The sequence below is a fragment of the Hetaerina americana genome, unplaced genomic scaffold (assembly GCF_022747635.1).
Source record: "Hetaerina americana unplaced genomic scaffold, ioHetAmer1.1.p SCAF_2, whole genome shotgun sequence".
NCBI classification, from domain to species: Eukaryota; Metazoa; Arthropoda; class Insecta; order Odonata; family Calopterygidae; genus Hetaerina; species Hetaerina americana.
The window spans coordinates 88,638,968-88,711,056 of record NW_027286763.1 but is presented as its reverse complement, the minus strand read 5'-3'; the positions used below and the strand labels follow the sequence as shown (position 1 = coordinate 88,711,056).

At 36.2% G+C, this 72,089-nt stretch overlaps 3 protein-coding genes and 1 long non-coding RNA gene across 4 annotated transcripts; all 4 read right to left on the bottom strand.

Annotated features, from left to right (window-relative positions):
* Positions 1–15,903: 15,903 nt before the first annotated feature.
* LOC139688285 (venom protease-like) lies at positions 15,904–34,216 on the bottom strand. Its single transcript, XM_071585769.1, has 7 exons — positions 33,985–34,216; positions 32,630–32,833; positions 26,864–26,940; positions 23,885–23,994; positions 21,724–22,007; positions 16,290–16,459; positions 15,904–16,085 (listed from the first exon to the last, which is right to left on the bottom strand). The coding sequence occupies exons 1-7, from the start codon at positions 34,070–34,072 to the stop codon at positions 15,921–15,923; spliced, it is 1,098 nt and encodes a 365-aa protein (XP_071441870.1). The 5' UTR covers positions 34,073–34,216; the 3' UTR covers positions 15,904–15,920.
* A 686-nt stretch (positions 34,217–34,902) lies between these two features.
* On the bottom strand, positions 34,903–40,651 carry LOC139688170 (clotting factor G beta subunit-like). The gene is made up of 5 exons (XM_071585597.1): positions 40,581–40,651; positions 40,193–40,476; positions 39,362–39,531; positions 37,599–37,679; positions 34,903–34,908 (listed from the first exon to the last, which is right to left on the bottom strand). Exons 1-5 carry the CDS (start codon positions 40,649–40,651, stop codon positions 34,903–34,905), a joined length of 612 nt encoding a protein of 203 aa, XP_071441698.1.
* Positions 40,652–42,110: 1,459 nt separating this feature from the next.
* On the bottom strand, positions 42,111–46,250 carry LOC139688286 (uncharacterized). Its single transcript, XR_011700734.1, has 3 exons — positions 46,129–46,250; positions 44,673–44,906; positions 42,111–42,205 (listed from the first exon to the last, which is right to left on the bottom strand). It is a non-coding gene; the product is annotated as an uncharacterized lncRNA (long non-coding RNA).
* Positions 46,251–57,959: 11,709 nt separating this feature from the next.
* LOC139688169 (serine protease snk-like) lies at positions 57,960–69,032 on the bottom strand. The gene is made up of 6 exons (XM_071585596.1): positions 68,882–69,032; positions 62,959–63,044; positions 62,192–62,301; positions 60,823–61,106; positions 59,952–60,121; positions 57,960–58,359 (listed from the first exon to the last, which is right to left on the bottom strand). The coding sequence occupies exons 1-6, from the start codon at positions 69,030–69,032 to the stop codon at positions 58,192–58,194; spliced, it is 969 nt and encodes a 322-aa protein (XP_071441697.1). The 3' UTR covers positions 57,960–58,191.
* Positions 69,033–72,089: the final 3,057 nt, after the last annotated feature.

Here is a 72,089-nt window from a genome sequence, read left to right as displayed (position 1 = left end):
ACCTTTGGACTAGAATCAATATTTTTCTCAATCAATAGCCACACGAACTAAGAATTATGTTTGCTTTGTTCGTGAATGCTTTCCTCTCTGGCTCAAGAATTTTGAAATCTGCTGTGGAAGGAATACAGGGGCTTCTGATAATTGATAAATTCAAAAGAATGGCAGTCATTGCATTGGAGACTTAAAATGAGAGTGGTCGCCCACTACTTACACCCAGGTGGGTCAGCAAATTCCGACAGCGAAAAACTGTTACCCAAATAAAAGTTCACTAAACGGAATGGGCGCACATATTGTGCTAGGATGTGGTGTGTAATGGAGGACCTAGCATTTATGAAGTTTTGTTTTTCCAAAGATTTCTCCGAAAATATTTCCTACTGCAGAACAATTATATGAATGGGCAATATTGAAACCAGAAGGCTGGGAAGGTCGAGGTATATTACCTATATCGTCTCGCTACTCTCATTAAGTTACTCTGGTTTTGGAAACGAATGAAAATGTACATAATTTTCTCATTTGGACATGCTATTTATAATATTTCAATACATTTTAAGTCGTTTTTCAAAAGTGTACTAGAATTTAATATTTGTTACGGACCCTTCAATAATCTCTATAATAAACTACTAATAATTTTAACCGTCATCTTAATGATGTAATTTAAAATTTTGGACAATTGTGAAACTTATTTTTGGTACCGAGAAAATTTTTAAGGTAGGTAAAAGGAAAAAATGAACATCAAGATTTGGGAACTCTTCAATTTTGGAATTGGTCATGGTCCAAAGAGAATTCTGATCACTCAAAAGTGGTCAATGCTGTGGGGAAGAGAGGCATCTCCTTCTGCCGGTAATATTAGACCACACTTACCTTCTGCACCACGCCGGAGAAGCCTGATCTTATTGACAGCTTGCAAATTGGAGTACAAGCATATAATTTGAGGAGGAATCCATTGATTCTGAATTCTGATAAATGATTTCGGACATCTCGCCGTATTAAAAGCGAGGTACCTTTCTTTGATTTCTAAACCAGCCAGATCATTCCTGTCTAGCATCAACAATTCAAGACTTTTACCATGCCCTAGGATCAGAAAATTGATGCCATAACTACACCAGAAAAAAATTATATGGATATACGCATGAATCGGCTTTTTGCATGAACGTTCTTTCGACCGTGCCCTCTTTATATTTAATAGAAAAAGATTACAGTTAGAAATCAACTCAAAAGATAGCTTTTGATAGCTGATGTTAGATGTCACTTCGAATTAAGGCGAGTGAAATAAGGGCATCCGGGGGAAGTTTCTTCCTTACATCGCCTGCGGTTTTCCACGAAGACCTGTTATCTAGAATATCTACTAATTTGGGCTAAGCTGAGGGGGTTGTTGAAGACCGTCCAAATTTTATCCCAGCACCGCCAATGTCTAGGCCACTACTTAATCTACAAGGATACCACGTCGTAAATAATTCATAATGCCGGTCATATCCAGACACATATAGTGTGAAACACCTCAGCTGTCGGTCGCCTCCCCTCAAAACTACTACATATAGTGTGACTCTTGCCTTCGTGGTCAATAACTCCTACTATTCTTCTAAAAAGATAATCAAGTATGCTAATCCGTTAAAGGAAATAATTATTTGTAAACGCAATTTTTTCTATTCATACGTTAATTCTCACAATCAGTCCTGCATGCCTCAAATGCGCATGCGGAATTCTGTCGTAAAAATGAAAATCTTGCTTAATAGTTTCAAAAAGGACACACGCAATAGAAAAAGAATGGTTTGAAACAGAAGTGTCGACGTGAAACAACTTAAGGAATATTGGGATATAGTAAAATAAATGCGAACAGTGACCCTCACACTCCCCATGCGTATATTTTCGCTTGTTTTCCGGGAGCTTGTTAGAACGAATATCTCCAAGACGAGATCTCATTTCCTTTCCAGATGCATTGTCACGAGGTGAAACTTCTATTTTTCATTATTAGATCTTATTTCATTACCTTCCACAGAAAAACGGTCACGAGAATTCACGTGCTTTATTTTTAAGCAATAATTGGATGACCAACGAGTAGGAATTGGGAGCATTATCCTACCCTTACAGAAAACCGGTTGATGAAACATTGGCTCGGCACTCTATCCATAAAAGATTATCTTTACTCTTGCGTCATTACTCGCTGTCCTTACTCTTGGACTCCTGGAAGCTCGAAAAACTTGTTTTCGCCCTGTCCGAAGGAAGCTCCGGTTTCTACGACGAATTTCGCATGAAACTTCTTACTCTCTGGTCGAGAAGGAAACGCATACAATATATTAGGAAAATATAATGGAGCCACTATAAAGTGGCATCACGGAATCCTCAACATACGTGAGGATCTTCTTGCATCACTTTAATCACAGCATCAAGGGCCGAGATGCATGCGTAGGCACTCAAACATAGTTCCTAATTCCCTGCTTCATAAGTAAGAAAAATTAAATTACTGATTATCTATTTAATATAAAGTATATTAATGACTATACTTTTCATACTTTCATAATTAGATGATAAAATCTAGCGAAATTAAATGAAATAGGCTTCGAATTTTTTTTCGACGTTGAAAACTAGTATTCATACTTGTGCATTTATGGTCAATGCCATGACACCCCTGACACACACTTGGCGGCTTGCGGGGTAATATGTACATCCACATGACACCCTGAAAGCCACCGCTAGGGTGTGTGGCTGGGGGTTATTACACACCAGACTACTTTTTATACAAAATGCTTTTCCTCCTTGCGCGGTCAGATACTGTTCCTCTGAACCTTTATCTTTCGTAGAAAAGTGACATTTTATATCTATGCTCTTCCCTTAATCTCTCCAATTTCATGTAAATGATATCTCCTTCCGTGGTACGATGGGGCTAATAATACATTTTCAACATCATCGCTAAAGAGACATCCTTCCAATTTATAGAAGAGTTAAATCTCAAATTTAGCCTTCGCTCCGTGAGTGACTCACAACCTAGTTCCTCTAATTATTTTGATGCACTACTCAGTTTATCATTACAAAATTTTATAAATTTAGTTCCTCTACGCTGCACGCAATCTAATTCGGCAATCAATCCAACTTCATGAGGATCCCATGTACTAGTACCATATTCTAAAGGAGACCTAATTAGTGACAAGTGTGCATGTAGATGAAGCTTTACCGGTTGCTTTTTGTAAGTTCGGATTTTCAAAGTAAAATATTTATACTTTGCATTCATCCAATAAAAACGCCCCTGCCAATGGCGTAGCCAGGTTGCTAGAGGTTACCGTCGGTGGAGCAAATCACGCTGATGCCTCGCAACCCAAGAAGCAACAGTCATCAAAAGTGTTCTAGAACTATATACCCTGTTTTAAATTTCTCAATGAACCCTTATCGTAATTAATAAGACACTTTTTTGATTCTGGGTTACATAGAATTCCAATAGAATAAGGAAGGGAATCGCAGTTTCAATATTACAGATTTAGTCTTCAAAAAAGCCCTTTTTCAGAATACTTTCAGAATGAAAATGATGAATGAAGTACAATGCTATCGCAGTTCATCAACCATAAAATAAAATTAAAGTGGTAAGGATAAATGAAATTGAACATATTTCATATTTGTGACATAGTAGTCACCCTCAACATTGAATAAGCCAAGGCCTTCTCCATTGGTGTTGAAAGTAAGCTGCTCCCGGGGATACACTTTGGGTCGGACTTTGGAAGTTGGGGGTTGGCACCTGACTGACTCCCTTTCCCTATGCCCCTGATCCCTTCCCAACTATTTACTCTGCTAATTGTTGAAATCAGGACTATTTTGTGGAGAGAAGCGCTGGAAGGATGTTCCAAGCCCTTATTCTAAGATCGCCGTTAACCAGTGTCAGCGAGGAAGAGCATAGCGGTGGTTAACAGTCGTTCAAACGGGCATCCACCAGGAATGGAAGAACGGATTGTCGTCCCGGAACCTATAAAATTCCATAAGGTAGACAGAATTTTCCAATTTGTTTTCAAGAGCGATGAATTACCTCGACTCTCAAACGCTGTCACATCACTTTAATTGTGGAGTTTCAATGCCTATGATGGATATTCCCAACTGTTTTCAGATATCTAAGATAGAATAACTTGTCGTTCCAGACATTGGAATTGTAATTCACCCGGAGACGTCAAGTAAAATACTCCAGAACATAATAAAAAATAATTCATCAAAGAAATAATGATATTAATCCGAGTTTTAGAGCGTGGTACAGCCAACAACTCATTCCTGGCAGTATATATTGAGGTTTGCATGAAGTTTCCAAATAACGCTCGATACCGTTTTCACAAGCCACCCTCTTTGTTTAAAATAAGGGCACTTATTGGGTGGGTTATTGAGATTGCCTCATGTCTAACCTTGGGGATGCATGCTGGTGGGGCGTCGAAGACCGTTGCTTTGACCACGCAGCCGTGCAAATCACCGAACTTTTCGGGGTAAACTCCTTTTGGGCTGCCCAGGGTGAATCGGTCCCTTTGCCATGCTGCAACTTCCCTAATCCTCGAGGAATCCCTCCCGCATATTTCACCGCTGGAATAGGGGAAGTGAGTGATGACAGAGACGCGTGGATCTAACTGTTCGTCCGCTTCCTTTGTTGGGACGACGACCGCAATGTTGGCCACCCAATAGCGCCACGCCAAGGAGAGCACGGCATGGACCTCGGCACCTTCACAACAAAGAGAGGGAGGGATGAATGAGGACTGAGATAACAGAAGATTATATCTTCAAATGTTAGGCACGTCGCACCAGAGATAATACATAGATGGGTACTCAGATCTTAGAAATATACCAATTAGACGAAAAGTGTCAACCTTCACTCGACAAATAATGGTTTCAAGGATAAGACAATCGCGAAAATATAACTTCGCTCATAAGACAATGCCCGTCTTAGTACGCCGCAGTGTCATCCATTACTGTCGCTTTTGTGGAGTATTATTCCTCTCGTTTTGAGACTGAACTGACCGAAAATATTTAAAGAGGAAAATTGCGTCGTAATGAAATTTTGCTTCGCAGATCATCACAATCTGTGTATTAAGATCAGGACTAAAGACGCGCCAGAGCGTTTTAAAAGTTATGCCCCATCCGCACAACATTGGCAACATCGCACGGAGAAACATGAAATTAATATCAAAATAATGCCTGAGTAATTTTATATCGCAAAAATTAGCGGCGTCCGACTGCAACGGTCACGCAAGTACATAATAGTGAGTAAAATGGAGACATGGAGGAGCGTTCGGTTGAAACAATGGGTTGTGATTGAAACGGTCGCGTCAGAGAGCTGTACGCCCGTTGACTCTCATCGAAGAGGGAATACGCTCCACGGCGATACCTGAGTGGATGTGAGTGTAATCAGGACGTGAGCCAGAAGTGTGTGAAACGACATTCCTGCCACGGCGATCCTGTATGATGAGGCCCTCTGCGGACGCTCCATTACATCAAGGATGCACAACAGCAAGAGCGCGTGGGCTAACCAATCATTTATGCAAATTGCCTCGCCAAACGGAAAAATATTTCTGTAAAGGCTGAGGTGTAGGCTGAACTTAATCATCACGTTATCCTTACTCCTGAAATATAACATCTGAAAGTTTGAAAAAACGTTATTCTTCACCGAAGCATTTTCTTGTCCACACACGAGAGAATCGATGCTCGTAGAACGGATTTCAGCGTCTTTAGTTTCCATAGATTTGATCGCACTCCCCCTACAGTCTGTACCTCGTACCTTGCGACGTTTTCACAGAGCTGGAAGGGCACAAGGGCAAGAAGGGGTACCGTTGCACCAGCAGTGCGGAGTTGCAAGCGGACGTGCGTCACCTGAGCTGGGGGAAGACCCAATACTTCTTTGCCAACGGGATAAACAACTTTACTGAGTTTGGCGCGCGTTTGTGGGCAGAGATGAAGACAACGTGGAAGCAAAATGAAACTCATTAGTTAAGGATATTCCATGATTTCAGGAAACATATGGGATATTACTGTAATTATCGTACAGGAGATATAACTTTTCAAAACAGCATCGAGACCTTTCGCACCGTGATAACATTGCACACCGATTACTGTTATGCAAAAAAAAAGAATTATTTAGTTGAGAAATCACTAATTCAATAAGTTATTTCATGAATATCGGGTATGGAAATCGACGGATAGTGTCTAATTGAAGTTTAGAATAGATGACTTTGTTGGCGACAATTTATAGCCATAGTCTACATAGCATATTGCTTTACCACTAAAATAATACTTTGCTCCAAGGTGCATGCCCCAGTACAAGGCTATACGCTGAAGAACGAGAGAGTGGGCTGGAATTTAAGTGCCTACTTGCAAATATCTAATGAACTAAAGAGGTCATATGGTAATTATCGAATATACTTCAAAATAAGCTCATTTGCTAGTATCCTTCGCACTTAGTATTTGCTATTTAGTATGGATTGATATAGAAAGACAGAATAAGAAGAGGAAGAAGTGTAATGAGTAATCCAAAGCCTGGGATTGGCATACATTAACAAAAAGTATGCTTTACGATTGAAAGGTAAGGTTTCATTTATTAATTCCTTTAATTCACCTCAAATGAATAGTGTTAAGAAATGTGTCGAGTGCCGGAATAGCGATTTTTCATTCGATACCCGTGGATATAAAAATTCATGATGAATTATGAGTTCCTTCATTAATTCAGAATAATTTTCAAATGATATTGACCCAAATTAAAGATATAAATAGGAATCTAATAGTGAAAGGCAGTTATTTAAATATTTTTCGAGTTTAAATACCGTTTGATACCCTTGAAGATTTTTTGTGCGACGTAACAAGAGGCCATTAAATCCTTAAAGGGTAGGCTACAATACAAAACGAAGCACTGATGCACCAGTAAAAACGAAACGAAGAAAATGATAAATGGCCTCATGTAATTGAAGTACAGGGTAAAATACTCATAGGACGGTATGAACACCGATTTGCTATACTAATTTAATTTTACCCATCACTTAATCGTTATTTCCATTAAGTGACAGGTGATCTTATCATGAGCAGAATCATCACTGAAAATCATAGTGTCTCAAATTAGTATGTTCAAATCACTTTTTCAGAGATCCTTATCAATGTTAAGACAATGCATGTGAAGATAAAAGTTACTTATCTCTTATTCGAACGTGCAGGGTGATACAAAAGTACTCAGGCAAAATATTTATTTAATAATACGGCATCAGGCGTCCGTAATTGTTCACATAAACAATCTAACTTTTTTCATGAATTCCGTTCGAGCAATTTTGATTCTTTGCATTTACCCGAAATGAGATAGTAAAAACGTATTTTTAAAGAAATTACAGGTAAATTTTGCTTCGATGTTGTTTCTTTTCAGACCAGTTAGACTGGTTTTGGAGCTCACAGACGAGTTCTGCTCCCAGTAAGCTTCACTAATGTCTTCCATTCTATACGACTTGCATTTGTTCATTTTTGTAAGTATTTTTATGGTTTCCACAGCACCCTGGAATTCATATGGTTTAACCTTCCCTGTGAATGGAAAATACCGGAGTGTGAATCAAACCTACGGCTTTACCGCAATGGTCCATCGCAAGGATTAATAGTTCCGCAAGGATGATTATTTCACAAAGTTAAGGCATTAAACCGAAAGGCAGATGTGTCGAGTGATAAAGTATTAATTATCACCCTTGATATTCTATATTGCGGAAAACGACGGGGTGGCCACAGTTTCATTGAGCGTTCCAATGACAATGGTCATTCTTCCTCAAGGTCAGATTGTGGGTGCCCTTAGCTCGCGCTGGTCTACCAAAGGAATAGCATTGTAATTATTGACCAAGGAGTGTTTCCCGTGAACAAATTTTGCATAACAGGGCTAAAAGTAAAAAAATTGTAATGTGTGTAGAACAGAAAACTGAGAAAATATATCTTTTTCAATAAATGGTTCGAGCCAATTTTATCTTGCAAAAACTACTTGTATCTACAAATCTCATGTACAGGTTTTCTGTCTAAAACTCATGTTTGTGTTTTACGTACAGCTTCACACTGAAGATTAATTTTTCAGGTTAGGATTTGGTTCAGGACTTCGTGCATTTTCGAAAAAAATGCTGCGAAAAATTACTCTTGCCCAATTTTAATTAGGTTCCAAGGTACGGGGGAAAGTTTCGTTAATTTTACTTTGCCATTCTTGGAGTGCATGCTCGAAGTACATGATTGAGGCATGGTACGCAACTTGTCCTAATGAATTTGAAATCACAGCTAATCCCGGAAATGTCTCTCGTCATTTCATTATTCATGAGGGAACAACCTCTCTCCGATTCTCCGGCCTCGGCGGTTGAGGCCACGACCAAATGCATTGTAGCCGAAGACCAATGGGAATCGAGGGCGGCTCGTTCGAACAGGTGGTTGAAGGGCGCTGAGGGGGATGGCAGGAATACGGCGTGGCTCATGTTCCTCGGGTACAAGGGCGGTGACGAGGGGTTGCGGTTTCTCATCCCGGTCCTCTTTCCGAACGCCAAGAGAAGCACTGGCGACTCCGGAGGGCGCAATAGGGTGAGAAGTAGGTGGGGCAGGAGCACGGCTTCGTCTGCGAACACAACCCCGACGGTGGGTGGTCCCGAACGGTGGGCGCGTATGATCTCCACCACGCAATTGACGATCGAGGAGTCGAGGGAATCGGGTACGCCGACTCCTCGGCGAATCCCCCCGCCGTCGTCTGGCGACAATAGTGCGACGACTGGTTTGAGGCACGAGAGCAAGACCGGGGCGAGGCGAAGGGCTCCAATTGCAAGAAGCCGAACTCCGGCTGGGTTAGCCATTCCGGGCGGGGAATGTAGCCGAAGCACGTGCGGTTGTGGGATGTCGAAGTTTCAGTACCTCAATGTGAGCCTTTCCGATGCATCGATCTTTTTAGTTGTTTCTCATTTCGATTGCGACCACCATTTGCTACTCTCCTGTTTACCTTTCCTGATGGATATTTGACAGCGGTAGGATATATGATGGTGCCTCAGTTATTTCATTCCTTCAATGGCTATGTGAGTTATAGATTCAAGAGGATCATCAAAGTTGCTCGTGCTCTAATGACGACGTGTGTTACGGTCAAAAAAGGCCATTTTAGTAAAAATAATAATGATTAATCACAGATGATACATGAAAAATGTCACTTATTTATGCTTCCTATTTTCGGACGCGTTCGTGTACACATAGTGATATGGCAATGCATTGTTTACACCTAAAAAACAAGATAAACCGTAACAGGAAACATTCGACGTAAAAGCACTATAGACAGGATGAAATATGAAGTGTTGAACGGTCGGCCATGTTTTTCTATAAGCCTTTTGTTTTATTAAGTTAAAACAGAAAGAATTTAGCGTTGCACTTTCATAGTATTCATTGAATTGAGTGGAATAGCCGGGATTAATAGTTTTAGGCAAGTTTTTCTGGAATGAGCTACATTCTAAGTATTCAAAGAGTTTTCTTCCGTTACTAAATATTAGAATACATACTAAATAGAAATTAAATAAAAATAAATCACAAACAAAGCCATTCCTTATTCCTTAGCAGTAATTACATAAGCCTACGAAAGATAATATTGAGAAATGTAAGTCTTGGTGGTGAGCTGCTAACTTCATAAATGCGTATAAAAGGTAAATGGTTCCGAGAAGAACAAAATGGTGCTCGGAAAATTGATGACTAAATTTGTATAACCTATATTTTCTAGATCACCATGTAAATGATCTTTATGGGAATATAGGTAATAATTAATGGTCTTCGAGCTGAATTGCAGTGATAATTTATTTTCTCCAACAACAGATGAAATAGAATGAGGTATTATAATTCCGGATGTGAACCTAAATAGCCGTAAAAATTATCAGCGAAAATGTTTAATTGCGCGAAAGTAACTTTATATAGTAGTATTTAACTTATTTTAGATAACTTTGGTTCAAAATCAGACTTCATTCGCAAAAGTTTAAAACTTAACGCACTTTGAAATAAAACAAGAACTATAACCTGGTTTTATTATTATGTATTTTAATTTTCCTTGCTTAAATTATCGTGAGATCACATTTGAGTTCTTGTCCAAGAATATCGTAAGATCGCCTTTCAAACTACTTTTAATAAATAACACAATTAACATTTCTCTAATTATGGTGCATGTTCAACTGTCGAATTTCATTTCAAATAATAATCGAGCTACGATTTCAATAAAAATAATAACCATCTCTAATATATCCTTAATCTTTATATAATGACAGTAACAACCATCATGATTTTGACCTAGCTGCCAAAGACCGCCAAACGTTTGTTGTAATGGTTAAATGGTCAATCTAACTTTACATGTACGGTTTTAATTCATTAAAAGTTGTCATGGAGTTATTCAGAAAACTCAAGTCTCATTTTTACAAATTTGTGCTTATTTTTTTTTAGCAGCAGTCATGTCTCAAAATCAAATGCAAATACTTACAGACAAATTTGAAGCCTAATATTTCATGCATGTTGATACTTCATATGGCCTTTTAGACTCGATACTTTTCGGCGTCGGAGATTTTAGTTGAAATGAAACATTTCTAGAAGGCAACATCTCCCGACTTATTGAAATAAAAGTCTATTAGTGATTCCAAACTTTTAAATCGAGGTAAAATGACAGGTTTGCTCTGCCATTACCTCTATTTAAATGTGTGGCATTAATTTTTATAGTTGAAATTGAAAATTTGACAAATACGCAATTTGCTATCTAGATTCCCCGGAGGGTTGACAGAAGAGAGAAAGAATTATTCCTCTCTCTTTGAGCATATGACTTGCTCCTTACGCAATCAACTGCTGGTAATGCACATTCTGCAATGCAACTGATCGACGCAATGCTGGTAATGCACTTTCGATGTTATCTTTGATGATGACAGTGAAATCCCACGGAATAAAGTTTCCAGGAATAGTTTAAGGACACCACTTGTGGTTTACCTTCCTAATTATATATGTGTCTTTCCATGTGGAAGGCCATGGATTATTCTGTCTCAATGGGAAAAACCAGTTGATTTGAGTAGGGAGAGGGTGCGCTTAGGGGAACAAGAATGGGAGAGGTAAAATATATTCGAGCCACTTAGGATTGCTTCGGAGAGTTAGAAGACTTTTCAGGGATAAGGAGCTTCCATGCAGTGGGAAGTTGGAGTGCGATTGGGAATAGGAGGAAGATTTGGGATCGGGAGGAATATTTTATTGATTAGAATTAGTCCATGTTTTCAGATGGTGAGACTCAAGGGAACTTGTGTCACATCTGTTACTGTGATTTGGAAGCGGGAAATTAGTGAAATAAATGGAAAGGTTACCAAGTAAATAAATGTTTGTAAGCAGCAAGATCGTTTTTAGTTGCTAAATTTCAAGCTACTGTGTAAAAACGTAACACATTGCTGCTAAATCAGCAGCAAAGAGTGATTAGCTCGCTAAGTGGCGTGCTACTACCCAGCCTTGGTTATAGCAATATTCAATCGGGTGTGTAATCAGGATTTCTTCTTCGAATCCGCTCCAGTTTTGAAATGCCTTCGATATGATCTACATCTTTTAAGGTACAATTAGAACTTTATTTTGTTAGGTTATAAATATTATCATATTATGTCGCAAATCATAAGTTACATTAGATGCAGCTCTCCACTTGAGTATTCTGTCTCGTAATCTTTCGTTTGTATTTTCCGTTGTCGTGTTGTATGCGTGGGAGAAAATGGTAAGTGGGGCACGGGTAGGGTTTGAGGAAGGAATGAAAGTAGATAGGGAACTGATCAAATAAGAATAAATGAAAAGAAAACTTAGGTGATAAGATTCTCAAGGAATAGGAGGTCTAAGATGAGCATTAACGTTTGAAGGCATCAACTAAAGAAGGCAGAACAGTTCAGCTTTTTAGAAAATGTCTTAGAAAATCTTGGAAAAACTGAAAAGGATAGCAAAAACAGTATTGCATTAGATAAAGTCGTATTTACAAATAGGAAGGTGTTGCTAACAGGGACTTTAAGTAAATACCTATGTAGAGGAAAGAACAATAAAAAGTCTAATATGGAATGTATATTACAACCTGTAGTTTTTTAGTTCACCAAAAATTAGTTGTTGAGGGAAGAGGATAGGCGTGGATTGGAGGCTTTTGAGAAGTAGCTGTTGAGGAAGGGGAAAATCAAATGGACGGAAAAAACAGACAAAAAAGTTTCAGGCATGGCAGGGGAGGAAGGAAACTTGCTCGGAAGAATTCAAAGAAGGCAAGAAAAGTGGATGCAGGGCATGTTGAGTGACAATGGAATGTTAAAGAGGGGAGAGTGTTGGATATACACGGCACAGAGGAAATAATTGCCATCCGTCTTGGAAGAACGAATGGAGGCATGAATTATGTGGGGTTGAAGAACTCTTTATTGCATTATAAAGTTAGAGTTATTAGAGTATTTAGTGTAGTATAGGTGAGGCATAGAAGTGTTGTAGGTGTGTTTAGTCCCGCATCCACGAGGATCTGTTTTATCTGGTGGACTACTGTTAATTAATAATAAAAAATTGTATTCACTATTATTACTGTTCCTTTTGGGACATTCAACTTTTGTTCATTACGCACACTGTCTTTACCTTCCTACACATTATTGACATCATTTTTGTTTTTATTTTTCGAGGTACGTTCAACGTGATTATCCATCGTCTTTGCAATTACATTTTAAATTTCTTTGCTGCCTCTTCACAGAGCTTCATTGCGTCAAGCATTACCATTATATATTTTCGACGTGTTGTTTCGTTATTTTTCTGTAAAACACAGCCTTGGGAAATCTGATGACTAATTAGGAGTGACGTTTTGTGATCCGAGGGGTACAAGAGTAAAAAATATTTCCTCACGTTGAATTTCCCGCAAACCAATGAAACTGACCATGCCCTTCTTTTTATAAATACTTAGAGCCCTATTCATCAGTTCTGCTGCTTTCAATATGTCTTTTACTCAGTCAGTTGATACCCTGATTTTTTCAGATCAGTTGTTTACAAAATTCTGCCAAATTACGTGAACCGTTCCATATTCTTGATTTTTAGATGTTTCAACGGTGATAATAAACATAGGCTTCCCAATCCTAATCAATCTTATTAATCGTGACTCATTGTGATTTATTTCAATTCTGTACTTTCCCGAATCACTACTGAACTGCGTTTATCCACAACTACCCGGCTAACAAAATATTTATCGATATCTCAATCCCCCCGGTCAATACCTCTCTACTTCGGTTGTTCTCCCGAACCTCTTCGCTCAATACCAAGCTCGAAAGTCTAACTGGCTGAATAAGATCACTGCTGACTTTCACTTTGATCCCCCGCCCTTTCAATGCTTTCTTAACACTGCCACTTAAACAACCGACAATAATGAACCCAAAGTTTGGTTTCAAAGGTTAAGGCAGAAGGCACCTCGAACTTGCCTCTGTGGTGGGAAAAATTTACAAGTGTAGGTTGGACTCCTTTCTCTGCAGCACCTTCCGTTTTCCAGGAAGGTCTCTGGCAGCCGAAAAAAATCACACAGCCTTGGTGAAGCGGGGGAGTCTAGAAGTGTCACCCTGAATGAAACCTCTCGTTCGGTATCCACAAGCAGCGCTCCACCCACAGGTTACCATCCCACATGCCATCTTTAAGGCGTATACATTAATAAACACGAGCGATTATTGAAAACAAAAATTCTAGTCCCCTGCCTGTTACTGTCCAATCCGTTTTTTTATGATCTTCTCTTTCTACTAATCCGGCTTAATACGAATATTTTCGTTAAAGTCGTCTTACTTACCTCACACAGGCAGCGCTATTGTCTTGATTCTGGATTTTAAATACACTGACCCTCAATAAAAAAAAGAAGTCTCAAGGTTTTGCCGTGGAATTTTAGCGCTTCCTCTCTTTTCACCCCATGAAAGAGTTCTACCAAGTGAGGCAATTTTTTACACTGCATAGCGCATTTCATTATTCATTTTACCCTCACATTAATGGCGATCATAATCATTATAAAGTTAGAGGGCCGCGATGAATATGACCCTATTTTAATAGTTTTATTTTACTACCGTAGCTATTATAAAAATCCTTTAAATAAAAACTATTATGAATTATCGAAAAACAAACCATGAGAAATACCTCTGTGGTGAGATGGACAAAATTGTAGATATGGGTAAAAGTAAAACTCTCAAATAATAGACGCAGGAGTTATTTTCACATTTTATTTGCCGAATACAGCGGTGTTTGAGAAGATTCCTCTCAAAGAGGGCAGCTGACAAAATCATTTTCTTTGCCACCCAGAGAGTTACTAACACTATTCGGGCAGATTTAGCCATATCGGAAGGTGTTTTGGCCAGAAATTTACTGTTAATATTTACAATTTTAATTCTGGGCGTCGCATGAGCTGGCCAAAACTTTACCAAGTGTTAGCGTACCTCATGCATTCACGCATTTGGAAACAATGTTTAATGTGAATAACTGCAATTTCTAGCTAGCCAAAGAGCTCGGCAATCGGAAGCATTTGGTTATTTTGCATGTTGTGAAATTGCTTTTCCCCCAAAGAATTTCATCTGGTCTGCCTAAAAGCTTTATATAGTTCCAAACATTTTCTTCCAAAATACGACTCACATGACTGGAAGATAACTTGGATATAAATTCGGCCACGCGATTAATGTACGGTCTGTTTAAGTATCAGATTTCAGGTAAAATATATGAAATCTAAGTAATAATATATGAGGATAGAGATCGCTTCTTTTATGGTGCAACACGCAGATTAGGGATAAGGTGAAAATCTACCTAGGTGAGAGTGTCAAGCACTCTTACTGATCTCAAAAAGTATTAACTAGCCAACGATTAAAATTCGGGGCGAAGAAAATAATTATTTGGAGCCGATAACGCTAAGGTCAGTGATGGCAAAATCACAATTAATTGGGAAAAGGCATTGCATGACTTGAAGTCCGTTATCATTAGAATGCACTTGAAAGATTGTCCCATCCAAGAAAAGCTTAATTTAATACCTAATTCATTGATGACTCTGCGAATTATTTCAATGCTCCCAAACGTATAGTTTAGAAACCTGTAGATTAACCAATGAATGAGAATTATGTGCGAGCATAGTGTTGTACCAATTCCCCAATTTTTACTGTTATCAAATTGTGAGGATTGGCCACTCCTTGATTTTAAAAACTTAATTTTAATGATCTCATGGTAAAAAAATATTTATACTACTGCTAATATTGGAAAAATAAACATTTTAATGGAAAGGTCCCTTCGGTAGTTATTTAACAGTTAAATATTTTATGGTCACCCTTTTCTTTGCATGTACATAAAATATCTTCTCTTAATTACGAAAAAAATTAAATAGAAAACTTATTTCTTTCATCAGATACTTTAAAACGCCAGTTTTATTTTACAAAAATTGGAACTTTTATTTCAAACGTCTAATTAGTTATGAATACTAATGACTAGTTGCAAATGAAATGTGTCTACCTCTGGTCTATTCTCTACACTTAAAGTCCGAAGGAGTATCAGTAGAAGCTCTTAAACGTTAAAAAGATTCAGTTATCTTAAGAACTACAGTTGATTGATTTTCGGTGGTGGTATTGTGCAATATTTAGGTTCAAAATTTGATTTTGGCTTTGAACATCGCGGGTTTTAATTATGGCTTAGTCTAAATTAGTTTTGATTTACATGCCCATTTATATAGAGCTGAAAATAATACTTTAAGCCTAAAGCAAGAATATAACAAACACAATAAATAACATAAACTAAAACGATTGATTACGAATAAGACGTTTACAATAAATAATTCAGGCTGCATAGTTTGATTTTGAATATCGTAATTTCAAGAGCTTTTCATTGAATATATATGTGTATATATATATATATATATATATATATATATATATATATATATATATATATATATATATATATATCTATATTTGACACTTTTATCACAAATTTTATGTCCAGACATAGGACTGAATCCATGGTATATAGTCATTTACTCGAAAATAAACAGCTGAAGAATCTGCTAGGGAGCAGTTTTTCCAGAATGAGTTCACACCCCAAATTTGATACATGCAAGACGTCCAGATAGCAAACTGCAGCTGGCCAGAGGAATCAGTCTGTAGAATAAAAAGAAATTAAGATCGTGACAAAAAGGATTGTTCATTTTAAGCTTTCAAAAAATTGTCACACTGGTGAAAATTGCTAGAAAATATATTTAGGAGAGTTATTCGTCATCCGTTTTCATATTTTACGGAATCGAAAGCTGCTCTGGTTCAATTTATATATAATTTAAAAATATTGATTACTAATAATATTCTTACGTTGCATTCCTGTCTTTTTCCTCTTCGTAATTTTCCACACATCATGGTGTAATCTATACCTCTATGCAGACCAACCATTTCCCGTGTTTCTTTTTCAAATAATCTGTTGCAATTATAGCTAGTCAATAGCCCCATTTCACCAACAAGCAAATCAGTGTTTGTGATGTCACCTATAGAATAAAAAAGGAATGCATTTAGTTTATATGTAATACTGAAACTGTCGAAACAGAAAATTTCACTAATAAGCTTAGGTTCAACATGCAATGAAAATGATGTGATGGATTTGATGAATAGATTGATAGTGAAATGGTTTACCTTCATTTATTTATATAGGTAAAAAATATATTTCATAAACCTTGGCAATAGTATTTTTCGCGGCAATGGATGGTTATGTGAAAAATTCATGCACACATGTAGGACACGATAGAGGGAAAATTCATCTCGATACAACCCTTAATATCCTTGACTTTCCTATAACGCTGGTGTTTATCGGTTGCTCCGATATGGCGTAATCCCTTTAAAAATAGCTTTCTTATGTTTCTGATCATCTTACTCCACGCTTGTTTACTCGATTTTTCGCTAGTTGACCTGGAATTCCTTTTGCCCTTGCCGATAAGGCATCAGCGACAGCTATGAAGATTTGACCTTCAGATATAATTTTAATGATTATTCCGCTATTAGCCATATAATCCCATCGGTTAGAAAGGAAAAATAAAACATTTTATATTTTATAAAACTCAGGTGATTTTTTGCTTGAATTCCCTTCCCCGTTTGCTCCTTGTTTCTCGGCATATAGTAGATACTTTTCAAATATGACTATCAGCACTTATAATAGTTCACTTATCTCCACTGAAAACTTCCTACTGGGGTCTAATCTAACACAATGGTTTCGAGTCTGGTGGAATTCAATTTTGCCCGACAGTTTTCATGAATATTTGGGCTCTTCATTATTTGAGAGAAAGAATAAATTAGATATATTATTGAGTGGTACTACTAATTATCATTTATGACCAAATGAGGGACAGAAAGGTGATTTCGAATAAAATGAACGAATAGCTTATGCGTTAACCCATCAGAGTAAGAAAAAAAGTGCCAAATAAATTTTAATTGTACATTAAATATACTGCACTTTCCTATTTCGGAAAAAAATGCATTGCGGTAGAATAAAAATATTACCATTTCCTTTTCTTTTTCGGAATAAACCAAGCGAGCTTGAAAAAGGACTAGCAAGGCCCTCTCTCACCGTTCTCTACTTCCTTGATAATTCTCAGTAAAATCATAACCAATGGAGAAATAAAAGGCTAATATAACCTAGAAATTTCACAGACAGCTTCCAAAGAGGTTCAATTCTATATAAATCCGTCGAAATTTGTTCCTGGTCGAACATGGGGTGTTTGTTATCAATCTAGCTGCTATTTTTTTGCAAAACTTCCATTTGAAATTTTAATAAAGGAGAATCATTTACAAATTACTCTAGCTCAAAGGTAGCAATTTGAGGGAAAAATTCATATCATGGCTAAGCCTTTGCCGACATGTTCCCGAAAAAGTAAATCAGATCACTGAATAAATAAACTTAGTATTTTTTCACACAAAAAAATTTATTCTGAAACATTATTGTGAAAAAAGACTAATTTATTTATTCAGTGATCATAAAATTTCACAAAATAGAGCCTCAAACCAGCGAATTCAAAGTAATTGAGATTTATGAACCAAAATTAAATGACACGTATAAAACTGCCTAGAAATAAAGGTACTATTTTAAGGGACGAGTTTTAGTACGAGCTATATCCGAGAAGTAAGGGGCCATTTTCTTATATTTAAATAATGGTGGGTCAGTACAAATTTGCACGTATGCAGCGCCATCTATTGATGTTTTTCAAAGTCAGTGAAGGCATTATTTTGATTCAATAGCCGATTTCCTGCGGGTGACAATGTGCGCGAAAATCGGTTCTCCCGCCAGTTGCGAAGTGCGCGCTGTGATTCGATTTTTGTTCGCAAAAAGATCGTCAGCAGCCCAAGATCATCTCATTCATCTGTTTAGCTTATGAATCTTCAGTGATGATTGGAGGAAAAGTTAGACAATGGTGTAGAAAACTTAAAAAATGACCACACAAATATTCATGATAGAGAGCGGAGTGGCAGGCCCAGGATCCAGACCGATGAAATCGTTCAACAAGTGGGCCAAGCACTGCGATGTGATCGACGATTTTGTGCTCTGGCTGATAAACGTCCTCATTTTCGACGCACAACTGTTTACACGATCGTTACGAAAAAGCTCAGACATCCCAAATAGTGTGCAAGGTGGGTACCGAGAATTCTTACAGAATAACACAAAGACCAAAGAATGTGAGCGGACGAACGTTTTTGGACCGCTTCCGACAAGACGGAGATGGCTTGACCTTGCGCCGAGCGAATATTTCATATTTCCTCTTCTTGTATTTGAAATAGTGGCTTGGTGGACAACGGTCTGAAGACGATGAGGAACTCAAAACTAATTTCTATTTCGTTAATAATAATAACTATTAAAAGTAGTACTATCCCGTTGTCAACTGGTTCAATTCACAGTCGTCCAAATTCTATGCTGATGGATTAAAGAAGCTGATGCAGCGTTAAGAAAAGTGCTAAGAAAACGTTTTCAAAGATTAGGAAGATGAATTTGTCCATGATCTGGTGAGTGAAAACATTTTTATTTTGTTCGTGTTGGTGAAAATAGTTACATCTACTTTGATTATAAAATGATAGCTTTCAATATTAATTTTTCCCTTTAAAATCTATGATTATTTTTATGCCTATTATTTAGTATTACCATGTAAAAATAAGTTAGAAATATGAAATTATTTTTACGCTGAAAAGTATACAAACTTAAAATTTCCCAGAAGTAAATTTTAGGAAAAAATGCTGTTTGTTTGAGTAACGAAATCTTGTTTTACTACCTGCTCTGTGGTCCCTTATAGGGAAAGGTTATTCTTACCACCGTGTGCACATATTTTTTACTAGTATTGAGATTAAGTTTAATACAAAAGTAGTCGGGTGGTTTTCATAGTAAGGAAAAATTTTTGGACGACCCTAGAAATTATCGATACTTAGATAAGGAGAATTGTTAGTCAACGAACCATTCACAAAAAAGCAAGGCAGTTGTGTTTCAAGCTCTTGAGCATGGACGTAAAGAAAAAGTCAATCAAGATTTATAAATAGCGTACAGCGTCATTAGAATCGGAAACTATATTTGAGGATGAAGGATCAGATATAAGAATGCCGGTTGTACAAAATTACAACAGACACTGAGGAAGGCTAACCAGAAGTTTTAGGTAGTGGAAAGAGAGAGCGAGGGAAGAGAGGATGTCGGTGGGGGAAACTCGGACAAGACAGGAAAAGTTGATGGTGGAGATATGGCTACATTGAAGGCTACTATTCATAGAAGGGAGAATTGGGGGAGACAGAGGAGAGAGTAGGTTTTTTGGAGAAGGTGAAGTAGGAAGGAATCCATTAAAATCAATGGTAGCAGTGTAAAATAAGAGTTGTCGAGTTTTAAATTACCAAGCGATTATCAAAATTTATCCATTTTATCTCGGGATAACCCTGACGTTAATTGTCTGGTACCAATAGAACTGGTGACAAATTGAACAGGGCTGACCAGGGCGGTCTCTCTAGTTCATAAATATCTCAAGAGAAATAAATCATTTGCATTAGTTTTTAAGAATGGTCCTAACCCTATGAATACACATTAATAACAAAGACGAAAACTCTTGCAATTTTCTAATTAATAAAAGTTATTAAGTTGAAAATTCCAAGATTTAATGTCTCTGTTATTATGGAACGGTTCCACCACATCATAACTGAATCTGTAAGTTATAATACACTTTGAATTACCTGAAATATGAATAATTTCAGAGAGAGTATGAAACTGACTACAGTTAAACATAAATGAGATTGCAGGAAATACTTACAAAGGCCACAAATCAAATTATTGAGGGAAATAATGGACATAGGATTATGGAAGAAGTACTGAAGCGAAAGGAAAGAATAGAGGCAGTTATGCACTAATAAATTGAATAGTTCCTGAAATATTGCATTTACTAGTGCATTCTTGCTAATATGTTAGGTTTTAATGATATCGATTGAAAAATTCTTAATATGCTGTTCGTTGTCACAAAGACGAATTTTGATTCTAAAACATTTCATTTCACATTATTATGATGACTCCATTAATATTTTTTTGCAAATAGGATGCTATAAACTGATACTTTTAATAATTTTTCGTAAATGGTCTCGATATTGGTCTTGTAAATTATTCTCGACGGCGAAGGAAAGCGCAAACAATTTCTAGGTAAATAAATAATCCATAACAGCACGTATGATCACACTATGGAAGATACGCTCTTTCAGAAAAAAATCTCTCATTGTCTGCATCATTTTCTATTACCGTTGCTGAAAATTTTGAACGCGTCAAGTTACCAACCAAGTGAAACCAAAATCGAGAAAACTTTTGTTAAAAAACTAAATAACTCCTATTAATATTTTTGAAAACACTTATCCTGATTAGCAACTTACGAATTAAGGTTAAGCTGCTGTGTAAAATGGTTTCCTCAGCTTTACTGGTCGCCTATAAGTAATGAGTTTTTGTAACGGATTGACGTGTTATAAGAGATAGCTATGCTCAGACCTTGATTATATTTTTAAGTCGTTTAGGCACTGTTATCTACAGAAGTTTAGCTTTCCCTAAGACTGAATCAACTTAAAATTTGGTGTCACGGTGAGTGTTTGACCACCTCGTGGTGCCGGATTCGCGCGAGGTTTTAGGGCAAAGATTGAAAAAATGGCAAGGGCCTCTAAAAATAGAGGTATGGATGGATCTCGGGAACCAAAGATTAATAGGACATCATATCGGGTATACCATCACATCTTCGTGACCTAGATGCTAAAGCCTACACCGGAAGTCTGTGATTCAGCTATCTTGCGATGAACGCTGGGAAAACCAAAGATTTATTGAACGAAACAATTTAAATCTTTTTCACGAAACTGATGTTTGTGCATGTAACACGAGGTGGACTCGCAATTAAAAAACATAATTCATTACCCATTTCGTTTTAAGATGTGGGAAAGTTTGGGAAGCGGGCATTTGCTCTTCAATGGAACAACTACGATAATAAGAGAGTTTTTGGTATGATGTCCATTTTGATAGTCGTGCAAAGATAAGGTACCAAGTAAACCACATTATCTCATGATCATATTATATCTTAGATCAAGATCTATGGACGTTAGAATAAAAGTAAATTGCCCGAAGACGGAAACTCATTCAGGAATCATTAATTTCACATCTCCTACTTTAAGGATGACTGGAATGAGATTTGTTATACTCTATTTTTTAAGATCACTTCAATTCCCACTTCATTGTGGAAACTAACTGGGAACCTTGTGGAAGAAATGAACTTACCGTACTCAACGTAACTCCACTCAGTCGAGATAGCATTGGTGGTCTCGAATCCCCAGTCTTTTGTCGGCAAGCAAGCCGGATGAAGGTATCTGCTGATTGTTGGTATTGGGTTATCCGATACAGCTGCTCCTATTTCGATGAGCCCTACGTCATCATACTTCGTTGGTGGAATATAACGTGGATGGGCTATCCTCCTCACTACCGGATGGATTTGGCCATTATTCACGACCTCCGTTTGGAATCGGTTAATTTCCGTTCCTAAAAGAACCCATTGCGCTCTGCCCCTGGAAATAAATGGTAATTAAGGACAATAATTTAGGGTTCATTTAATAAAGATAAGATTCAAGTGTTAAGTCAAATGATGAATGATTGAGACAATTTTAATGTAAAAATGAGACTATTTAAACTGCGAATAAAATAACTGCACACATTATCTGGGCCATATATAAGGGACCAGACATCTACCTCTTACATAAACAAACTAGCATTTGAAAACGAGTTCCTTATTCATCAGGTGTTAAAGTCAAAACAATTCTTTTAAAATATGAAAAACGAGCTCTATTCAAACGACTAACCTGCATGAATGGGGTCGCAGGAACAAAGGCAACATTAGGTCAGTGATTCTAAGGTGATAAATTGCGTGGACAAACCATTGGTGGTTTTTTAATCAAGAACTCCTCAGTCACGGCCGTATATGTAAGTCATCGTAAAACGTTTGAAATAAAAAATGCTCTCACGTATTTTAATTGCTAGACGCTTGCTGTTGTTCACACATGCAGTATCAAAGACGAAGACGCTTTTCAAGGAATAATGTCTTACGTTTAGATAAGATGTGAAGATTGATATGCATGGAAACCTCACGTTCAAGGCCTTGGATCCAGTAGCCACACGTGGCGGTCAAATTCAGGAGAACAGACAAAATGACGACAAATGTAATTAATTTCTGGAGAAGTAAAATTGTTCTTAACATCATCGAAAGACTTCTCAGAAGATATTATGAAAACATTAATGATTCCTTGCTTTGAAGGAATCCTTTTTGGAGAAAGATAGAGTTTCAGCATGAAGATAACGTTAAGGTATTTCAAAAGAAAGATAGAGAAGAGACTTTTCCGGTAGAAAAAAAACATATAATAAATATTGTTTTAATTTATTCCTATTCTTAAATCTCAAATTGCATAGCATTTTTTTAAGTAAAACATAATACACTCAATACTCAGATACCATTTTGTGGCAAACTGTATCCACAAAATGGTATCTGCTAGTGGAGAATTATAAATAATAAATTAATTACTTTCATTAATATGCGCCAATTACCGTGATTTTTGTAATCGCTCTCTAGACGAAAAAAATAAATTTAAAAACAGTGAATGTGCGAATCATACCATAAAATATTAAAAAATTAATAATAGTGCAGGGGTAAAGAGAATATTTTAACTCTGGGAAATAAGTCGCTTATTTTCTGATGGGATAATCACATGAAATAATTTGAAGAGTAAGAGATAAAGCAGGAACTGGAATTTTGTTTTTCTCATTTCCAAGCCTAATCAACGTATCTTCATTTCAACGTGCAGTCGCACAGGAAACGCCGATTCGGCTTGTTTCTTGCGTGGACTGCAATAATACTTAAAGTACCTTGAAAACGATAATTATTGTTAGTGATGAAGGCATGTTAGATACTGTAGGAAAAACAGACAACGTTCCCATTTAATTATTGCTGACTAATTTTAACTTTGCATGTGCAATGCTGAAAAAATATTACAAATAAATCAGCAAAACTTCATGGACACGCATATGACTATAATTTATGCTAAAAAGCCTATTTTAATCATTCAAATGAAATAACAGCATAAAGTGTAAAAATATATGCTGGTTAATATAAAAATTGTAAATTTTGGAAATAAATTACTTGATTTTAAATTTTGTTTAAAAAAACAGATTTAAAAAATCATATTTTGGGAAAATTCTGAACAATCAAAGAATTTAATAATCTCTAATTATACAAGCACAGATGATGTTCATTTTTGTCAGTCGGTTTTATCTTTTCTCAATGGGTTAACTCTATTTAGAAGTAAGGCTATTTGGTATAATAATAATAATACATAACTGTTAAATTAAGTTGTAATTACCTTTACGTCTATAGATTAATCATATTAATACTTACAATGGATATATACTCAGACATCGAGCAGTCGTTAGTATGAATTTTTCACTTATCAACGTTCCCCCGCATTTCCATTTTACATTAGTGAGGTCTCCAAAGCCAATGGCGGCCTGAAAATATTAATTAGACAAAGTAATGAAAATTTAGATTACAAGATATTGGTAAGCATGAGTCATCTCATTTTTCTTCATTAAATTGCCATGCTAATAAATTACTGCTCAGGGGTTATTGTTGGTGAGAGAGGTAATTATAATATAGCACAAAAGATAAAATAAAACTTATTGATATTTATATGTAAATAGTCTCAAGAAAGGCGTTTCACAAAAGGTACATGCAGCCAAAAAACTGTAATTCCTATCTTCACTCCCGCTAAATGACATATGTAATATTTTGATTAACCATCAATAAGTGTATGCTTACAGATTACCTAAACAAATATAAATGCATAAACTATAGTTAATTAATACAAGACTAATGCGCTAATAACTAATTAGTAGCGAATAACTTTTAGTAACAAGGTAAATGGAAACAATAGGGACTATAAATTCTCAGAAAATCTCATCCCTAAAAGTGATAGCCGTAAAGACTTAGGTGTATATTTAACCAAGGATTTAGGGTGGGGGCTAAACGTGAAATACATTTTTAAGAAAGCTTTCAAAACTCTTCATTTGGTGAAGAGAAACCTCCAAGGGAGCGTTAGAGCAACTAAGGAAAAGGCGTATAAGAACCTGGAAGACCAATTTTAGAATACTCATCACTGTATGAGACCCGCACGAAGAAGGACATATCAAAAAACTGGAAAATGTACAAATAAAGGCTGCCCGATATGTGCTGGGGAAGCATTAGGGGGATGGAGAGTGTGTCTAAAATGTTAAAAACGCTGGGCTGGGAACCTCTACAAAGTAGAAGAAAAATAAGCAGACTTAGTGGAATGTTCCGCATTCTGAGGGAGGAGAAAGCTTGGACAGATCTAAGGGAAGAGGCGGGAAATCCAAATTTTATAGGAAGAAATGAACATATATTCAAGGTAAAATGCCGGGCACCAAGAACGAATAATAACATTTATTTTCTAAATAAAACAATTGTTGATTGGAACACCTTACCTACAAAACTATTCGAGCCCTTTCCGTACTGAATGCATACTTTTAAGAAAATATGTGAGCAATTTATGTATTAATTTTATTAATATGAGTGGTGTAAAATTATATGTAATAGCTTAATAATTATTTTCTTTTTCTTTCTTGCCTATTGATTGATGTTAATGAGATGGGGATTTTCTTGTTTTGTGTTAGAGATTTGGGTATGGAAGTTTCCTTTAAGTGTACTTTTTTACTGACTGATTTTATTTATTATCTTTTGTGATTACTTGGGACTTGAGAGTCACCTGACATTGTCTATCTGCACATGTAAAATTTAATAATAACAATAATAATAAAGAATTTCGAAATTTAAGATTTACGATAAATACAGCATTAAAATTGTTTTACAACAAGGTTATGATAAATTCTTGATTTTGAAGAGAACAAATGTATTTTGCACGTCATTGAGATGCCAACAGCCGTCATGCTGACATCAGTTATTAGTTAGAATGAAATTAGTTATTTGAGTTGTTTTGAAAAATACACCAATGCCTTTCTGCGCAATAAAGACTACGAAAAAGTTCAGATGCTACATTAAGGTATTCGTTTATTATACAACTAATTAAGAATAGTTATAAAATTAAGCTATATACGTGTAGCATCTTTTATCCTGTGATCATGTTTTCAAAATATTTGGACTACCATATCATCAACAATGTCAGCGAAATGTTAAGAATGCATTCAATAAATATTTACTGAGTATTTTCATTGTTTTTTAAATTATAGTATTGCTCAATACTCTATCTCAAGGGCGATATATAGGTAAAAAATGTCTATGGTTTATTTTCTTTTTAGAAATAATCGTTACCGTGTCGTGTGAAGTGAAGATAGAGAAGCATGCCCCGCGAGTGAAAAATTTATAAGCCTAGATAAGCGCCTTTTAAAATCCTTACTCTGGTTATCTAGCTTAACCCCTAAGAAGAGAATATATTTCCCTTAGTTTAAGTGCACAATTTTACATAAATTTTCGTACCCCGAGCAAAAGACTCTGCCCGAATGGGCTCTTTAAATTCATCAGTTGTAACCTGCTACAGTTTCAGAGTCGCTATCTTGAGCCTAACCTTGCATGTCTAATGGGGCCATTATTTTCTTCACTCAGCATAAATTATTTCCTCCCTCCCCTTATCACTTCCTCATTCCCTTCTAATTTCACAGTTCCAACTTTTCGAGGAGCGCTTATCGCTTTTCAGCCGAGTGCCCCTCCGCTCCTTGGACGACCGCAACAATCGATGGGTGGAGAGAGGAAATTCTGGTCGTTGGAACAGTTGGTTCGGATATATGTCGCAATACTTTGCAAATTCTAGCCTCGGATTGCTTCGAATTGATTTCCCAATGGTGAGGGAGATTTTGGGTAGTTCTGAATTTCTTCACGGACGACTTAAGCCACCTGGTTTCTCGTGACACATGTCAACTTTTGAGTTTTTAATATTTTTTAAGATATACTAAGTCAGCCCCACGTGATTTTATGATTAGGTAATTTCACTACCTCTGATTTTGAAAGGGTCTATACATTTTCAAAAATTAATAGGTCTTACGCAACCGTTTTCTTGATGATTTCCGATGATAGCAAACGCATAGAGATTATGACTCAATAAAATAATTTTAACTGCAGCCTACAATTAAGTCACTCAAAATTGGTATAAAAATTGACATGCGTAGAAACTATGACAAATCAGGTTTTTATGACTTAAAATACTCTAGTTTAAGCTGATATGTAATTTGAAATTATGAAAAATCATCAAATTACCATAAACATTTCATGTAAAATGAGATACTGACACCATCAATGTGTGATTTCCTAACACCTCAAATTGATTGGGGGTTGCTTGTTCTAACTTACCATGTGAGGAAATTCAGTCGGTAGTTCTTTGGAGCCATCATACAGTTTTGGACATTGATCTTTGTATTTTCCACACCCTAGAAAAAAATCAAAACCAATAATAAGGTTAAAGGATAAAGAAGGAGGACTTATAGGAGGATGAGAAAAGTAGTGAATATTGTAATAAAATGCATGAGATAATTTGATAAATGTCCACCAAAACTGCAGTCCATCAACCTATCAGCATGTTTTTGCATCAAAAAGAGATAAACTTAGTCATAAATCCGGTGAGTACTAATATTAATAGAGGTATGCATTTTAAACGAGGAGCAATGTAAAACGAGAAATAAAGATTGTCTTTTTCGCGTTCGCATCGGATTTAAACTATTAAAACTTAATCTAACGATCAGGATTTAAATTCGTATGAGTCAACAACGCAATATAACTTACTATTATAACTATTTCATCCTTACTTTTCAGATGGGAAAAAATGATGGGGTAGTTAATAGGTATTTGGTTTCTAAAGTAATCAAATTTTAATTATTGTTGAAAAGTTCCATGCTATTTAAAAAGGCCCTTAGAATATGTGACAAACGTCGCGAAAAAACCAAAGTAAACAATATATATGCTATTTTAAAATGCAGCAATTCAATTTTCGTAGAATTACAATTTAAATAATAAATAATAATAGGAGAGTTGAATATTTGGTTCTTTTCTAACTTATTTATTCTCAATCAAGAGCTCAAATTCGAAATATTTGCTCTGCCACGAATTTTTAAATGATTTGTGTTAGATATCATACATTATGAATTCTTCCTCACACCATCTTTTCTTAGTCTGAATGCTGGTACTGGTAACGAAAAATTTCCGTTTCCTGTGGTGGTTGTCGAGTAAGCATGATTATGTAAATTAAAAAGACTGAGCGATAAGTGTGAATCATGTTGTACTTTTTCGGAACTATGAATTTCAAATAGATTAATTTGGGAGAAAGAGGTCCTTTAAAAATTTCGTTTTTCTGTTCTGGAACGCGAAGCCAAATGATATCTGCGAGAATTGGCGCCTCTTGTTGTATCCTGGATGGTATGCGCCTCGCACCACTTCAGCTTGCGATCGGAACGAGCTGATAAGCCGTCGGCACAAATGATAGACGCAGGAAATAGACTACATTGAATCCACCCTCGCGTTAAAATAACCAGGCGGGTATCTGCTCATCATCATCAATGCCGTAGGTGACAGGCCAGGTCTCCGGTGAATTTTCAGAGTTTACTCGGTGTGTCCTTGCGTAAATAATTGGCGTTTCAACACAAAGCCTCCTCTCGAGTTCTTTTCCGGAAGTGTGGCTTCCCTTCATTTCATTAACATTATTCCGTCCAATAATTTTTAACGCAAAGCCAAACCCGTCACAGACGCTGCCTTTCAAGAGATATTTTTAGCAGTCTAAAGGACAATACTCGGTCCCCAGGGTTACCTGTCTCAGCTAAGTAACTTTGGTTAATTAAACATTGAGCCACGCATCTGGCCAATTACAATAATATTTGATTTTAGGAATAAATAATTATGTTAATATAAAGGAAGAGGTTGGATGTAGCTCAAAAACGAATCTAAAGTTGCTTGAATATTTCATGGTTTCATCCAGTTTTATCTAAAGTTTCGTCACTTTATACAATATTATTACACGAATTACTTATGATAATTAAAGATAATTTCACTTTAAAGGGATCGCAGTAGAGCTCACCTCATTCACTTTCGTTTTCAAATAGTTATTAGGAAAATTTCGCTTTTACTAAAACCCATTCCCATATTTTCGCATTTATATAACCTACATACCTGTATATCTCTGCCTCGTCCCTTTCCCCACGTTCTGATTATATAAGGTTCGCAATTTTTCACGTTTGTGCATGATAGAGCCGAAAAGCGATGAAAAATTGAGGAAACTTTGAAACATAAAGTTAATTGTATATGAATGAATCAGTACTTCACCGTCAGCGATAGAAAATATTGCCAAGTTTTTTTGCAGTAAACTTTAGCGAAACTATAAAACTGGAAATTACCCTTAGGAGGTTGTTGTTGCTTTAATGATTTTGTTCATGTCGGTATGTTTCTATAAAAAAAATTAATCGTACGGTTTCTGATAATTTGTTACGTTTTAACCAAACATAAGGAATCTACGAATCTCTTTTTGAAAAATGTGTTCAGTGCTTACGTTCTACTGACAAACATTCAAATCCGTTCTCATTTTGTGCTATTGATAACCTTAAAAATGATCAAAAAACCATGAATCAGTCAGAAAGCTATGGTATTGAATCGTTATGATTAATAACTTAAATATAAGAAATGATTGGCAATTAAGCATTTTGGGATCAACGAAGTGCCAATTTCACAGGGCCCAATGATAAACTGGTAGACCTTTTCATGCTCAATTGGTCTATCGAAAGTGAGTAATCCTCCAAGTATTACATATGATGCATACAAAGTTGAGGATATTATATCCATGAAACTTTAATTTGAGATTTGATTGTCACGTTCGCCGCGGTTTGGTTTTACCGATTAGTCGTTTCTTTTTGAAAATATATCTTTTCAAGTGCAAGGAACGAATGGAAGTAATGGGGTGTGGGGAATAAGAATGCCAAGTAGAAGGGGAGGGACACTTAGGGCGGGGGAGAAGAGCCAGCGACCGTGGCAAATGCGTGAGTTGGTGTGTGTATATCAGAGCGGGGGCATTTGGCCGAGAGGAAATGCCGGCGTGGAAGGAGGGAACGCTTCAGCTGTTTCTCCACCGAGGGGACAAGGAAGAGGAGGAGGTTATGTGGGACACTAGGGAGAAGGGAGGAAGTGAGAATAGAGTCGGAGGGGGAAGGAAATGGAAGGGATGAGATAGGATCCCTTGGAGAGATACTTAAGCGTCCTTTTTTTTGCATGAGGGTAAGGCCATGAATGAAAGTTTTTTTTTCCACAGGCAAGAGACACTGGTGGACGTTTTAATGCCCCATGACATGCAATAAAAATGACTCCAAACTGTTTATATTGGCGTGTCCCTTAAATCAGTTGACCTTAAGAAAAAAATGGAAAAATTTGAGGGTGATTTTTCGCTATATTTCCCTAGAGGCTGCTCAATTTGATAAGACGTCGGCCTTAAAATTTTATCGTGTTTCCTCGCGCACCTGTATGTCGATCCCTTTCAATATTTGCATATTCAACTGTGAGCCAAATAATATGCAACCCGTCAAGTTCCTTCCCTATCCATTTCTAATTATAAAACTTGGTTCCTTGGATTTTAAAATTCCTGCACAGAATATTAATTCCTATTATTGCGGATGATTAATGCCCTGACTTCTCTTGCAGGCGATAGCGTACCTGCTTGCTAAGTTTTTATGTCTATATTTTATGAGAATGTGCCGTGAAATATACACACTACACACGTTTATCTTGCACTAACCGTGTCCACTCAGCCACGCTATAAAAGAAAAACATGAAATAATTACGATAGCAAAATACCCACGCCAGTTTTTCTATCTAAGAGAAACTCGACTGAGAGACAATAAAAATAAAATATGAACGAGTTGAAATCATATTTTTTCCTTACGATCCTTAGAAAGCACCATATAGCTTATAACAAAATTCGGGAATCCTATGCATTACTAAGACGTAAATACATTTTACATGCATCGACATCCATAGGCGTTAATGAATTTGAGGATGCAAATAAATATGCAAGGTGCAGTTTCTCTCATTATTTCAGGCGCATCTTTCTAAATTTTGATTGAAAAATGGTGGAAATTCTCGGTTATATTTAGCGATTATAATTTAAGGAAGAATAATTCATTAAGTACTTAAATTTTGTTGAGTGGGGAACGTAGCGTTATCAGCATTCAACTAAAAGCTATATTTTGCATCAAAATAATGTTTTCACGACGTTTACTTTCCATTAGCTTAAAAATAATATCAGGAGCATTTTAACTTTACGAAAACTACTTTTGACTAGTTTGGAACCAAAAACACTCATTTATTTTACTATTTTATACTCAAATCTAAGTGTCGAACTCTACATAACTTACTAATAACTGTTAAGTTTAGCCAAATTACGCCATAAAGTAATGCTGTTTCGTATTCAGTGCAAATCGGAAAAGAAAATTGCTTTGAACTTTTACATTGAGTTATAAAAATGAAACTACAATGATGGCAGTTTCAAACACCCAAGTTCTAGGTGGAGGAAAACCCACCTACGACTTGGGTGACCCAACCCGCGATATTTGGGTTACCACACTGACACTGGAGATGGGCATGAGATGAAATAGTAAAAATATCACTCGATTGAGGTAAAATCAGTTAAAAATATTAAGGTCAATTACTAAACCTCCCACTGATTGGCTTAGAACGTTCTCAACTAAGTTAAACAAAAAAAACCTCAATAGCTGTTCTGACTAAAGTGTAATTAGATTAAACTAATTATATACTAATTACTAATTTTAATTTCTTTAAACAATTTTTTCATAGTTTCAGGGCAACTGAAAGGCATTTATTGTGACATTTCCCCTTTTTATCTAGAATCCTGCTCACCCCGTGTTAATTTAGTATATTTTATGGAATCATAAAAAAATTCATTTAAAGTGCCCCACTTTAGCATGAAGCAACATTTTAACCATAAACAGCGGATTTTAAAACCGTCGACCTAGGCAAGGAGAGTATTATTCTTTGCATAGGAAAAACACCAAGTTTTGCATTAAAATATAATAGTTGTCAATTTGACTATTAAGTTAAATTAAATTTTTGTTGATTATGAAGAAATAATTTTAGAAGTGGATGATATGAGAGCATATTATTCATTCTGAGTACACGGATATAAAAATATTTTCATTGATGACAAATCGGTCGAATAAAAATTTATTTTGACCAAAAAATGCCAATGCTTAAAGAAATAACAATAAGTGTTTCGATATTCATAAATGATACTTACTGTTTACGAATTGATATTTCATGTCACATATTATGCCATATACTTTCAGGAAATTCATAAATAAAAGAAGACTAATAGCCAAAATCGAATTATTCTAATAGCAGGAAATATTAATTGAGTCATTCTATAGAAATGCCAAAATGCAAGTTCAAATGAATCTTAAATTGCGGAAATAAATGTAAAACGTGTACAGCAGAGATTGAATTCCAATTGATAAAACATGGTATTTAATTTTCAGTTTCAATAAATGCCGTAAACGTAACCGCCACAAAATAAAATCGAAGGTTGGTCTTAACATGTTAGACCTCATACTAAGGGTAAGATAATGGCACTAAGAGTAGACATCGTATAAAGCACTATGCCGTGTGAAACACAAGCATTCAGGATAAATGGCTCTGCTAATCCCAGTGACCCTTTTGACTTAAAATAAAGTTTTTGCAATAAGAACTTGAGTTAAACATACGATTGTGGGATTTTACGACTACTCCGAAGGAGATTTCAACCCGTTACCCCCGATCAAAAGCTCAAAACACTACCCGCTGGCTTACTGGCCACCCCACTTGAACACACATAGCACTCTTCATTTTATACAGGCATTCAGCCGGGAAGCTTGTCATTTGCACCGCTAAATGGTTGGACATCTTTTCAATGTAGGCACAGATGTGGTGAATAAAAAGTAACATTCGCGTAAAAAACGTACGTGAAATATTTGTCTTTGGAGAAATGATAGTATAGAAAAACAATAATTTATCCCCCTAGTAGCCCATTCCATCAATTTTGGTGAATTGGTGATACATATTTATGACTTATTTGAATGCTAATTATGTACTTACAAAATCTGGCTGTTTCGCTCGGCCCTCGGTGCAGGGAAAATGCAGAGATATATTCTTCAGATTTCGAACAGCACACGACGGGATCTATACCCGTGCTAAAGCATGTTGAAGGATTTATTCCTCTTGACAATTTATGCATATACGGGCACTCTTTTGTCGGCTTACATATCCCTTCCAGGCCAAACGTGTCGATGCAACTTTCATCTGTAAAATAATATATGTAAAGCTTAGAATTCCAAAATAATGCCCTCCAAATTCCATAGAAATGGTACAAAATATGACAAATTGCGATAATGATGAAGGCGAAAATATAACTTTGATAATAAGATCAAGAGTCCAAGGTACCGATGAGACTTCGTACATTCCGTTCGTGTCTTGGTAAAAGCTATGCGTGATCATTTCATGCTGAGAGCTACCAGTTTGACGTTTCAGAAGGTTCCAACGAAACTAAATATTCTACATAAGCAGCCACACAAACTGCAAAATATTCCCTCAAAAGAACGATGATAGGTGCTGTAAGACAACAGCAATGGCAAGAAGGCGACTCTAAAGGAAGCAAACTTATGTATGCATTGATAATAATTTAACTCCCTTCGAATAATAGTCTTGAGTTGCGTGAGGGTAAAAATGAATATTAGTTGAATCTACTCTTTCGACAATATATATTACTCAAATTAATTTTGACATCTGTTAACTGATCTCTTTGATAGCTTGAATAAAGATTTCTCGATGACGCGATTAAAACTTTTAGATTGAATTCTTTGCGATGAGTTCAATCAAGCAGCGGATATTCGCGTTTCCTTTCTGCAGCCATGCCAGATTACGTCGCAATTGTGAGCCACCTTTTGCACACTTAGGGCAGTAGTTCGCATATCGGGTGTATTTTCCTTTCGTCCACCCGTTCTCAACTCACAAATCAATGTTTTCTGAGTAATGCTATATACTGGCGACATAGTCGAAGAGGATTCTAAATCAAGAGAAATGAAATGCTTCCCTTCCGTCCCTGATCACGACTATATTTTCCCATTTGGATCATGACAGATTTGAGATAGTGTGTTCCTTCGAGGCGTACTATGAAAGGATGTCTTTTCTCCCATTTTAACCCCTATAGATGGCGACATACATGGAACTCCATCGTCTGCATCTCTCATTCGAACAATTCGCAGAAAGTGCGAGCGCAGGTCAGTTGCCCACCCTCCCAACACAGCACGGTCGTGAGGGCTCGAGTCACGAAGGGGCTCGGGGATTTGAATCCGGTTAAGCGTAGCAGTGCTGCGAAGGTGGCGGGGAATAAAAAAAAACGCGGGTGACTTTGGGTGAGGCGGAAAAGTTGGCCCCCGCCGGCACTCACTCACCTTGATAACTCGAGGGTAGCAAGCAGATCAAGAGGAGGAAGAGTGCGTGGAGTTTGAGGGCGCCGAGGAATTCGGAGCACCCTGCCATGTCGGCTCGACTGAGTCGTGAGGAGTCCGCCCTTCCCTCTGATCCTTGCCGACACGTGCGCCCGCCTCACTCGCCGCCTAGGTATTGCGGCCGCGGTCTCTGGCGACGCCGCCGCGCGGGCCCTTCCTCCCTCTCTCTCTCCTCCGAGTCACGTGACCTCACGACGACCTCTACCCAAGAGAGTTCGCCACGGAATGGGCAGGCGCCTGTCTCACTCGAGATAGGCAATCGTCGATGGTGCGCGATTCCATCCTTCACAACCGGCGAAGTCAAGGTCTTTCATCTCTTGAAAAAAATAAAGAATAGGTACTAGCGACGGTTGGACGTAATTCTTTCGATTTTTTCTTCTATTTTTTTTTACATTATTTTTTTTTCCGAAACGACCCTTACCCCACCCTCACTTCGACCTTCCCCCACCCCCATTTCACAGAAAACTCCTTTATCACCAAGCTCAGCACGGGTTCCTCTCGAGAACCGTTACCGATTAAAATTAGTCTCTGACGTCGGGGCCTTCCCCCACATAACTCTTGATAATTCCTGTCAAAATTTTCCCTTCTGAGGAAACGTGGGAAGGAATGAATTTATAACAAAAACGGCACACTAGGGTGGAAGAAAACAAACAAACCGGTTATATTGGCTGGCCAGCAGTAAGAAGGGCTGCGATTCCCACCACGTTTTGACCGTCAGCTGCATATAAAATAAATCGGCCCGGTTATTCTCGTACGCTACCTTATCCTCCGTGCGTAGTAAAGTAAGCATTTCCTCCTGCTTTCTTGGAAACATGAAAGTTTGCCCTTGTTTTACTTGAAAAATGATAAAGAAGGTTCTCTTCATTCCTGGCGAAATAATCAAGTGACAACATTATATGGAGAATGCTACTTAGAAATGGATTTTATCCGTGGGGCTCTTTGGTTTCTGGAGCGATCAGCTGGAAATGGTCCCAATGCACAAAATATACACTCCAATTTGAAACTGGCACCGAAAATAAATAGCTGTTATCGAGTGTACTCTCTCCAAGCACTTTTTTGCGCCATTGGATGCGGTGGCTGTACCGCAAATAATACCATCTAAGTTTGCATTGACATAAGGTACCTTGGATGGTAAAAAAAAATGATAGGGATACAAAAATATTTCAGAATGGATTAACTTATTGGTTAAAGTGGCCTGCGAATAAGCTATATACACGAGGGGAAACGTATCATTAAGCGATTAAAAACAACTCGAAAATATTTGATCATGAACTTTTCTGATGTAACATGTAATTTAAACTGCTCTGGCATTAAATCAAGTGTTAAAGTATTATTTTGAATAAATTGATGCATGGATAAGCATTATCAACGAGGTGAAAATTAATTCTTATAATAGAATTATCCAACGAAGAATTAAGTAAAAAATTTGACTAAGTGACACCGGATACTCTAGCAAATTATTTATGTAAATGAGTAATTATGTACATCGCCTAGTACGAGGTCTGTAACGAAAGTAGTTGAGTTGAGTCAATTAAAAATATATCTTGCCATAATTTACACATTCACTCTAAAGTTTTCGAAATAGCACCCTTGTGCGTCCACACACCGCTGCCAGCAGTTTTTCCACGCCCCGTACGCCTTCTGGAAGGCGGCACCCGGAATACTGCTAAGCTCTCTCGTCACGGCTTGTTGTAACGCTACCAGCGAGCCGTGGTGACAGCCTATCAACACAGAATTGCGACGGGGGAAGAGCTTTTTCTCTTCTGGAAAAAGTCTGGCAGCGAATTGCCTAAAACATTTGGATCCTCTCTCACATGGTGAAGAACTCTTGGTGGATCCGCGTGCGAGTTTCATTTTGTTCGTCCGAGAGAACTCGTGGTACCAACTTCGCACACACCATGTGGCTCGTCTCTGGCTACCGGCTATGTGTGCCCCGAAACGCACTGTTCCTATCCTTTATCACGTTGTTTGATTGCTTTCCTACTGTCCTTTCTTCTTGTGTGTGTCGTCTATTTCTCCTTTGGTGGTTAAAACGGCTCCCTAACGCCATCTCTCGGCCAAAGAATGGGGACACTTGGTTGGATAAAGCCCCGCAGATTTCAGTGTTAACGTTTCCTAGATAGCTCAAGTGGTTAGAGCATCGGCCCGGCAAGTCGAAAGATTCGGTGTTTAAGTCCCGTTCAAGGAAACATTTTTACACTCGTGATCTGCTCGATTCCGCCTTCCTAACCTCTCCTGTGTTCGTTAGCATCATTCACATGATTATAAGCAATTCATTAACCGATTCATTTTAAATTCAATGCATTATATTTATATTACAGAGTGATCGAATCTTTAAGTTAATCACTTAGTTGTTTAGGATAATGTTTTAACTTGGATGTACTTCTTAAGTAATTTTTATTTGATATTTAAGTTTATTGTTTAGTGAATTCATGAAATTTGAAAGAGCTATGAAATAATATTCAAGAAGGGTATTTTCAGATTAAAAAGGTGGAAGGAGAACAAGCAAAGAGGATACATTTACTGCGGAAATGGATTACTTCCTAACTCTTGTAATAGGCGGGCGGGATATCCAGAATAACTATATTTCCTATTTTAGCTTACCTATTTACCTTAAAATACTCAACTTTTACTCCATTTTCACTGGATTTCGAATACTCCTGAAATACCTGCTTATTAGTTTCATTTCTCATACATTTAAAATTAAATGAGGAACAAATATATATTTTAAGAAAGGATGAAATAGGTTGAGGCACACATTTCTTAACATTTCGTCGATGTAGCATATCACCGGTCTACTCTGGCTGTGACTTATTTCCCATCACCTACTCCGAAAGGCGGACACAAGTATTATGACTTCTAGTTTTATTGCAGTTTTTTTTACACAATTTAGAAGTAAAGTGGCCACTAATATATTGCATGAAATACGAATTTACGACTGAGTGTTATACGGATTTGAACTTCTATTCTGGTGAAACATTTTCTCGCATACCAGTATCCAATGACGGTGCTGAATTGAGTGCAACTATTATTGCAATTAAAGAAAGCAAATCGCAGGCAAGCACGTGTGGGTAAATGGTAAATGCAGTCAATTTCAGAAATAAGAGGACACATAAGTTATTTAATAATGTTTTGAAATGAATAATACACATATAATACACATGAAGAGTCGTCATCCCACGAAACCCTTGCAAGGGAAAACTTTTTCAATAGAGAAAAAAATATGATGGACACATGAAGAATGCACATAATAAGTTTTACTCAAGAGCCAATAGATGTATGACCTCAGCTATTTTTCAAATGACGTTTCTTCCTTTCCATGCAATACTGCCAGAAATAAATATCTTTAGTGCTCGAAATAAGATGATTTGATTCATCCATATTTCAATTATGATTTTATTGCTGAGAATGATTTGTTCGTAGATCTAGCCTAAGAAGTTGAGCATGTGAAACATAGATGAAATTTACATTCAGTTTGGCCATACAATGTTTTCGATCTATTCGATGTACGCCGATACTTTCATGTAAACGGACGGAGAGTTTGCGAAAGAGCAAACCTTTCCAAATGAAGTGATCCCCCATACTTCATACTGGCATGTACCAATTGTGGCAAACTGCAAGGGTCCTCCGGAATCTCCCTGTAAAAATGAATAAAATTTACAAATTGAGTAGCTTCAGGCGTGATGTGGTGGAAGTCGTACATAATGAATAACTGATCGAAGCACTCAAGCTCACAAAGCTATCAATTGGAAAAGTGCTTCGATCAGAAAAAAAATTTACTTGCAGTATAGTCCAATTTTCTGATTAAAAACCTAATCATCATCAAACTATACAATCTGAGGATTGACTTTGGTGGATGAGGATACAGCTCACAAAAAAGTTTTGGAAATTAACGAATATAAGGTCTTCCAGTCGATTTACCGCGAATTTATTTGAAACAGAGAATTACGACCCCCTTTCATAGGAGATTTCCCAAATTTATCCACGGGGTCTGAACCCATCGTCTTTCGATCAGTGGTCGATCGATGCACCCAGTAGAATAAAACACCTCCCGGTAGAATCATACTTGATCTATGTTCGACCATTTCAATGAATCTCAGTCACAACATATGAATGTTATTACATATAAGCTCAATAAATTCTACATTTCATAAAAAAGAAAGTTATTCAAAAGCGACCAAAATCGCGAAAAATTCATCATACATTAAATGAGGTAATCTGTCATTAGTAACTAATGGTATATGAATAGAGAGGACAATCCTGGCTAACCGAAATATTCCAAACCAATACCACGTAAAATGTAAATTGTATGTATTGCTCAATATCGCTGAAAGCTGCCGGAAAGAACGTGCATTCTGTTCAACCCCACAGGCAATTTTATTTACTGCATAAATAAGTGAAGGAAAATATACAAAGTTTCATTGGCAACATAATTCCTTTCATTAAGATCGAACGAACTCTATGGAGCTTTAACGCTTTAAATTATCAAATAATAATTAGTAATGCACAATCAATATTCATATTGACGAAGTTGCTACATTGTTAAATAGAGAATGAAGTATTGATAAGAAATGAGCTCTTACGGCTAGTAATATTGAATGAATGTAAAACTCCAAGAATGAATTTAAAATAACTCCAAGAGAATGAAGTGATAACACATTTTTCTTGAAAATATGGAGGGGAATGAATTCTTGAATAGAACTGATTTTTATAGAACTGTCTGTCCCTTCATGTGCGTAATTTATTATCGTAGTCTAAAAATCAAGTGCTTAGAAATTAAACATTAGGTATTTCTTTAATTGCTATAATTACATCTAAATTATTGATTGCTAATATTTATTTGCTGTTTTTAATTGTTTGATATAATATTGAAAGTGAGAAATAGTGTAAGGCATTTGGAGTCCCATTCGATTGTTCTTAAGTACAAAGATATTAATTTCTATCAATAAATGCATAGTTCTCATTTAAAGAGATTTTAATTTACCCTCACTAATTAAAAATGTGAATAAATTTGAATTTGTGTATTTTTTCTTGTCAATGTCGATTCAGGTTTTATTTCCACATTTTAAACAATTCTAAGATTAATTACAAGGTGCAAACATGATAATGGCTCTTGATTTTAATTCAAAGACATTCTGCTGTATAAAGGCATTATAACCGTAGAGCGGAGAATACTAAATGCAACACACTCTTCGATAGTTAAGATAGGAATTAGCCAGAAAAATTCTTGAAGTTAACCACCCGCAGTTGCTCAACGGGGTGTTGAGATAAAGCAAAGAGGTAACACTCCGTTGAGCAAAATTTATTGCGTCAGACTTACCTGGCACGTGTCCTTCCCGCCTCTCAGTATTCCGGCACACATCATGTTGGAGTCGATGCCTCTTCTCAACTGATTAGTAGTCCTGATTTCAGTTTCGAAGGTCTCGTTACATTTGGCCTCATCGAAAACATCTAATTCTACTTTAAGAAGTTCCAAGCTGGGGTCTTCACCTGAAAAAGTTGGATAAAATTATAGTTTGACAAGTAAAAGATCTTTTTTATCGCCTCTATTTTTAAGTGTCGTAACATTAAAGGTGTTTAAGAGTCCCTTTCCTAAGTGTTATCTTATGTTTTAATTGTGTTACTTCACAGGTGTTGTGTTATTTGATTTCGCTGTTCTTCAGCGTATTTCAACGTGTGTATGTATGGCAGTTGGATACCACAGGCGTGTCACTAAAGAACACAAGAGTACACAAAAAAAGAAATGCCCGATGATTAATATTTTTGATGACGCAGCCACTTATGTTTTCTTAGCCTGCTGTTTAGAAAAGGTTTCGAATATGCACAGATAGTATAATACTGGATGAGTTAGACTCGCCTAGCAAGAGAAACCAGTACAACAAACTTATTCTCAATTACAAATAACTTATATTTTACCTCAACAATACAAGCTGCAGCATAAGTTAAATTTCTGAAAATGATTATTTAAAACGAAAGAGAAAATGAAGCAATGACTAAATAGTCGCATTATGCTCAACTCACCAGCACAAACACTAGATTGAGTTTTGGATGATAAAACTAAAAATACTATAGCCAACAGGTTGAAGCAAGCTCTAATTATTTTATTTATTATTTTGTTGACAGATATCGGTAAATAGTAAATAGTTCGTACCTGGTCCGATTCGGCCCCACCCTGTTGCAATATAAGACGAATACTTTACTGAGTCGTCAGTTCTCAAGCAGGCTGGATGCAATTCTTTGCTGATTAGAGGCTTGGGATTCCTCGTAATGGCGGGTCCTATCTCTAAAAGAGACACATCGTCGTATTTTGCAGGTGGAGTGTATCCAGGGTGACGTATTCTCCGAAGAACTCTATGGATTTGTCCAGTGTTGCCCAAGAATGACTCATTCGATGCCAAATTCACAGTTCCAAGGAGCACCCATTGTGCTGGACCACTGAAATGAAATACACATGCATGGTGTTCGTGAAATGAAGGCTTCAATCGAAGGGAGCTCTGTAACTGACGACAGAGCATTCAGCAGAAAGATTCATTGTGTACATTGGTGTGCTTAACACTACTAGACCTAATGCAGGTGCTCTAAGGGACTGGTGAGACGAATCATTTTCCATCTTAGAATATATTATATTACTGGGATATATACTATTAATATAACGATACATATTTTATACACAATTTCAGCATGATATTCTAGAAAACAGATAGAAACCACACAAACCTGTAGTTTTAAGCACAGAGGTAATGGCTTTCAATACCATTCGCACTACAATGGCTAGATTAAATATGGGTTAAACTAAAAAAAGCAAAGAAAAGCGCTACACGATGAATAAATATGTAGGCTATTAAGGTTAAAGCTATGATAATATACAAAATTCAAATTTGCCACACTTTCATGTCCTGTTACACATATATGGTGATTGTCGAAAAGGTTGCTCACCCCCAATCAAAACGATGCATTGCTTCCCAAAATACGTATTGTTGATCTGTGTAAGATACTTTTTCTTTGCCAGATTGTTTGAAGTGAGAGTAATCTGAATTTTCTTGACAATAATATGTGTTTTGAGAATAGTTATCAAAGAAGAATACAGCACTAATCATTGAAAACATTTGCCCTCTTGGATATATCTCCTGTTTTTCAGAGGTACAATAGACAGTTTTATCTCAGAGAGGGAAAAAGTATGAAACGCATCGATTTATTTATTAACGTTTAAACATAGATCTAGACGTAAATAACACATTTTGAGGAATCTAAGCATAAAAGATAAACGCTATTTAATGCAAGCATTTCTTAGTTAACTTTTATCTTTACCAAGGGCAAGGATAAGAGTAAATAATAATTATTACGTACTCTCTACCACCGCGGAGGCAGTGTGCAGCAGTCAGGACGAAATTTTCACTGATGAGAGAGCCGCCACACTTCCACTGAATATTGTTTTGTGCTCCGTAACTGCCTATGAGAAGCAAGCGAGAGGGTAATAAATACTAAATTAGTAGTACATTTTATTTGGTGGAATGTTTTTGATTACATTAATAGGGCAGTAAGTATTAACTAGACATTTGTTGAGACATTTCATACCGTAAGTAAAGCCGAAAAATATTACTACCAATATTCAACTATTGAAAAAATGGAAAATTTTTCGAGTTAGCAGAAAGAATAATCGAAAATTGAAATATAAATATTGAAGGGAGAGAAGATGTGCCTAGCAAATATGATTAGTGATTATAATTGATGTATGCAAATCCTGTATTTTACGAAAAAGGTCTCGTTTCACCCCTTGAAATACTCTGTATCCTAATTCCCATGATTTTCAGATTGAAGTTCACTATCTAAGATTGCATATATTCAATATTTTTGGTGAATTCTTGCCGTTCAAAGTTTACGCCTTCATTTAAGTTAACGAAGGTTTTGATGTAGTCGCTATAAAGACCTAAAATCTATAAAATCTAAAAATATATGCATATATTGTTGTTAAGCATTTACACACACTTTGAGTATTGTTCACACCACCAAATGAGAACTATTTTAGTGCCGTTACCCCGGAAGAATAAAAACATCAAAAATAAGTAGAGAATAGTTACCATATGAGGAAATTCATCTGGCAACGCAGGAGTCCCTCCAGCAACACCATACCTCGGTGGGCATTGTTTGCTATATTCTTCGCACTCTACAATATAATGAATACATGAATTAATTTCAAAATAATAACAGGCTTACACATATATGTTTTTGTGCATATCGTAAACATTTAAATAATGAGTGGGATAAAATATTTATGCGCTAAAAGTAACCTAAATACGTTGAACGTTTATACGCTGAAACCCAGAAAGCTCCATTCCTGATTTAAAACATATTTTTTGATAATCAATTGCCGCAATTCTCCATGATTGTGTCAATATGTTGCATTATTTCCCCCTTCCTTGACTTCAGTTCAATTAATTATAAAAATGTATGATCTGGCGCTTTCCCAGCGTATCAGCTTTATGAAGTTTTCTCGGCCTTCCCCCGGGTCAGGGGTTTCATGTTGGCCGACGTATCGAAGCTCGCATCATCCTCAGGGCAGAGGACGGGGTCATCTACCCTTAGGACGATGATCGAGTCGAGCCTCGTAATGTCGGCCAACATGGAACCCCCGACCCGGGGGATGACCCGAAAAAACTTCATAAAGATTTTGGGTAATTTTTAATTCCACTTGTAGATGAGCGTCATCCGTAGAAACGAGCATCGGAATGAGGGAGGAGAGTAAAAATACACGCATTATGCTGACTCTATTTTGTCCCAAATAAATAAAAAATAACTCCAGGCAGAGAATAGTCAAGGTAATTCCTTTTAAGCAAAATTATGGGAGAGCATAACTTTCTGCACACCTTTTTACAGCCACCTGGTGGTTAAACGATTTAAAAACTTCTAATGATAAAATTAAATCTAAAACTATATTTAAGTGAAATAACAGTATTTAGAGTAGCAAAAACTATTTATAAGATACTTTAAATTCACATTTTTCACCAAATAGGGAGTTGTTATCACAAATACCACCAAAATGAAAAAGTTTGAAGCGTATATTGGTGTTTTCAGGATGATGTTTTTCCTTAAAGGTCTTTTTATACTCAAATGCCATTTCGGTATGTCACCCATTAATTTTTGACGTCATAATTTCTTAGAATTTCAATAATCATTACTCAAAACTTTGTTATTTACAAAACTCTCTCTATTTATTCTAAAAATGAAATAAGAGTTTTGCAAACGATGATCATACACGATATAATCGATGACTGTCAGTGTAGAAAAGGTCATTCAAAGGTTTTTTTTTCATTATTACATAGTCGAAATTATCTAAACACGAATGTTCACACTATTAATGTCATTTTGGCAATTACTGAAAAAACTTGGCAATTACACCCTTAATTTACATCTACCTTAATCGATAAGTGAGGTCAAGGATTGGAAGGGTGTAATTAGTGAATTAGTCAACTATCTTCTTTTCAACCTTGCTTATTAGCCTTGCACAAGAAGGGGGCGTATACCGGCACCCTTGGTAGATAGAATGGTAAATAATCTTTGTCAGTAAATAGGAGATATTTAGGTAATGAATAACCATTAGAATCCAAATGGCATGGTCGATGTTCATGAAAATACGTATTCTAATACGTACGTATTAATATATACGTAAATATATATTAATCATCATACGAAAACTCGTATGATGATTAATAGAGAAGAAAGTGGTTTCCAGTGAATCTTCTCATGGTTACACCCCACATGCAAATAGATTACTCAGTCTGAGGGAAAAATGGATAATTGTCTTGATATTGTCATTGATTTTTCATAGATACAGACGCTTTTTCGAACGAGTTTTTAAGGAACTTCATTAAAAAAAATAATTTTGTGTAATGAACGATTTAATAGCAATTTTGTTTTTCTAAGCAGCGCATACATGTAATACGTATATACTGACAAATATTGAAACAAATTTGCCTCAAAGCAGAAAGCTGGGATCTAGGATGAGATTGGTGATCAACAGATCATCATTCGGTAGTTCACCGTGTTCATTTAATGGGTCATTTCATGGAAAGCAATGTTTTGGGTATTTACATGTAGAGAGTAGAGTGAAGAATGAAACATTCCCGGTTTCACATTTCTAGTATTTGGTTTAATTATGCATCTAACATATCAGGACACAAATTATGTAGCTTAGGACACAGTAGCATCATCATTATTTGCTTAATGTACCAATTTTAGCATAAAGTCTTTTTCAAGTTTCCTTTTCAGATAGTCTTAAATTAGTATGCATTTTTCAGACTGTACCAGTTATAGGGTGGTCGCATGATTGTGGTCAAGCATACTCAGAATGTTTTTATCATCCGGTAGGCCGTTCTATACTCTCACAAGTCTCCTTTCGTTTACAAATATTGAGAGAACCTCCGAGGGTATTGTAACGTTCAGAAACCCATACGATACAATGTACTCTAATTGCTTGCCTTTACTCCGAACGCAGTTTTCGGTACGAATTCCATCCACAACATTACCGCAGGGAAGAAGAAAAGATATGGTCTAAAGAGTTGTTGAAGTTATGCTTTAAGAATAGAACTAAATCTTCCTCGGCGCAACTTGTTTAAGAAGTGGAGAATACTTACTAGCTTTTGCTTTAGTCCCTGGCTTCGTTGCAGGACGTGGAACATTTCCCTGTTGCGGTCTGGGTTTTGTCGTCGGGGTTGAAGTTCGAGCAGGGCAGCAAACTATGGGCTGGCCACCTTCAAAGCCGCAGTTTGTTGGTCGCGCACCCCTCCTCAGTTCTTCCTGAACACTGGGACACTGCCTTAACCGGGTACACACACCATTACGACGTTTTGAGTCAACACATCGATCCCCTAAACGAGTAATTTGATTAAGACAGGACTTGGAAAATGATATTAAATGTATTTTCTTAGAAGACATACTGGTATAAATGTTACTGTTGCTAATTTCCTGCCAAGACAGAAAACCTCTTCAAATAAAAGGCTCCCTCTAATCTTATGTTCACGGTGGCTTTTTAGGGTATCTTGGGTACACTCACATTCATATTCGTTCATAACCAAGTGTATGAGGCGGAGCTTCATATTCACGATGTGTACATATACGTCTCTATTATACGAGTACTTGAGCCCACAGTTACTATATCACAATAGTTACTCTTCATTGACAATACACGGAAAGTTCTTAGGGCCTACTAGAACAAGTGTCAACTCATGAAGTAAATTACAATAAAGATCTTCTGGATTATCGTAAGATCGTTATGAGAAGAACTCCTTACTCCATGATTATTAGAGAATCTGATTTTTTGGGCCCATGCATTTGAGAATAAAAGCTAAAACAATTTATAGGAAGATAAAGAACACACAAAACACCATCATTTCCCAAAATACATTACGCATAGAAATCGAAGGTAACCGGTCGATGGACTGTTTTTTAATATTATCTTTCCCTTAAAATATTTGTGATCATTACAAACACAATTTTAAATACACCTCTATCATTTTAATGGATCTATTTTTCATTTACTATGGAAATCATGATGCGGCAACTTTCTCTAAAATAAAATTGCTGCTCTAACACCTACAACACGCCCATGTGACGAGAATACGACCTGCAAAAGCCACATTGTAAAAGCCAGCACATAGAGAATTTTAAATTTTGAAAGAAGACCTTTTAATTTGGAAGTTCTAATGCGGAAGATGATGGCTTCCAAATGCCTAAGTAGACAACCGAGGTTCGTTTCATGAATAGATCAAACGCCGTTTTCATGGTGAATACCCCCTTGTTTCCACCTGCATAAATCACCCATTTGATAAAGTTACATTCCGGCAAGAACAGACTTACTGATGCCAACATTTTTAGTATCCGTGGCATGGCGAATAAACATTTGAAGTAAGTGATATTATAAAAAAAGTTTATTTCAGATGTGTAAAATGTGAGGAAATTAATCAACGTTCAACCCAATTTGTCCCCGTACGTGACAAATTGACCATTCAAATGAGAATCTAAGATGGTAGGGAATTTTTGTTGAAGACTTGTGAGTCGACTAATCAATTATGTTCGACAATCCCCTCTTACCTGAGTATCTTTGCGCCGAGCATGCATCTATGAGGAAGAGGAGGAGAATACCAAACGTGCACAGCTGGATTCCGCGATTTTCCATCGTCCCGAATTGTGTCGAACGTCTTACCCGTACGGTGGTTTGATGGCCACTATAGCAAGGGAGGACATTCGGCTCCTTTTCCATCTTCCTTATGTCACGTGATTCGGCTCTGACCTCGACCGTACTCTCTGAGATGATTCCGAGAGAGATGACGCAGTTCACCTCCGTGAACACCTTAGGTTTACCACCTGCGGCACCACAATAATTCAGAGAGGGGAATTTTATGAGTCAACCAGAATAGAAGCAGCAATTAGGCTCCGACTTTGTTACCAGTCATTGTCGTCATCAATGACCATCGACCTTTGGTTAGACTGGACGAATCTCGGTTGACATGATTTCCCTATCTCCTCAATTCTTATGATATCCTATTTCTTCGTTTATACTAGTCCTATTATTATTTATTTCTCATAGCTCATATTTCCCATCAGAGGCATTATTCTGCTGTTTTTGCACTATTTTGCTCCTCATTACAAGGCTACATTTGTGCCTCAGGAATGTTAAGTCAGATGAGCACTTTCTTTACCTTTTCCTATGGCTTGTTTCCTCGTCCACTCTTGGTGTAATCTCTTTGACAGTTATTCAAAACATATATTTTATCTTCATGAATAACCTGTTTCACAAAATGTTGTCCTCAATCTCCCTCATTGCTTTGAATACGTATATCTGAACTGAATTTGTGAGATGGAGAAACAGGATTTAAAATCATAAATTCCAAAAGTCATTTTCATCATCCAGGCCCAGAAATCGAATGTACGAGCATAATTATCAAGGAATAGCCGTCAATATGCAGTCGACTATAGCACGAAGATGCCTCAATAGAGGGAGGGGTAAGAGAAGAGGGAATCATCGTGGGGAGGATGACAAATAGGTTTGATAAAAGGGTTTCTAGACGAAAGGAATGTAAATAAGGGGTTGCATACGATGGGGGAAAATGATAATCAAGCGAAAGTATAGGTCTGGGGTGAACAAAGGAAAATAAAGTTCATGGTCAAGTTCAGGACTGAAATAATGAGATGGTAAAGGTGTAGGGGAAAGAAGGAAAATTCTAAGATTGAGACCAAAGGGATATATTTCTAAATAGTCATTCAGTAAAACGATTTAAAACCATGAGAATGAATACTTGTGCATCGAACTATTCTCTCAACTATAGTTTATTAATCATGCTATCGATTTCTATAATTTTTACGTCGAAAATCACAGTACTGACGTCTATTCGTCAATTTTTCTGTATTTGTTGATGTATTTCGCCAGTCATCTAAAGTTTCTGCTGTTTCACCCACGTGTACGCCATTGCAACCAATAAATTTGAGCATATGCACATGTAAACGACACTTTTATTCCTTCACGATTCCATTTGATGGGGAAAACAACTGAGCGTGAGGCCTGAAATCCGTTCAAATTATCCTTTTAAAATATACCTACTTTTAGCCTCGTTCCGCTGGTATTTGCTAATATGTATCAAAACGAGGGTGGCCATTTTTTAATAAGAAATAAATCTCACGAAGGCAAAAATATTCTGATACCTGATAAATTGGTTATTTTCAGCAAGCATTGAGTTCACTATCAATGGATTTTGTAGACAACCAATACTTAGACGATTTCATCCCAGAATAATATAAAATATATATCTACATAATCAAGTGCTGCTAATCATCTGCATCAAGTGATGAAGTGAAAGCTGATTCAGAATGAATAGACCTGAGAATGAGTCCAATGAATCCATTATCCATTCGTGATCCAATGGTCGATTGACGAGATATACAGTATGATCTCACATCTTTTTCCCGCCACAAATTTATTAGATTGGACGATCCTTCAGCAAGGTCATCAAGACCATGGGAATTGCCTCCCTGCGGTTTTGTTTTGTCTGGCGGAGTCAACGAACACATTCCATGATAAAACATTCTTCTTTGACTGTCCACATTAATGACAGAGTGGATAACGGCACACCAGTGGGTTGTACACCGAACTTTTTTGTGCTTAACTTAATTATCTGAGTAATCAATGTTCATACTTTTCGAGAATTAATTTTTGCTTCCGTTCAGGTGATATGATTCCGTTGTCTTCCACGACGTAGAGGAAGCAGGCGAGACAAAATATAATTTGACAAAGAGAATTTATGCTAGAAAAATACGCTTTATCGAAGAATTACGCGAACTCCACTGAATGAAAGCGTACTCGAGCAAACATTGCGATCGAGACTTTGTATTCTATGCTGAACATATTTTTTGCCCCCGAAAGAACAGCATTTTTAACTATTTGTTTTATACTGCATGTAATATTTTATTAAACTAGGTTCTCCATAAAATATTTATTAGCAAGAAACTGAATGAACATAATATCGATTATATTTTGTGTGACTCACATGTAAATGTTCTTAACATACTATGACTGAATATTTTGGGAAATCAGATAGTGAAGTAAGTGACATGAAATACTCTTATTGTAAGTTCCGATGGATCATGTGGTAGATGTGAGAGGGCTGAGAGTGAATATGATGATGTGATGACAGATAACGGTGTAACTCTGGAAAATGGCTAAGCTGTAATAAACGTGATTTTTTTTCATGGGGATGATTGTGTTTTTGAAAACTTAAGAAATATCCTTTGTTCTCCTAAGGGTAGTGTAAGTTTATGATTTAACTGAGTGAGTACAGTTTACTCTGACTTTTATCATCGTGTAACCTATAGCGGTTTTGATTTAATGGCAAAGGAAACAAACGGAAATGCAGAGAAAACTCTCGCGAACAGACGGCTTATAAAATCAAGCCACTTTAAAAAATTGAAGTTGAATACAATTTGGGTGAAATTACACAAAAATGCCATATTTGAGCAACTATTGGAACAAACCATCGATCTATTTAAATGATATAGATTGAAAGATAATAAAAATAAACTAACTTCAACTGCTGTTTCGATTTTGTCATTTTTCAAAGGGCAAACATGCAAACGCAGTAAAGGATGGTAAATAAAATTATGCCCCCAGCTTCCATGCTTATCATAATACTTGGCACAATACAGGTTAGCAGCTCCACAAATATGGTAATAATCATGGGACTGGAACAGCGTACGTCTGCTTCTTATGAGCGGGCTAGGGATAGATTGTACGTATATACCGACACACCGGCATAACTTACTCATATAACAGAAAATGAAGATACATTTTTGAGGCTATTATGTACCAACCAATCATCAACAACACCTACCTCTTCGACAAACACACTGTGAAACTTTTTCATTACAACATCTCCTAAAGAGGTGTTGAAAGTACCTAACGACCGTCTAGATCAGTTGTTCATTGCAATGGATTGTTATAGGTTTACGAGTAAAAGCTAAGACTATTACTACCCTTTTTGAAACATGTACATGTATTTTATCATAAAAAATGTTGACGATTGCATTTGCATACCATCCATAAGCTTCTAAAAGCTCGATGATACCGTTACACAACTTAAAAGTTATTATTATTTTAATGAAAATTATCCGGTTTAATGATGAATAAATTATGACTCTACATTGTGGTTTGAGCAATTTTAGATCAATGTCAGTGGATTGAGTTGTAATGAGAGGAAATTAGGAGAAAATACCTTGAGAGGGCTTTACATTTCATTTTTTTCTTCTATTTCAATTTACATATTGGTAAAATTCTGTATGTGTGTCCTTCAATAAAATGATTATAATATTATTTACATGGAACAAAGCATGGAAAGAGGTGAAAAGTTGGGAAAAGCACACTGTTTTTCGCAACTCCTTACCATCACTTTCAACACCCTTTCAATATTCTACCACTGACCTTGTAGCATGAACTTAATTCGCCCTTGGCCAGCTCAGGTTTTTGTTTCACTTCCCGTCCATTTCCATCGCCCTAGTCCTTCCCCCTTCAAACTTTCCTTAGCATATAAAACCTTGTAACATAAGTTTTATTCTGCCGCCAATGGCCGGAGTTTTTCTTTATAACTCCCTTTTTCTGTATATAGCTAAGAGAATGATAAAATTTGACCCATAAACCTCTAATATGTTACGTTAAATGATTTTCGCTTCCTTAATTTCTCCTCTCTTACCAGCGTCCAGTCTCGTTATGCAGTGAACAAGTACGATAAATATGGAACTATATGATAACAGATGCTATAAGATCCTTATGATTAGGGTTCTATAAATTATACAATGAATAGTTATGTGTGGCTGGAAATTATGCAACATTATTGAAAAGTGTTAGGATAATCACCTTTTCGGTACAGTAACAAGAACAATCCGTTGAAAGAACGACTTGTAGTCAGGTGCTAAGCATAGCATCTGTGAAACATTTTCCTATGAAAAATTTCAAGTTATCTATTTCTCATTTAACTACTCTCTACCAGAGTTAGCCCAAAGAAAAGAGCAGATGATCAAACTATTCAATGTGCCGCAAACAAAATATTTCTCGTGACCCACTTTCATTCATGCTGAACATGAGACATGTGACCTACATAAATATCTTAAGTGGAAGACTCAGCGTGTCCTCCTATGAACCTAGTGCAGAGATGTATTTAAAATTCCAAATTATGCCATTTTGTTCTCCCATAATCTATAATGTTTTTCCTTAGTGGAAGTTAGTGGACTTGACCTTTATGGAAGTAGTCGTTCAGCATTACGGAACGCACAGAAAAAACGATACACAAATTACATGGCGAATTTCCGGCCACTGGACGTCGCCAAGGCGAGAAGAGACGGTCTCTCTCTTCTCACCTTGGCGACGACTTGTGGCCGTGTGCTGTGCATTTTTTTCCACCTCTGTCATCAAGTTATTATATAACATAAAATATGCATTAATCTACATGCAAGCAAACTTGGACAGCAACAAACAATATAAGAATACATAAAAAGATCACTCAAACGTTATTTCTTGATCATTTCGGAAGAAACATATATATATATATATATATGTTTCTTCCGAAACGATCAAGAAATAACGTGTGAGTGATCTTTTATATATATATATATATATATATATATATATATATATATATATATATATATATATATATATATATATAGAGAGAGAGAGAGAGAGAGAGAGATAGAGAGAGAGAGAGAGAGAGAGAGAGAGAGAATGAGCGTGCATGTCAACTGGAGAATTTCGAGACGATCCAATATAAGGCAGAGATGGAGGATGCATTAAAAGGTATCGGGATGCTGAAAGACGCGGTGGGAGGGAGAATTTCGGGTACAAGGGGTAGAGGAAGGAAGGAAATAAGCTTTGAAAATGGCATGAAGTCAGGTACAAATAAAATAACCAAGAAATGAAGAAGGAACTTATACAGGACACACAAAATGATGTTGCCGTGATACGTTGGCAATGATTCTTAGGGATTGTCCGAAACCTCACTGCTTGGGGAGAAGTAATACAATGAATGACTAAAATTATGTATCATGGAAATGGAAATTATGGATAAATTTAGATCTCATTCATCTTTCTCTATGACCCCTTTTGTCATTTATTTGCATTTGCCATTTCCCGTTCATGAGTTGTTATTCTTTAAATAATTTATATTTTCGCCTGTTTCGAAAGAGTCTCCGGTGTGGTAAATGGAAGAAACTACATGCACTTTTTCCTGCTAAGTACTTTCCCCGTAATATGGAAAAAACTATGAAAGTAATCATGAGTTAAAATTATTTTATGGCAGTGATATGGACGTGTGCAATAGACAGGGAAATTATGAGTGCTTTCTTTCAATGCACCAGAATTTCCCTCGCAGAAGATACCGCCCGGATATAAGTCGGGGCGCTATCTTCTGATCTTCTTCCGATCGAAATCCTCGACCAAACCAATGTGTCAGCATGCGGTTCTTCTCTGATCATTGCGGTGGGAAAGGGCGGGTCATTCCCTTTTCCCCCTTCACATGACCGTTCTCAAGTAGTCTGGTTCTGCAAGAGGGTACATTTTATTGTTTCCTACGTATGTACATGTAGTCTCTCGTTCTCGTATAGTCTGACGACTGGAGGATTTTGGTGGCTGATTTATCAATAGAAAATAGGGATTGTCATATGTAATTTTCTTATAACGGTTTAAATGGGTGAATTAGAATTGAAAGTGCATTATTGTACGGTAAAATTATTATCAAAATTTGATTTGGCTTATTTAGACGTATTTTTATGCCATTTTCAGCACAGCCGGTGATTTCACGAATAAACTCCCCGGATTGGCCACTTTATTGCAACTTGTATTTTTAAGCACCATTGACGAGAGAGCTAAAATATGAGAATATTTATGTAAATAAGCAAAAGTACTTCAAAGGAAATGGCGTCCCTGAGTCAAGGTCATTCCATACCACCTCAACTTCCCTACCCTCCGTATTCAAACTGGACTCTGGCCGGGGAACAACTTCAAGGGCGAATTATGTCTCACGCTGGCTACTTATTGAAAACCATGTCCACTCTGCATCAAAATAGTCTGGGTAAAAAGTAAGTATATGTTTAGAGAGTCATGCGCCATCAGGCAAAAAGCGGAAGTTGATGAAAGGAAACTTAGGTAAAGATGTCATACAAAAGACCAGTGAAAACTTTAAATTGGAGCGTAGTGTACGAATGTCTTGGAAATGTGGTCGTTGACTCCAGAGGATAAGCTTAGATTCGTGGCTTCAGAGGTGCGAGTATGGAGAACAATGGATAAAATCAAATGGGAGGAAAATAAATATTAGATGAAGTTTTAGGCATGGTAGAAAAGAAGAAATTCGAAGGCAGGACAAGTGAATACAAGAGATACTGAAAGGAAATAGAATGCTTAGGACGGTAGTTGAGCGGTGATTGATAGAAAAGTAGGGTAAGGATGGAAATCAATGGACATGTTGTATGGAATTATAGGAGGTAGAAAGCGTACAGTTTTGAAGAATTAGTTCTCGTAACATGTAGTGTGAACTTTTTGATGTCAAAGGAGTACAGTAATGTGTAGTGTCAGAGTCCATCAAAAAGCTACTCTAACCCGGTATGCACCTGCTAATAATAATTATAATCCCTCGATAAGGCATCGAGTGAGGCGGGCGTGAAATGCAGTCTAAAATAGCCGGTTTGCAGTAGCTTCCCTCAGTACGGTCTGAGGATTCCTACTTGCGTGTGGAGAGGTAGGAATACGGGGATACACGTGCGATTTATATCACTAGTTAGTGCTGGAAGGTTTCCATCTCAGATTTCGGTTTGACGCTGCTCAACTTCCGAACGTCTTACGCGTTCTTGCGCGCTCAGCCGCCAGAATCGCGAGTCACCATCAGAGGGTTATTTTATCCGCTTTCCAAAATGGTATTAAAAGGTAACTTGGAGAAATTCAATGTCACCTCGCTGTCCAATCATATATGATTTGATTAGTTTAGGAGTAGTACCCAGTGAATAAGTGTTGTAATTTCACATGTTAATGTTGCTGGTAATTGAGGGATGTTAATGCCCACGCCGGTGAATGGCTGTTTTTCCACCAATATAGAGTTCATTGGCAGAAACATGATTTCTAAGGCAAATTATTTTTGTTGAGAAAACTTCTCATTGTGGAGTGAAAGTGGATCGTATAACCTGGATGCTATTGCCTCATTGTACCTTCCAACTTAATAACCCTTCCTAATTCATTGATGTAAACACGGAAGTAGCATTACGAAAGAATATGTCACTTCTCTTGTCAGTTTGGATGCCATAAGACCGACGGAAAGCTACTTAAATCTACAAATATCAGTAATAGAAATAACATATATAGAATAAACGAGAGGTGTGCACGTGAAGAGTATCAGGGTTGTAGCGAGATATTAATAAAATTGTAATGAGACACTGTCTCAGACTTGATGGAAGTCTTTCATGCGACGAGTAAGTGAGGGACGACTAACTTAGTAGATTCCACTTGAATTTTTATTTTTCACGACTATGATTTCTTCCCTTGGCAACACCATCAGGTGGCATAACTAGAAATTCAGGGTATGAGAAAATAATAAAAGTATGAAAATATCTACGTTGTTTATAGTACTGAGCAATTCGTTTAAAATTTCACCAATGTTCAGTTTAGTTCGAAGACAGGCTACAACTGTGCGCTGACCAGAAGATTAAATTCTTAACTTTTTTCCTCATTCGTGTAAAAGATATCATGACAAAATAGAGTTAAAAATACGGCATTGCTGTCCTTGTCGATGTCTCAGATGTCAAACATGCCTTTCGCCGCTACTCGCTGCTTACCGTAGGTACTTGACGTTGCTTCGCTCTAAGCAAACTATTTTTTCTTGTGGTTAAAATATTCATCTGACATTTTCTCAGTGTTCGTGATCCTACTACTCAAAGAGAAAAAATCTTGGTTCCTTCGACTTCTGACTACCTAATAATATTTTAGTTCTATTAACATAATTATGAATACCCAGTTTCGATATTTAAAATGTTCTAGAGTATAACGTTTGAAAATGATGCTGAATATCATTTGGCATTGAATGGTAAATGGCAGAGATTAACCTTGCCTACCATTTATTTTCTATTGCATAGATTACGGAATCCGTGCCATGAAACTTTTCGATGGCTTGTACTTTCATAGTTTTTTTTGGCGGCAGCGTGATAATTGTTTTGGAGATGTCCGTTGATGAATAACGTTCATATTTTTAATCAATATTATTTGTATCTAAGTGGAAGAGTTTCAGCTCACAATTAATTTTATTATTTATTTAGTCGCGTAAAATAGCCACATACATCTTTCTCTCACCTATGGCATGATGCGTTGGTCCCTTGATTTTTCCCTTCTTGCCCGCCTCCGTTTCTTTTTACTTCCGTTGTTCTTGTTCGGCCGGTCTCTGACTCCTGCCTACCCCATCCTAACGGTGCGTATTATCTCTCGCGTTCACGATCCCCTTCGAGCTCCCTTGAGTAAACATTCACACGATAAATATCATTCTTCTTCCGATTCCTCTTCGAAATAATACCTTACCAAGTTAGTGCGCATATTGATAAAATTCCTAGACATACCTAAGTGTACATTTGAATGGGTATCCGTAAGCACGAGACTAGAGTTAATGGCAAACCTTATCTTACTTTTGATTTTTCAGCATTTTTTTCATTAATGAAGCTAAATTAAAGATTTTAATTCACATTTTTTCATCAGGTTTTCGTGCCTGTTGCTTTGTTACTCATATATTTTTTCCTCTATGCTGTTTTCAACATGTAGGAGTTAAATCAATTATTCTCCATGTGTCATCAGGATAGTTCAGTTTAAAATTTTTGTTCAAGTGTATGAAATTTAGGCTGGATTCCTGATTTCCTTCTAAAATTTTGCACATCTTAGATCAATTAAATTGGCTATTGAATTTGTATACTGTTACGTTGGAAATGGCTAAAAAGCTTTCCAGACGGTGTACGACATTAAATAGGAGTTTGAAGTTAAAATTACTTGAAAATTACGGCTAAAATTATTCATAATTTTCAATTTTATTCCATTTATTACACTTTCCTTCCTTAAATATGTATACAAAATCTCAGTTTTAATGGCAAAAATGATATAAATGAATTGAAAGTTACCCTCAATGCATGCTAAGGGAAAATAAATGGAACATCATATAATTGATAGAGATTGAAAAGTTGTAATAAAAAGAAAGAATTTTTCCGAGCAGTGACCTAGAAAATGGTTTCGAAGCAGGTTTAGCAGAGATGATTGATTTCTACCAAAAATGTATTGGGAATTTCTTGATAACTCTTTCCAGTTTAAAGAGTTCTTATTAAATTACATGACACGACGGTAAGCCAATCACAACTCAATATACAGGGAAGAACCTTAGGAACAGTACTGCTATTTTAAAGGAATCTTAATTAATAGTCCAGCACCGGTATTGATTACGTAACTCCTGATCGTCATGAAGAAGAGCAACCTATTTACCGTCGCTTCTGGATTGTGGCAGGATTTCTTGGATGTATTTTTTTGGATCTTCCACATGCATGGACTTCACCTTATGACGTTTAGGGAGCAATTCTTCCGAGTGGTAACTTCTAATACTAAAATGTTCATCGAAACCAAAGTGGTCGTAAATGTTTAAAGACTCTATTCCTTAATTCCTAAGAATTAGAAAAAAGCATGAATATGAAAATGTTTGTCGAAATTTCAGACCATCGTTCGTACCGGATTCAGTTTCACATTGTAATATTTCTGATAATATGGGTGTCGTATTGCTCTATCAGGATTTTTCGTCAATGGTTGTTTTTGTTTCGCTCAATGATCTCAATGCTTTCATGCACTATTTAGATCTGCATAAATTATACAATATTCATCATGACGAAGGAACCTAAATTCCATTATATTTGTTCCACAAGAGGGAGATTTTTCATTGTTTGTTTTGAGTGTGGATTCGGTAGGTCTAAAATGGTATTTTATTTCATGTTAAATTTAATACGTGGAGTAATTCCTAAAAATTATTTTATATTTTAAAACCATTTTTTTAGTATAAAGACTTTAGGTATAACTCATGTCTAAATGTGAGTTAAACCACGAAATAATTCACATTATAAAGCATTCCATATTTATTAATGAGGCAACCATAAAAGAGAGACAATTTTCTTTCATTGATAATATTTGCTTATTCGGTGGCTCTGGTTTTACACGCTTTTACACTATGACAGATGACACTAATTGTTATTCTTTCTCGGTCTCATAAGCACGTTCTGCTATTATTATTTTATTGTTTCAAACATTAACTCTAAATTTTTCACTGGGTAATTTTGGAATGTTGTTGGGAACCGAGAATGTAATGCTGTTGGTTCTGGAAGTATTAGAAATTTTATAAATAAATTTGATTGAAGTAAAGTTTCCTTGATAAAGTCATAGACTTATTTTTTTATTAACTTCCGTCATTTTGGGATGCAGAAAGACCACTTCTAATCATGGAAAAATACCTTGGAAACATGTTCCACCGGAATACAGGAAAGAAAGTTTCTTTTAATGACAATATGAAATTTGCAGGAATATAGGGTACTTTAATTGGAACTTGTACTTATATAAATTAATGTTTGTCTTAGCCAAAAAAGGGGTGGTACAAAATTGTTCCCCCCTACATTTGAGTGAAACTTTGTACCCCAGGATAAGTATAATTATCGAATGAATGCAGTGGGTAGCTATGTGGTATTTTACGACTGGTTACAGTAAAATAAGTGAAAGAAGATGATGAAGAGGTGGATCATGAAAGAATGTTAATTTATGTAACACGAATAGACAAATATGAAAGTGCGCTTCACTGATTTGTTCACACAGAGGAAATGAATGTGAATCGAGTCATCAAACACACATATCGTATGAAAAAGGAGTGACTGGTCACAGAGGACGGGTCATACTGAAAAATTTACCGATTTAAGTAGTCGAAGAGACCCTCAGCAGACGACGAATGCTAAAATCCTCGGTAACACAAGGTCATGCCTGAAACTATGCATAAACGTGCTCAAGGCAAAAGGCGGACACAAGTTTTAAGACTTCTAGTTTTATTGCAGTTTTTTCACACAATTTACGAGTAAAGTGGCTACTAATATAATGCATGAAATACTAATTTACGACTGAGTGTTATACTGATTTTAACTATTATTTTGGTGAAACATTTTCTCGCATACCAGTAACCAATGGCGGTGCTGAATTGAGTGCAACTATTATTGCAATTAAAGAAAGCAAATCGCAGGCAAGCACGTGTGGGTAAATGGTAAATGCAGTCAATTTCAGAAATAAGAGGACACATAAGTTATTTAATAATGTTTTGGTATGAATAATACACATATGATACACATGAAGAATGCACATAATAAGTTTTACTCAAGAGCAAATAGATGTATGACCTCAGCTATTTTTCAAATGACGTTTCTTCCTTTCCATGCAATACTGCCAGAAATAAATATCTTTAGTGCTCGAAATAAGATGATTTGATTCATCCATATTTCAATTATGATTTTATTGCTGAGAATGATTTGTTCGTAGATCTAGCCTAAGAAGTTGAGCATGTGAAACATAGATGAAATTTACATTCAGTTTGGCCATACAATGTTTTCGATCCATTCGATGTACGCCGATACTTTCATGTAAACGGACGGAGAGTTTGCGAAAGAGCAAACCTTTCCAAATGAAGTGATCCCCCATACTTCATACTGGCATGTACCAATTGTGGCAAACTGCAAGGGTCCTCCGGAATCTCCCTGTAAAAATGAATAAAATTTACAAATTGAGTAGCTTCAGGCGTGATGTGGTGGAAGTCGTACATAATGAATAACTGATCGAAGCACTCAAGCTCACAAAGCTATCAATTGGAAAAGTGCTTCGATCAGAAAAAAAATTTACTTGCAGTATAGTCCAATTTTCTGATTAAAAACCTAATCATCATCAAACTATACAATCTGAGGATTGACTTTGGTGGATGAGGATACAGCTCACAAAAAAGGTTTGGAAATTAACGAATATAAGGTCTTCCAGTCGATTTACCGCGAATTTATTTGAAACAGAGAATTACGACCCCCTTTCATAGGAGATTTCCCAAATTTATCCACGGGGTCTGAACCCATCGTCTTTCGATCAGTGGTCGATCGATGCACCCAGTAGAATAAAACACCTCCCGGTAGAATCATACTTGATCTATGTTCGACCATTTCAATGAATCTCAGTCACAACATATGAATGTTATTACATATAAGCTCAATAAATTCTACATTTCATAAAAAAGAAAGTTATTCAAAAGCGACCAAAATCGCGAAAAATTCATCATACATTAAATGAGGTAAGCTGTCATTAGTAACTAATGGTATATGAATAGAGAGGACAATCCTGGCTAACCGAAATATTCCAAACCACTACTACGTAGAATGTAAATTGTATGTGATGCTCAATATCGCTGAAAGCTGCCGGAAAGAACGTGCATTCTGTTCAACCCCACAGGCAATTTTATTTACTGCATAAATAAGTGAAGGAAAATATACAAAGTTTCATAGACAACATAATTCCTTTCATTATGATCGAACGAACTCTATGGAGCTTTAACGCTTTAAATTATCAAATAATAATTAGTATTGCACAAACAATATTCATATTGACGAAGTTGCTACATTGTTAAATAAAGAATGAAGTGAGAACACATTTTTCTTGAAAATATGGAGGGGAATGAATTCTTGAATAGAATTTATTTTCATAGAAGTGTCTGTCCCTTCATGTGCGTAATTTATTATCGTAGTCTAAAAATCAAGTGCTTAGAAATTAAACATTAGGTATTTCTTTAATTGCTATAATTACATCTAAATTATTGATTGCTAATATTTATTTGCTGTTTTTAATTGTTTGATATAATATTGAAAGTGAGAAATAGTGTAAGGCATTTGGAGTCCCATTCGATTGTTCTTAAGTACAAAGATATTAATTTCTATCAATAAATGCATAGTTCTCATTTAAAGAGATTTTAATTTACCCTCACTAATTAAAAATGTGAATAAATTTGAATTTGTGTATTTTTTCTTGTCAATGTCGATTCAGGTTTTATTTCCACATTTTAAACAATTCTAAGATTAATTACAAGGTGCAAACATGATAATGGCTCTTGATTTTAATTCAAAGACATTCTGCTGTATAAAGGCATTATAACCGTAGAGCGGAGAATACTAAATGCAACACACTCTTCGATAGTTAAGATAGGAATTAGCCAGAAAAATTCTTGAAGTTAACCACCCGCAGTTGCTCAACGGGGTGTTGAGATAAAGCAAAGAGGTAACACTCCGTTGAGCAAAATTTATTGCGTCAGACTTACCTGGCACGTGTCCTTCCCGCCTCTCAGTATTCCGGCACACATCATGTTGGAGTCGATGCCTCTTCTCAACTGATTAGTAGTCCTGATTTCAGTTTCGAAGGTCTCGTTACATTTGGCCTCATCGAAAACATCTAATTCTACTTTAAGAAGTTCCAAGCTGGGGTCTTCACCTGAAAAAGTTGGATAAAATTATAGTTTGACAAGTAAAAGATCTTTTTTATCGCCTCTATTTTTAAGTGTCGTAACATTAAAGGTGTTTAAGAGTCCCTTTCCTAAGTGTTATCTTATGTTTTAATTGTGTTACTTCACAGGTGTTGTGTTATTTGATTTCGCTGGTCTTCAGCGTATTTCAACGTGTGTATATGTATGGCAGTTGGATACCACAGGCGTGTCACTAAAGAACACAAGAGTACACAAAAAAAGAAACGCCCGATGATTAATATTTTTGATGACGCAACCACTTATGTTTTCTTAGCCTGCTGTTTAGAAAAGGTTTCGAATAGGCACAGATAGTATAATACTGGATCAGTTAGACTCGCCTAGCAAGAGAAACCTGTACAACAAACTTATTCTCAATTACAAATAACTTATATTTTACCTTTACACCACAAGCTGCAGCATAAGTTAAATTTCTGAAAATGATTATTTAAAACGAAAGAGAAAATGAAGCAATGACTAAATAGTCGCATTATGCTCAACTCACCAGCACAAAGACTAAATTGAATTTTGGATGAAAAAATTAAAAATACTAGAGCCAACAAGTTGAAACAAGCTGTAATTCTTTTATTTATTACTACCAAGACATTACTAGCCTACTACTATATTAAACGAATAATGTCACAGATATCGGTAAATAGTAAATTGTTCGTACCTGGTCCAATTCGGCCCCACCCTGTTGCAATATAAGACGAATACTTTACTGAGTCGTCAGTTCTCAAGCAGGCTGGATGCAATTCTTTGCTGCTTAGAGGCTTGGGATTCCTCGTAATGGCGGGTCCTATCTCTAAAAGAGACACATCGTCGTATTTTGCAGGTGGAGTGTATCCAGGGTGACGTATTCTCCGAAGAACTCTATGGATTTGTCCAGTGTTACCCAAGAATGACTCATTTGATGCCAAATTCACAGTTCCAAGGAGCACCCATTGTGCTGGACCACTGAAATGAAATACACATGCATGGTGTTCGTGAAATGAAGGCTTCAATCGAAGGGAGCTCTGTAACTGACGACAGAGCATTCAGCAGAAAGATTCATTGCGTACATTGGTGTGCTTAACACTACTAGACCTAATTCAGGTGCTCTAAAGGGACTGGTGAGACGAATCATTTTCCATCTAACATATATTATATTACTGGGATATATACTATTAATATAACGATACATATTTTATACACAGTTTCAGCATGATATTCTAGAAAACAGATAGAAACCACCTTTCTTATCCTCTCCTTTTTTACCTTTTACCCCTTTTACCTACCTCATTTTCCTTTTTTACCTTTACCCTTTTTGACATGTGGCGCTAGCCAATTAATTTCATTTTCACTTTGTTTAGAAAGGTAAACTGTTTACGGCTATTGGAGTTTCAAATTTATTATATAGATAGAAACCACACAAACCTGTAGTTTTAAGCACAGAGGTAATGACTTTCAATACCATTCGCACTACAATGGCTAGATTAAATATGGTTTAAACTAAAAAAAGCAAAGAAAAACGCTACACAATGAATAAATATGTAGGCTATTAAGGTTAAAGCTATGATAATATACAAAATTCAAATTTGCCACACTTTCATGTCCTGTTACACATATATGGTGATTGTCGAAAGGGTTGCTCACCCCCAATCAAAACGACGCATTGCTTCCCAAAATACGTATTGTTGATCCATGTAAGATACCAATTCTTTGCCAGATTGTTTGAAATGAGAGTAATCTGCATTTTCTTAACAATAATATGTGTTTTGAGAATAGTTATAAAAGACAAATACAGCACTACTCATTGAAAACATTTGCCCTCTTGGATATATCTCCTGTTTTTCAGAGGTACAATAGACCGTGTGATCTCTGAGAGGGAAAAAGTATTAATCTCATCGACTTATTTATAAACGTTTAAACATAGGTCTAGACGTAAATACCAAATTTTGAGGCTTGTAAGAGCATACAAATCTATTTAATGCAATCATTTCTTAGTTATCTTTTATGTTTATCAAGGGTAGGGATAACAGAAAATAATTATTATTACTTACTCTTTACCACCGCGGAGGCAGTGTGCAGCAGTCAGGACGAAATTTTCGCTGATAAGAGAGCCACCACACTTCCAATGTATATTGTTTTGTGCTCCGTAACCAATGGCTGCCTTTGAAAATCAAGCGAGAGGGTAATAAATACTAAATTAGTAGTATTTATTCTTAGGAGATGGTACATAATCCATATTCGAGTACATTTTAATTGGTGGAATGTTTCTTGATTACATGAATAGGGCAGTAAGTATTAACTCGACATTTGTTGAGACATTACATACCGTAAGTAAAGCCGAAAAATATTACTACCAATATTCAACTATTGAAAAAATGGAAAATTTTTCGAGTTAGCAGAAAGAATAATCGAAAAATGAAATATAAATATTGAAGGGAGAGAAGATGTGCACAGTAAATGTGATTAGTGATTATAATTGATGCATGAAAATCCTGTATTTTACGAAAAAGGCTGCATTTAATCCTTTGAAATGCTCTTCATCTTTATTCCCATGATTTTCAGATTGAATTTCACAGTTATGATTGCCAATGTTCAATATTTTTGGTGAATTCTTGCCGTTCAAAGTTTATGCCTTCATTTAAGTTAACAAGGTTTTGATGTAGTCGTTATAAAGCCATAAACTCTAAAAAATATGTGCATATATTGTTGTTAAGCATTTGTACTCACTTTGAGTATTGTTCACACGCCAAAATAGAACTATTTTAGCGCCGTTACCCTGGAGGAATAAAAACTTCAAAAAGAAGTAGAGAATAGTTACCATATGAGGAAATTCATCTGGCAACGCAGGAGTACCTCCAGCAACACCAAACTTCGGTGTGCATTGTTTGCTATATTCTTCGCACTCTACAATATAATGAAAACATGAATTAATTTCAAAATAATAACAGGCTTACAAATATATGTTTATGTGCATATCTTAAACACTTAAATAATGAGTGAGATAAAATATTTATGCGCTAAAAGTAACCTAAATACGCTGAGCGTTTATACGCTGAAACCCAGAAAGCTCCATTCCTGATTTAAAACATATTTTTTGATAATCAATTGCCGCAATTCTCCATGATTGTGTCAATATGTTGCATTATTTCCCCCTTCCTTGACTTCAGTTCAATTAAATATAAAAATGTATGATCTGGCGCTTTCCCAGCGTATCAGCTTTATGAAGTTTTCTCGGCCTTCCCCCGGGTCAGGGGTTTCATGTTGGCCGACGTATCGAAGCTCGCACCATCCTCAGGGCAGAGGACGGGGTCATCTACCCCGAGGACGATGATCGAGTCGAGCATCGTAACGTCTGCCAACATGGAACCCCCGACCCGGGGGAGTACCCGAGAAAACTTCGTAAAGATTATGGGTAATTTTTAATTCCACTTGTAGATGAGCGTCATCCGTAGAAACGAGGATCGGAACGAGGGAGGAGAGTAAAAATACACGCATTATGCTGACACCATTTTGTCCCAAATAAATAAAAAAAAACTCCACGCCGAGAAAATTCAAGGTAATTCCTTTTAAGCAAAATTATGGGAGAGCATAACTTTCTTCAGATCTTTTTACAGACAACTGGTGGTTAAACGATTTATATTTCAATCAAAATCTTCTAATCGTAAAATTTAATCGAATAGTATATTTTAAGAAAAATAACAGTATTTAGAGTAGCAAACACTATTTATAAGATACTTTAAATTCACATTTTTCACCAAATAGGGAGTTGTTTGCATAAATATCACCAAAATGAAAAATTTCGAGGAGCATATTGCTGTTTCCAGGATGCTGATTTTCCGTAAAGATCTTTTTATACTCAAATGCCAGTTCGGCATGTGACCCACTAATTTGTGACGTCATAATTTCGCAGAATTTCAATAATCATTACTCAAAACTTAGTTATTTTCAAACTTCTCTATATTTAAATGTGCTTGATTTTTATTATCTTCCATTATTAATGAGTTAAAAGATGTAACTAAGCATGTTCAAACTATGTATTTCAAAAATGTAAAAGTTTTAAAAAATGTTGTGGAATCCATCAGATCTCTTTAATATTTTACTTCTCTGTGAATTTGATAGAACCATGCAGTTTGATTTGGCAAAGTGCTCATGAAGACAATACGAGTGCAATTTATATTTTATTACTTCAATAAAGCAAAAATACTGGAAGGAGGTGTCTCATCCTTTATTTGCATTGTAATTTACTCAATGAAGGAAATTATCAGCATTAATTAATCATATTTGTCTTAAGATCACCCAATTCAATGGAAAGATGCACTTTTTATGCATTCACCAGAGTAATTTGTCAGGTTTTTTGTCTTGTCATTTTAAGGTTAGAAATTCTACACATATGAGGAGGCTTATCTTTTGTGAATTGAAGAAACTTTTATCATATTAATCTTAACCCATATATTTATCTCTTTATTGTGACAAATTAATGGATTTGAAATATATCAATTTTTGCTACACTATTCAATAAAATATGCAATCTTCTACAGATTTATCCATATAATATGCATATAATTTTTTTCTATTAGAAAAATCACCTAATGCTAAAATATATTTGACAGATTTGGTCATCTGCATTCACCAACCTAGCATATTCACAGGTCAAATAATGAATTAATCATAAAAAAAGCATTTATGGAGGAGATAAAGCCTTATTTAGCTCACTACAATTATCTGTACTTGTTGAGATGTGCCATTAGTCTAGTTGATTTTCCACTCATACTATGGCTGGTTCAAGTTCCATGCCAGATAATTCTAGTGTGGAATAGGTGCTGCTCTATCATACTATCTGTTGTTTTCAGTATTTAACGTTAATTAAACTAATATTAATTTGTTTTTCTTCAAGATGCTACACTTAGAACATAGTTGACACAATGGAATATTATACCTATTTGTAATTAGAATTTACTTGTCATCTGGATTCAACTAAAACTTTCCAAGACTTTGAAAGAATTATTTGCTCACGCTTAATTGCAACTAATGTGTTTGCTCTTCTTGAGGGTGTCACCTTATTTTATATTCTATACTTTAAATTCATTAAAAGAGTGATAATCACTTCGCTCAAAGATTGTTAATTAATTGCCCGGTCATGGTGATAGGTCTATGTTTTATTTGTTTATTTTGCTCATGCATGAACTATAGATGCAAGTGGCATGGATTTCCATGCCATGCTCAAAAAGCGTAAATATGCCAAATGGGGCATGGATAAGGGTGATCCTGATTGGACTGATTTGAAAGAAGTGGAAAAACCAGTTCCTCAGTTAAAGAAGGTTCAGAGGGTAAGTCTAGCATTTTCAGTTTTTCATGGACTAATGGAAACTTATAGTATACACTACAAAAGTCAAGTGTACCCTTTAAAAAAGTACACTAAAAAATTTGAGTCAAATATTTACCTTGAGCTTATGCTTTATAAGTGTAACAATGCTAACTATCTTTTCATTATGAATAAAATATATCTATATGTATCCCTTTTTATGATGAATTTTCTAAAAATGCACTGAATCTTTTCTTCAGGAAGTTATGGAGCTGTGAATGATAAGGTCTCTTGAAGGGAACACCAATTAAGTATATTAATGTTATATCCCATGAATAATACCTGCATAATCCTTTATAAAAGCAACACGTGGCTTGAAATATGTGACAGTTCATCAATGTGTGGCTGAATAAGCCTCTATGCTTATGAGAATTAATACCTCTCACTTTATAAATATTTGTCTCCTTGTTGATAAGAAAATACTGTATATTTGAAAGAACCTTGCCTTGGGTTTAGTGTTTGTTTTTGTTCATGCATGTAAAATGTGAATCAGTTTCTAAGATAATGCTTCAATTAAAGCACTTGACAACTGTCTTAAAGTAATACTTTCTTGAAATAATACTCTTTCTCATTGCCCGTGATAATTCTTTTCCTCAGTGTGCTCCACGACTATGCAAATATTTGAGTAAAATCCAGGACGCCTTTAATAAACATTGTGTTAACCTAAGTTGATTCACATTTGAAAAAAGTGTGGAGGTAAACTTCTGCTAAGGCAGCTTCTAAATCTTTCAATGTTCATAACAGGTAGGGCGAATAATTAAATGCTCATGTGATACCTAAATGATTTCTTACAGCTCCCAGGAAACGTAGAGACAGGTTGGTTTGAAGATGGTGAGCAGGGGTGGAATGTTGTGGGAGTGGAAGGTGACGAAATCTGTAAAATCCCTGCTGCTAAGAAAGGTGTTTCATATTGGAGTTGGTTGAAGGTAGAGACAGGAGATACCATAAATTCACAAATCTCCAGAAAACTATCCTACTTAAAACAGGTTTTGCTCTATATAAACCTGAAAATGATAGCTATGATAAAATTAAAAAATAAATTAATTAACAATTCTTGCCACATAATCTGAAACAATAATTGGAATCATAGTAAATCTTAAATAAATTGATATAATATCAGAAAAAGGGGCTTTAATGATGAGTCTCCATTCAATTTTTGTTACTCCACTGCAGACTGTTTTCATCTCTTTAAATTAATACCTATTTACAAATGGCTCATAATGAAATCCATTCGATAATGCAAAGTGCATTCAAACAAATTTATTTCATGTTTCATTCATTTAATAAACTTAGTTATGCCTGACAAGAAAATTTTAGTTCGCATAGCTTTACTCCTGATGTATTTAGCTGAGAGAACATAAAGAAAGTAAATTACATCAGGAAATCAAACATGATCATATTTCAATCGGTTTAATTCTTAATTTAAAAAAAATAAGATGCCATTCATCATTGTTAATTCCAAGTCTGCAGTTGGGGTGTAAACCAATTAAAGCAGTTTTCCCACAACCCTTCTCTAATTATGGTCTATGAACAACTTACAATACATAAACGCAGCATTTTTATTTATCATTTTTATTAGCAACCAAATGTAGGTTTTTTCAATTAAACCTCGGATTTTTCTAATTTGAATTTTTTGCTTTGATTATGTTCAGCCATTAATAGGCATTGTTATTAACACTTGGCCATTAGAACATGAAACATGATGATAAAAATCATTACAGTTATAGTATGATGAATTTTAATTATTTTTATGTTCTTTCAAAGCTCCCACTAAAGTAGCATATGCTTCAATACATAACCTAGGCAAGGTTTAACTAAATGAGAATGGCTCAGAATATTGTTCCATTCCACTACCACTAAAAAAGCAGTCATGTTTGTTTTCTGTTTTCAACACATACTTACATATTGTATCTTTTTGATATGTTTGTGATGTATTCTAAAAATGAAATAAGAGTTTTGCAAACGATGATCATACACAATATAATCGACGACTGTCAGTGTAGAAAAGCTCATTTTAAGATTTTTTCATTATTATAAAGTCGAAATTATCCAAACATGTATTCCCACTGTTTTAATTCCATTTTGGCCATTGCTGAAGAAAACTCGGAAATTACACCCCCAAATTATATTTATCTTAGTTGATACGTGAAATTTAAGGATTGGAAGAGTATTATTAGTGAATTAGTCAACTAACTTCTCTTCAAACTCTCTTATGAGCTTTGCACAAGAGGTGGGCATATACCTGCACCCTTGACAGATGGAATAGTAAATAATCTACATCAGTAAATAGGAGATATTTACATTCAATACTCGTAAGTAATGAATGACTATTAGAATCCAATTAGCATGGTCGATGTTCATGAAAATATGATGATTAATAGCGAAGAAAGTGATTTCCAGTGAATCTTCTCATGGGTACACCCCACATGCAAATAGGTTATTTATTCTGAGGGAAAAATAGATAATTGTCTTGACATTGTCATTGATTTTTCAGAGATATAGATGCTTTTTCAAACGAGTTTTTAAGGAACTTCATTTAAAAAAATAATTTTGTACAATGAACGGTTTAATAGCAATTTTGTTTCTCTAAACAGCGCATGCATGTAATATATTGATAAATATTGAAAAAAATTTACCCCGAGGAAGAGATCTGGGTTCTAGGATGGAATTGGTGATCAACAGATATTTATTTAGTAGTTCACTGTGTTCATTTAATTGAAAGCACTGTGCTGGGTAATTACATGCAGAGAGTAGACTAAAGAATGAAACAATCCCGTATCACATTTCTAGTACTTGGTTTACCTGTACATCTAGTGTATCAGAACGCAAATTATGTAGATTATGGTAAAATAGCATCATCATCATTTGTTTAATGTACCTATTTTACTATAAAGTCCTTTTTAAGTTTCCTTTTCAGATAGTCTTATATTAGTAATGAAAACGAGATAACCGAGACCGTAAACCGGCTATCTCGATTTCATTGCTTCGCGACCGTAGGTACGTTCAATTTCTATATACACTTAAATTAGTATGCATTTTTCAGACTGTACCGGTTATAGGATGATCGCATGATTGTGGTCAAGCATACTCAGAATGTTTTTATCATCCGGTAGGCCGTTCTATAATCACTCAAGCCTCCTTTCGTTTACAAAGTTTGAGAGAACCTCCGAGGGTATTGTAACGTTCAGAAAACCATACGACACAATGTACTCTAATTGTTTGCCTTTACTCCGAACGAAGTTTTCGGCACGAAGTCCATCCACAACATCACCGCAGGAAAGAAGAAAATATATGGTCTAGAGAATTATTGAAGTTATGCTTTCAGAATAGAAATAAATCTTCCTCGGTGTAACTTATTTAAGAAATGGAGAATACTTACTAGCTTTTGCTTTAGTCCCTGGCTTTGTTGCAGGAGTCGCTACATTTCCCTGTTGCGGTTCGAGTTGTAACGTCGGGGTTGAAGTTTGAGCAGGGCAGCAAACTATGGGCTGGCCACCTTCAAAGCCACAGTTTGTTGGTCGCGCACCCATCCTTAGTTCTTCCTGAACACTGGGACACTGCATTAACAGGGTACACACACCATTCCGACGCTTTGAGTCAACACATCGATCCCCTAAACAAGTAATTTGATTAAGACAGGACTTGGAAAATGATATTAAATGTATTTTCTTAGAAGACATACTGGTATAAATGTTACTGTTGCTAATTTCCTGCCAAGACAGAAAACCTCTTCAAATAAAAGGCTCCCTCTAATCTTATGTTCACGGTGGCTTTTTATGGTATCTTGGGCAAACTCGCATTCATATTCGTTCATAACCAAGTGTATGAGGCGGAGCTTCATATTCACGATGTGTACATATACGTCTCTATTATACGAGTACTTGAGCCCACAGTTACTATATCACAATAGATACTCTTCATTGACAATACTCGGAAGGTTCTTAGGGCCTACTAGAAGAAGTGTCAACTCATGAAGTAAATTACAATAAAGATCTTCTGGATTATCGTAAGATCGTTATGAGAAGAACTCCTTACTCCATGATTATTAGAGAATCTGATTTGTTGAGCCCTTCCATTTGAGAATAAAAGCTAAAATAATTTATAAGAAGATAAGGAACACACAAAACACCATCATTTCCCAAAATACATCGAAAAAATTACGCAGAGAAATCGAAGGTAACAGATTCATGGACTGTTTTAAAATATTTTTTTCCTGAAAATATTTGTGATCATAACAAGCACAATGTTAAACACAACTCAACAATATTGATGGATCTATTTTTCATTTACTATAGAAATCATGCCACTGCAACATTCTTTAAACTAAAATTGCTGCCCTAACACCTCCTGCCACACGTCTTTGTTTTGAGAATTATGATGTGATTTAACTTTACACCACAATAGATGCCTTGCATACGACCTGCGAAAGCCACATTGGAAAAGCCAACACATAAAATTTTAAATTTTGAAGGAAGGCCTTTTAATTTGGAAGTTCTCATGCAGAAGATAATGGCTTTCAAATGCCTTAGTCGACAACCGAGGGTCGTTTCTTGAATAGATCAAACGCCTTTTCCACGGTGAATTCCCTTTTGTTTCCACCTGCATAAATCACCCATTTGATTAATTAACATTCCGGCAAGAACAAACTTATTGATGCCAACATATTTAGTATCCGTGGCATGGCGAATAAATATTTGAAGCAAGTGATATTATTAAAAAATGTTTATATAAGAGGTGTAAAATGTGAGGAAATTAATCAACGTTCAAACCAATTTGTCCCCGTACGTAATAAATTGACCATTCAAATGAGAATCTAAGATGGTATGGAATTTTTGTTGAAGACTTGTGAGTCGACTAATCAATTATGTTCGACAATCCCCTCTTACCTGAGTATCTTTGCGCCGAGCATGCATCTATGAGGAAGAGGAGGAGAATACTAAACGTGCACAGCTGGATTCCGCGATTTTCCATCGTCCCGAATTGTGTCGAACGTCTTACCCGTACGGTGGTTTGATGGCCACTATAGCAAGGGAGGACATTCGGCTCCTTTTCCATCTTCCTCATGTCACGTGATTCGGCTCTGACCTCGACCGTACCCCCCGACATGATTCCGCGAGAGATGATGCAGTTCACCTCTGTGCCCACTTCAAGTTTACCACCTGCGGCGCCTCAATAATTCAGAGAGGGGAATTTTATGAGTCAACCAGAATAGAAGCAGCAATTAGGCACCGACTGTGTTACCAGTCATTGTCGTCATCAATGACCATCGACCAACAGTTAGACTGGGCAAATCTCGGCTGACCTGTTTTCCCCATCTCCTAAACTCTTATGATATCCAATTTCTTCCTTTAAACTAGTTCTATTATTATTAATGCTCATATTTCCCATCAGAGGCATTCTTCTGCAGTTCTTCGCCCTATTTTGCTCCTCATTAAAAGGCTACATTTGTGCCTCAGGAATGTTAAGTCCGATGAGCACTTTCTTTACTTTTTTATATGGCTAGTTTCCTCGTCCACTCTTGGTGTGATCACTTTGACAGTAATTCAAAAGATGAATTTTAACTTCATCAGTAACCTACTTCACAAAATTTTGTCCTAATCTCTCTCATTTTGTCCTCAATCTTTGCCCTCATTGCTTCGAATACGGATACCTGTGCTGAATTTGTGAGATGGAGAAACAGGATTTAAAATCATAAATTCCAAAAGTCATTTTCATCATCCAGGCCCAGAAAATCCAATGTACAAGCATAATTATCAAGGAATAGCCGTCAATATGCACTCGACTATAGCACGAAGAGGCCTCAAGAGTGGGAGGAGTAAGATAAGAGGGAAACTTCATGGGGAGGGTGAAAAATGGGTGAATGATAGGGTTTTTAGACGAAAGGAATGTAAATAATTGGTTGCATACGATGGGGGAAAATTATAATCGAGCGAAAGTCTAGGTCTTGGCTGAACAAAGGAAAATAAAATTCATGGTCAAGTTCAGGACTGAAATAATGAGATGGTAAAGGTGTAGGGGGGAGAGGAAAATTCTAAGATTGAGACCATAGGGATATGTTTCTAAATTGTCATTCAATAAAACGATTAAAAACCATGAGAATGAATACTTGTGCATCGAACTATTCTCTCAACTATAGTTTATTAATCATGCTATCGATTTCTATGATTTTTACGCTGAAAATCACAGTACTGACGTCTATCTGTCAATTTTTCTTTATTTGTTGATGTATTTCGCCAGTCATCTAAAGTTTCTGCTCTGTTTGACCCACCTGTACGCCATTATAATAATTAAATTTGAGCATACGCACATGTGAACGGCACTTTTTTTCCTTCATGTTTCCATTGGGTGGGGAAAACAACTTAGCGTGAGTCCTGAAATCCGTTCAAATTATCCTTTTAAAATATACCTACTTTTAGCCTCGTTCCGCTGGTATTTGCTAATATGTATCAAAACGAGGGTGGCCATCATTTAATAAGAAATAAATCTCACGAAGGCAAAAATATTCTGATACCTGATAAATTGGTTATTTTCAGAAAGCATTGAGTTCACCATTAATGGATTTTGTAGACAATCGAATTTGTAGTGCT

What these genes read in the sequence shown, in the direction of transcription:
- LOC139688285 (XM_071585769.1), bottom strand. Translation starts at nt 34,072, where the DNA reads ATGGCAGGGTGCTCCGAATTCCTCGGCGCCCTCAAACTCCACGCACTC. An exon ending in GAGCGAAACAGCCAGATTTT is followed by an intron (nt 26,941 to 32,629) that starts GTAAGTACATAA and finishes ATTTTTTTCTAG; the next exon opens with GGTGTGGAAAATACAAAGAT. An exon ending in GAAAAAGACAGGAATGCAAC is followed by an intron (nt 16,086 to 16,289) that starts GTAAGAATATTA and finishes TTTATTCTACAG; the next exon opens with ACTGATTCCTCTGGCCAGCT.
- LOC139688170 (XM_071585597.1), bottom strand. Translation starts at nt 40,651, where the DNA reads ATGGAAAATGATTCGTCTCACCAGTCCCTTAGAGCACCTGCATTAGGT. An exon ending in GTGGGGCCGAATCGGACCAG is followed by an intron (nt 39,532 to 40,192) that starts GTACGAACTATT and finishes CAACTTTTTCAG; the next exon opens with GTGAAGACCCCAGCTTGGAA. An exon ending in GCGGGAAGGACACGTGCCAG is followed by an intron (nt 37,680 to 39,361) that starts GTAAGTCTGACG and finishes TCATTTTTACAG; the next exon opens with GGAGATTCCGGAGGACCCTT.
- LOC139688169 (XM_071585596.1), bottom strand. Translation starts at nt 69,032, where the DNA reads ATGGGTGCGCGACCAACAAACTGTGGCTTTGAAGGTGGCCAGCCCATA. An exon ending in GTGGGGCCGAATTGGACCAG is followed by an intron (nt 60,122 to 60,822) that starts GTACGAACAATT and finishes CAACTTTTTCAG; the next exon opens with GTGAAGACCCCAGCTTGGAA. An exon ending in GCGGGAAGGACACGTGCCAG is followed by an intron (nt 58,360 to 59,951) that starts GTAAGTCTGACG and finishes TCATTTTTACAG; the next exon opens with GGAGATTCCGGAGGACCCTT.